The sequence below is a fragment of the Schistocerca nitens genome, chromosome 6 (genome assembly GCF_023898315.1).
Source record: "Schistocerca nitens isolate TAMUIC-IGC-003100 chromosome 6, iqSchNite1.1, whole genome shotgun sequence".
NCBI classification, from domain to species: Eukaryota; Metazoa; Arthropoda; class Insecta; order Orthoptera; family Acrididae; genus Schistocerca; species Schistocerca nitens.
Window position 1 is genome coordinate 431226858 of NC_064619.1, and position 72089 is coordinate 431298946.

Below are 72089 nucleotides of genomic sequence, written 5' to 3' on the forward strand. Positions count from 1 at the left end.
TATCATCATATACCTGATATGTGAACTATTTCTTAGTAGAACTCTTTCTTAATAGGCAAGGTTTGACTTAGCTTCATAGTATTTAAGCGCTCCTTTTCACATAATAAAAAGATATAGAAAGTCATTACTTTTGTTTAGGAACCTTTGTTTGAGCTGACAGCAACTGTGCTTGACGTAATTCTCTTGGAACCAATTTTGAACAACTTTTGCCATAATTAGGCGTATCATGAATAATTGATTCCAACTCTTGCAATAATTCACAATTTAGACCTAACTACTGTCGTCAAATTGCTGTTATTACAGTGTTTGCACTATGGTGTTGATACAACATTATTTTCATAGCAGATAATGTAAACGTAATTTCGTTGACTTTGCTGGAGTCTTGTTTCAATCCTATTGCTTACAATACATTTTTATAGAGAATCTCTGGTACCTGTCGAAGAAAGCCAGTCCCACCGGAATACGAGTCTCAACAGGGGAAGCACGCCCCACCGAATCCTGCCTCTTAGCGTGACGTTCACTTCGGCCTGAGTGCAAAGTTGCTCTCAGTTCAGCAGCGCCCGCTATTACCAACTTACTCGTTGTTTCCCGCGTGGAATTTAGAAAGTGAGCAGAGGACTCCCTTGCGCCGAGAAAGGTTCTGAGTTTTTCTTGCCTTTTATGGGAGGTGTCCCAACTTGATTCCAAAGATTTAATGACGTCCTTTGTGCAACACCAAAGGTATGGTTATTATTCGACTGGTAGCGATGTGATAACCCCTTCTAAGAAACAAAAGCGTATCTACTCAGTCAAATGGAGATTTCACTGCGAAACAGTTATAGCTGTAAAAACACGCAATACGTCCTGAAACGACTCTGACCATGTTGCAGAGATACATAATTATGAAATGTAGTTTTTGTACTATTACTGTCATAGAAATGAGCGTCTGATGATGCAGGAAGGCACAAAAAATCTTGAGGAAGAGGTCATTAACATCGTTCTACGTTGATGTAGTTATCACATAAAGAGTGTTTATTTGCCCAGTTTTATTCCTTGTATATCTGGATATATTCTAAACGAGCTTTCTGTAAAGGTTGTATTTGAGAATTTTTTGAAACTTTTCAAACTAAAAAATCTTGAGCACCAGGTTTTCTGTACCAGAATTACATACCGTTCAAATTTCATAGTAACACTTGTTAAACAAATGTGGACTTATGAAGAACGGAATGTTTCTTGATTCGCCGACATTCAGTTAAACTTTAGTACAAATATTTTCTATGCCTGCAGCCCGTTAACAGGAGTTCTAAATGGCTAAATGTTACCACGTTTAATAATCAAATACATTTTCTACTTCAAGAAGTAAAACGTCCTGTTTGAGACTGGTTTGACTCTAAGAGTTGCAGTTATCTCCAGGTAATTATCAGGTGAATTGACAGCGAATCAGAGGGCTTCATAATTAACAACTGTGTGAGAGTTTCTACAGCTTCGTCTTCTGGCTTACTGCTAAGGAATACCTTGTTGAGAAACAGTGTTAGCCGCCTTTACTCGCCTACTGATACAAATTTTTGCTACAATAACTGTAACGCTGTCGAGTTTTATCTGCTAGTAGTAACATGTGCATCAATCTGAAGAACTGCGTATGTCTCAATGTTAAAAACATATGAAGTTCAACTTCTGTAACATATCAGGCTTTGGAAATATACTTCCACTCAACTGTCAACTGTCTTTTTAGAAGTAAAGTAAGGAACTCTGTACGAACAAGAGGAGTCCATCGATAAGGCAAAGCCGCTTTAAACGATTCACAAAATATTACTCACTCAGTAACAAATAAAAAAATGCCCTACTGAAATTTTTGTTATAGCTAACATCTCGTTTGAGTATGCAGAGACTCTGGAACAGCAGAATTCTTTGTCGTTCCGAGGGGATTAAAACCTCAGTGTTTGGTAGACCAAGTCAACAAATATGTCTTCATTCGCCCTTGGCCCTCTGTTCGCCGAATATTTGTGGTAATGTAACAGTCATTCTTGTCGTGCATGTGCCATGTGCAGCTTCGACAGCACACGTTGGGCTCCGACAATTATCGTTTTTACCCTCTACAGCTCCCTTTAGAACAATAGAAGTTATTCGGTAATGTATTATGTGCCGTTATTCACACCCTTCTTTTTGTTAGTGTTACTCAGACGTTCCATTCTTTGCTGATTCTGCGCAGAACCTCTTCATTGTCTCTTATCAGACCACCAAATTAACATCATCCTCCATAGCTCCAAATTTCTAACGATTCGATTCTCTTTTCAGGTTTTCCCACAGTCCATGTTGTACTACCGTTATGTCCGGCTTTGTACACAACGGTAAGAGGAAGGGGCTACAGCGTGGCAGCTGTCGTCATAGGAAAGTTGGACAGGAGCAGACAGGATTAGCGAACACGTTGATACAACAAAGAGAAGATTTACTTAACTTGTATTTTTCCAAGTATGAAGCCTCACTACATATAATTCAGCAACAAATTAGTCCAGCTCATCAACGTCAACAAGGAAGAGTTTCACTCTACTAAGCATGAACTTTGAGCCATGATTAGACGACGTCTGCATAGTGAAGTGGCTCCGGTGACGTGTGGTGGCCGAGCGACTGCCGCTAGCCATCTTAAATATCGACGGCAGAGGATCAGGGGAGATATATGTATATATATGGGGAGAGTAGCATCGGACTTAACATACCTTTTATTTCGTGAAGGGTTAGATATCCAAACGAGGGTTTTGGCAAGTCGTAAAGCGCTAAGAGGCATGTACTTTAGTATCGATAAAGAATCGTAAATTCTATCGATCGACATGACTTTTGTTAATGAAATGATATACTTTTTTAAAGCCCTCCAAAAGTTCTTAAAAAACGGGTACAATAATGTAATGTTTGTTAATGTCGAGGTTGTAACTCTCTGAAAAATAATCCGAGAAATATTCCAGAATGAGAGGCATTCCAAGTACGCTCATGGGAGGTTAAGTAATTGTATCAAACCTTTCGATATACTGCGCAGTTAGCGCGACGAATCGATAACCGACGGGTCTAGGCTTCGATTCCCGGCCGCGTCGGAATTTTTTCCCTTCTGGGATTGGATATAGTGTGGTCCCGACTTTCGTATCGTCATTACTGGCAATAAAGTCCCCTCAAACACAGTGTCGTATCGCCTTTGCACTACTGAGATGGCTGCATGGGTACGGACCGAAAAAAAAAAAAAAAAATCATTCGAATGTGTACTTCCTGTACTGTAGAACTAGCACTAACGGTGTCGTCTATCAGTAGGTCATATTTGTTTGAACATTCCTTGCATACAGACATGTGGACCAATGAGGAGAAGTTAAAACTTTGGCTCTGAACACAATGGGACTCAACTTCTGAGGTCATCAGTCCCCTAGAACTTAGAACTACTTATACCTGACTAACTTAAGGACATCACACACATCCATGCCCGAGGCAGGATTCGAGCCTGCGACCATAGCGGACGCGCTGTTCCAGACTGTAGTTAAAACTTTGAACATAGCTGCTAAGGTTCAGTGACCGTGTCAGAATTATATTAGAACAAATAAGCCCTCGGTCACAAATATTAAGTCAAAATTGACCACGTTTCGACGCTACTACGAGCGTCGTCTAACTGTTCTAAAACATATTAGGAATATAATACATTAATAAAATTAAAGTTTGTATTGACTGGAAAGGATGCAGTACTTACAAGTCACATATTAAAAAAGACCTAAGCCGGAAAGGCGACGTCATGAATAGTTGTAAGTAAGATAGCGAGCCGCTAAGGGCTGCTCGTACTTTAGTGAACAAGGGTTGCAACAAGACTGAGAAAGTTAGACATGACACTTTAAACGGTGATGATACTTTACACTACGAATCGCGCGGGGTAGCCGCACAGTCTTTGGCGCCTTGTCACGGTTCACACGGCTCCCCTCGTCGGTGGTCAGATTGTTCCTTCGGGCATGGGTGTGTGTGTTGTCCTATGCGTAAGTTAGTTTAAGTTAGATTAAATAGTGTGTAAGCTTAGGGAGTGACGATTTCAGCAGTTTGGTCCCATAACGTCTTACCACAAATTCCCAATTTACACTGCGAATGGTGGCACGAAGCGCTTTGCCAAGGAATGTAGGAACAGCCAATGGAGTGTCATTCACATCTTACACTCACGCAAATTCCGCCTTTATCATCTGTGACCATATCAGACACTCGCAGGACGTGATTCCGATAGTCGTTAAAATTTTGTTGGTTTACCCTGCATCGTTTGGAAAACGACACTATATTTTCTGAACGTGTGCTGTTTACCGATGAAGTGACTTTTACGAACCACGCACTACTCGGTAGCTGAAAATGCATAATGACTTTGTCAGATAGAACAACAACGTTCAAATGGTTCAAATGGCTCTGAGCACTATGGGACTCAACATCTTAGGTCATAAGTCCCCTAGAACTTATAACTACTTAAACCTAACTAACCTAAGGACATCACACACACCCATGCCCGAGGCAGGATTCGAACCTGCGACCGTAGCAGTCCCGCGGTTCCGGACTGCAGCGCCAGAACCGCTAGACCACCGCGGCCGGCAACAACAACGTTCATGAAGCGTAAATATATGGTGCAGCGTTATAGGAAATTCCAGTGTGGGATCTTACTTCATCCGGGAAGTTAAGTGGAAATACATATGCGGCTTTCCTTACGAACATTTTATCCGTTTTCTTAGAAGAGGTAGCACTTGATAAGCGACAGTGTATGTATTTCCAGCATGACGACAGACCAGCTCACTATTTCCGTGTTGCTACAAAAATACTGAATGAAAAGCTGCCTGGCCGTTGTGTAGGACGGAACGCAGCAGTGCAATGGCTGACCAGGTCACTTAATTTTACACCTCATGATTTCTTTCTACGCGGAGCGCTGAAAGAAGCACCTCCAACTTCGACAGATGATGTGCACTGTCGACACAGATTGCAACGGCATGTCATCCATCGTACTTTCATCTACACATCTGTGCCTTGCAGTCAATAGTAACCAATTGGAGCGCACATTTAAGTAAAATGTAATGCTACGTTTATTTAATAAAGGTACTTATTTTGTGGTTAACATGTCGTCAATCGCCGGCCACGGTGGCCGAGCGGTTCTAGCCGCTTCAGTCTGGAACCGCACGACTGGTGTGGTCGCAGGTTCAAATCCTGCCTCAGGCATGGATGTGTGTGATGTCCTTAGGTTAGTTAGGTTTAAGTAGTTCTAAGATATAGGGGACTGATGACCTCAGATGTTAAGTCCCATAGTGCTCAGAGCCATTTGAGCCATTTGTCGTCAATCATTTTGAATAACTTGTTCAGTTTACTTAGAGTGCATTCCGTCTAATTACATTTACGGGTCGTATTTATAGGGAGATTCGTCCGGCACAGAGGGTTCACTTTAAGAACCAGCCAGGCGTCTCTAGGCAAAGATAGATGAAAAATAATTTTCTTGTCGAATCTAAGAAAGTTAAGGCTGTAGTTTCCTTTTTCCCTTGAATAAGGCTGTTTATCATAAAATATTAATGACCGGTTTTCTGTTTCGGCACAGACAAGTAAGCAGTAACAGAGATGGTCAAAATGGAAAACTACATGAAGGTACTGTAGTTGTTTCCACAAAAACCGGAAAATGTACACACATTTGAAATGGTTTCCCTAAGCTCTAGCTGAAATGCCAGACGTTATTAAATGATGTAGTTCCATATACAAAACTCATAGGTGGCCCTCAACCATTGTCGTAGAGGAAATGAGGTTTCAAATGGCTCTAAGCACTATGGGACTTAACATCTGAAGTCATCAGTCCCCTAGACTTAGAACTAATTAAACCTAAATACCCTAAGGACATCACATACATCCAGGCCCGAAGCAGGATTCGAACCTGTGACAGTAGCAGCACAGCGGTTCCGGACTGAAGTGCCTAGTACATGAGGTTTTATCTTAACTAGTCTAGGCTTGTGTTGTGCATGTAACGACAGGGCCTCGCATGAGAGCATTTCTTTGCGCTGTTTACATCGCAATAGCAGACTATGGCCCCATTGCTTTCCAGTTTTAGAACTTTTGTGGGATTCTTTTGCGAAGAGTTTCAACAACGCCATTAACAAGCATTATATCACTGTACTTATCTTTTCAATCGCTTTAGGTTGCAATTAAAAGTGTATCATCCTATTTAAAAAGATGTACTTGCTTCAATACATCGACCGATGCAAGAGTTAAGACACATTATCACATACCAGTGATGGAACTAGAGCCATACATAGGAAAAAACTGCTACAGTATAGTACACAAGGTAACGAGAAGATATATGCAGTGAGACAAACAAAATGACAGTTTTATTTAAAGACAATAATTACACTGAAGTTATCGCAATTGATGATAATTACCTGGAGATTACAATAGGCAAGACGTTGTTCTCAGTAGGGTGCTTGATCACCACTGGCGGCATACATGCTCTGCACGAGATCTCATACTGGCCACAAGATTGGTAAAGAGAAATAGGGCATTCCATTCCTCCATCGGGGCGCTTGACAACTGCTGGACGGACGTTGGTGCATGTGGAGGCGCCGCAGTACGTCTCCCCAATGTAATCCATACGTACTCGACGGGATTATTCGAAGCGGTCGCGCATTTTCGTCCATAAAAACGAAGTCAGGGTGGTAAGTGATCCTGAAAAGAGGCACACGGGGGCCGTGTACAGGGTCAAAATCACGTTGACCGCTGACTGAGCCGTGTTCAAAGGTCTAAAAGTCCGAACGCCCATGAGACATTATGCCTCCTTACACCAGAACACCTGGACTGCCAAAACAATCATGTTCGACATCGATAACTTGCTTGTCTTTCTCCATTTGTGCTTTCGCGTACCAACGATGTTAGTGTCACGCAGACAGTGTCTTTTATTAGGAGCTGTTATAAAGCATTGTAAAGACGTCGACTTTATAAAGTGTGTGTACTAGATTCCTCAACTCTGTTTCCAAACAGTAAGTAATAAGTTTACTCTAGAATCCTTCCAGTAATTAGTATCGAGAAGAAAATAATAAAATATATATACTTATAATCTTAAAACGATACGTATCAAGATGAAAACAATAAAATATATATACTGATAATCTTAAAACGGTTACTAAATTCCAAAAAGAAACAATAAAATAATTATGAATTATGGACCTTGCCGTGGGGAGGCTTGCGTGCCTCAGCGATACAGATAGCCGTACCGTAAGTACAACCACAACGCAGGGCTATCTTTCGAGAGGCAAGACAAACGTGTGGTTCCTGAAGGGGGCAATCCGCCTTTCCACTAGTTTCTGGGGCAATAGTCTGGATGATTGTCTGATCTGACCTTGTAACATTAACCAAAACGGCCTTGCTGTGCTGGTACTGCGAACGGCTGAAAGCAAGTGGAAACTACAGCCGTAATTTTTCCCTTGAGCATGCAGCTTTATTGTATGGTTAAATGATGATGGCGTCCTCTTAGGTAAAATATTCCTGAGGTAAAATAGTCACCATTCGGATCTCCAGGCGGGGACTACTCTGGAGCTCAGGAGGGCGTCGTTATCAGGAGAAAGAAAACTGGCGTTGTACGGATCGGAGCGTGAAACGTCAGATCCCTTAATCGGGCAGGCAGGTTAGAAAATTTTAAAAGGGAAATGGATAGGTTGAAGCTAGATATAACTGAAATTAGTGAAGTTCGGTGATAGGAGGAACAAGACTTTTGGTGAGGTGGATACTGGGTTAAAAATACAAAATCAAATAGGGATAATGCAGCAGTAGGTTTAATAATGAATAAAAAAATAGGAGTGCAGGTAAGTTACTACGGACAGCTTAGCGAATCCATTATTGTAGCAGAGACAGACATGAAGCCAAGCCTACCACTGCAGTTCAGGCTTACATGCAAACTAGCTTCACCAATTATGAAGAGATTGCAGAAATCTATGATGCGATAAAAAAAATTATTCAGATAGTGAAGAGAGACGAAAATTAAATAGTCGTGGGGGACTGGAATTCGATAGTAGGAAAAGGAAGAGAAGGAAAAGTAGTAGGGGAACATGGAATGGTGGTAAGGAATGAAAGACGAAGCCGCCTGGTAGAATTCTGCACAGAGCATAACTTACTAATAGCTAATACTGCGTTTAAATATCATGAAAGACGTTTTGTGAGGTAACGGGCGAATTGTGACACCCTGAAAATATTCTAAGTTTGGAGTTGGCGTGGCCCCTCGGGCCGCTCGATGAGCTGGGGCCCGGCAGCAAACACGTGGTGCCGAGCGTTAGCTGGACGAGTGGGTAGCCCCAGCGCATGGTCCAGCTGCGTGGCTGGGAATTGCATTTTGATGCTGTGTCGATGAAGGAGAAACGCTGGGAGTGCCAAAGATGGCGAACTTTGTGAAATCTTAATGACAGACATTTCGCAGTTGGTACAGAAATTAATAGTAGCCACATGAATAATGATACCTCAAAAAGAAACATGTACATTACCATTATTTGCATAAGGATTCTGATGGTGTAATCAGATTTTCAATATATTTATTAATTTAAAGTTTATTATCTGACGATAGATTCTACAAGTAACACCCAGCACCTAATTTCCAAAATCCAAACGGTTCTTCCGATTTTGTCGATCTATGTGTCTTTAGAAATCTATTAGTGCAAACCTAAATTGGTGTGAATTACAGGCATATAACTGAAATAGTAAATGGGTTATTGGAGGTCAAAGTGGCCGAGACTATCGATCGTGTCCGGCCATAAGTACTCCACAGTTTCACGAAAAAACGGTAGCAGCATGTTTATAAATATATTTGTTCATCTAGGTCTTTGTTTCTATCCGATATACACTATTCATGAAGAAATTGGTTAAATATTTACTGTGCTTTAGAAAGCATGGAGACATTAGGCTACTGGCCTACCTTTTGTTCCTATTCCTTTGATATATGTATATTTAGTTTGTTTATGTATTTAATAATGTGTGTTAGGGCGTGTTTATAGTCTAGGCGTAGGAATATTTATTTAACTTCAAGTTACTTAAATGTAAATCCAGTATTTCATATGTGTTTCAGTATGTGTGTGAGTGCACTTTGGCTTGGAGACATGGAGGTAGCGCTCTAAACCTATCACAGCTCTCGTTACTAAGAGAGACGTATGGAGGTAAGGGAGGAGCATCATTTCTGGAGAGGACACTATGTAGTTCTGAGCAGTGTGGCAGTTCTGGAGCGTATGGAAGAGGAAACAAGAAGTGCTGGACGCGACGGGGCGATGGACGCATGGCCGCGAGAGAGACTAGTAGAGTGTGGAGTTTTACACGTGGTTGTGGAGGATAGAAATATTTTGGAGTGCCGACCTGCGCTCTGGTGTCATTTCCGTGGCTTCTGCATTGAAGACATAATATGTGTTCAGGAGTGAATATCTCGCGATCTACGAGGTTGTTCATAACTAATTACGTGAAGTAGAAATCTATTGCTTCTCAGTTATTCAACTTATACTCGTATTTTATTTAATTGCTGGACCATCGACAGCAAAAAGTGTTTTGCAGAAATATACCGCATTCTCAAAAGTAATTCTACTATCGTACTCATAATTTAAAGTCGCTAAGATAGTACCTGCAGATTTTATTTAATTGCAACCTTTCATTTATAGATTTATATGTTACATTCATAATTCGCAGATGCCGAGTGATAGAAACCTTCGCACACTCGATTCATGTGTGTATTCTTATCGTATAATGTAGACTCGGCATTATTTGAACTGTAATGTGGCTACTACGTATCCCAGCCCCTAGACAACGAAACCATCAGAAACTTTTAATATTGCAACTCTGAATCGGAGGATATGTAGTTGGGGGCCAATCATCACACCATTTCATTATTAATGAAAGCCTGCAAGTTGTAAACGTATGAAAGGCCTGGAGACCCTGGATGGTTTCAGACCGATTGTATAATGGAAAAGTAGAGACTTAGGAACCAGGTTTTAAGTTGTAAGACACTTCCAGAGGTAGTTGTGGACTCTGACTACAATCTATTGGTTATGAACTATAGATTAAAACAGAAGAAACTGCAAAAAGGTGGCAATCTAAGGGGATGGGACCTGGACAAACTGAAAGAACAAGAGGTTGTAGAGTCTCAGAGAGAGCATTAGGGAAAGATTGACAAGAACGGGGGAAAGAAATACAGTAGATGGTTCAAATGGCTCTGAGCACTATGGGACTTAACATCTGAGGTCATCAGTCCCCTAGAACTTAGAACTACTTAAACCTAACTAACCTAAGAACATCACACACATCCATGCTAGAGGCAGGCTTCGAACCTGCGACCGTAGCGGTCGCGCGGTTCCAGACTGTAGCGCCTAGAAACGCTCGGCCACACCGGCCGGTAATACAGTAGAAAAAGAATGAATAGCTTTGAGAGATGAAGTAGTGAAGGCAGTAGGTAATCAAGTAGGTAAAAAGACAAGGGCTAGCAGAAATCCTTGGGTAACAGAAGATATCTTGAATTTAATTGATTAAAGGAGAAAATACAAAAATGCAGTAAATGAAACAGGCGAAAGGGAATACAGATGTCTAAAAAATGAAACCAACAGGAAGTGTGAAATGGCTAAGCAGGGATGGCTAGAGGACAAATTTAATGATTTTGAAGCTTACATCGCTAGGGGTAAGGTAGATACTGCCTACAGAAAAATTAAAGAGACCTTTGGAGAAAAAAGAACCACTTGTACGAATATCAAGAGCTCAGATGGAAAACCAGTTCTAAGCAAAGAAGGGAAGGCAGAAAGCTGGCCGGCCGGTGTGGCCGTGCGGTTCTAAGCGCGTCAGTTTGGAACCGCATGACCGCAACGGTCGCAGGTTCGAATCCTGCCTCGGACATGGATGTGTGTGATATCCTTAGGTTAGTTAGGTTTAAGTAATTCTAAGTTCTAGGGGACTGATGACCTCAGTAGTTAAGTCCCATAGTGCTCAGAGTCATTCGAACCATTTTTGAGCAGAAAGCTGGAAGGATTATATACAGGGTATTGTGTACTTGAGCGCAATATTATGGAAATGGAAGAGGACGAGGAATGTGTTGATGTTCGCGGTCAGCCGTCTCCAGGCTGCTGCCTCGGAGTGTAGCGGCAGTGGGGAGTCCGGTGCGTCGCATGGTACACCCCAGGTGTTACATGCTTCACACACTGTCCCTGCTGACGAGACATCTTCGCGGCTACCGGGCGCGGTTGGGCCACACTCTCCCCAAGGGGAGTGGCGGGTTCAGCGGCGTTCGCGGCGCACGAGGCGGAGGGTCAATGTGGAGGCTGGCCGTGTGGCATCGCCCGCTCTGCCTGTGAGTGGACATGTGGCCGCTCCTTCAGCAAGGTCCGAGCAGGAACACAGGGGGAGGGGTTTATTAGTTACTGCGAGCTCCAACGGTAGGCGGGTGATGGAGCCCCTTAGGGAAATAGCGGAAAGCTCGGGGAAAAAGGCCAGTGTTCACTCTGTCTGCTTGCCAGGGGGTCTGATCCGAGATGTGGAGGAGGCCCTGCCGGCGGCGATAGAGAGCACTTGGTGCACCCGACTGCAAATTGTTGCTCATGTCGGCACCAATGACTCCTGCCGTCTGGGTTCAGAGGTCATCCTCAGTTCGTACAGGCGGTTGGCGGAATTGGTGAAGGCGGAGAGCCTCGCTCGCGGGGTGGAATCTGAGCTAACCATTTGTAGTATCGTTCCCGGAACCCATCGTGATCCTCTGGTTTGGAGCCGAGTAGAAGGCTTAAACCCGAGGCTCAGACGATTCTGCGGAGATCTGGGGTGCAAATTTCTCGACCTCCGCTGTCGGGTGGAGAGATGTAGGGTCCCCCTGAATACGTCAGGCGTGCACTACACGCAGGAAGCGGCTACAAGGGTAGCGGAGTACGTGTGGAGTGCACATGTGGGGTTTTTAGGTTAGAGAATTCCCTCCCTAGGCCAGACAAGACGCCTCCTGAGACGCGGCAAGGTAGGAGTAAGCAAAATGTAACAGGGAATAACAATATTAATGTGCTAATAGTAAACTGCAGGAGCGTCTATAGAAAGGTTCCAGAATTGCTCTCATTAATACACGGTCACAATGCCCATATAGTACTAGGGACAGAAAGTTGGCTGAAACCAAACGTAAACAGTAATGAAATCCTAAACTCAGATTGGAATGTATACCGCAGGCTGGACAGTGAAGGGGGAGGCGTGTTTATAGCGATAAGAAGTGCAATAGTATCGAAGGAAATTGACGGAGATCCGAAATGTGAAATAATTTGGGTGAAGGTCACTGTTAAAGCAGGCTCAGATATGGTAATTGGATGTCTCTATAGGGCCCCTGGCTGAGCAGCTGTAGTGGCTGAGCACCTGAAGGATAATTTGGAAAATATTTCGAGTAGATTTCCCCACCATGTTATAGTTCTGGGTGGAGATTTTAATTTGCCGGATATGGACTGGGTGACTCAAACGTTCATAACGGGTGGCAGGGACAAAGAATCCAGTTAAATTTTTTTAAGTGCTTTATCTGAAAATTACCTTGAGCAGTTAAACAGAGAACCGACTCGTTGCGATAACATACTAGACCTTCTGGTGAGAAACAGACCCGAACTATTTGAAACAGTTAACGCAGAACAGGGAATCAGCGAGCATAAAATGGTTACTGCATCGATGATTTCAGCCGTAAATAGAAATATTAAAAAAGGTAGGAAGATTTTTCTGTTTAGCAAAAGTGACAAAAAGCAGATTACATAGTACCTGACGGCTCAACACAAAAGTTTTGTCTCAAGTACAGATAGTGTTGAGGATTAGTGGACAAAGTTCAAAACCATCGTACAATTTGCGTTAGATGAGTATGTGCCAAGAAAGATCGTAAGAGATGGAAAAGAGCCACCGTGGTACAACAACTGAGTTAGAAAACTTCTGCAGAAGCAAAGGGAACTTCACAGCAAACATAAACATAGCCAGAGCCTTGCAGACAAACAAAAATTACGCGAAGCGAAATGTAACGTGAGGCGGGCTATGCGAGAGGCGTCCAATGAATTCGAAAGTAAAGTTCTATGTACTGACTTGACAGAAAATCCTAAGAAATTTTGGTCTTAAGTCAAAGCGGTAGGTGAATCAAAACAAAATGTCCAGACACTCTGTGACCAAAATCGTACTGAAACTGAGGATGACAGACTAAAGGCCGAAATACTAAATGTCTTTTTACCAAGCTGTTTCACAGAGGAAGACTGCACTGTAGTTCCTTCTCTAGATTGTCGCACAGATGACAAAATGGTAGATATCGAAATAGACGACAGAGGGATAGAGAAACAATTAAAATCGCTCAAAAGAGGAAAGGCCGCTGGACCTGATGGGATACCGGTTCGATTTTACACAGAGTACGCGAAGGAACTTGCCCCCCTTCTTGCAGCGGTGTACCGTAGGTCTCTAGAAGAGCGTAGCGTTCCAAAGGATTGGAAAAGGGAACAATCATCCCCGTTTTCAAGAAGGGACGTCGAGCAGATGTGCAGAACTGTAGACCTGTATCTCTAACGTCTATCAGTTGTAGAATTTCGGAACACGTATTATGTTCGAGTAAAATGACTTTTCTAGATACTAGAAATCTACTCTGTAGGGATCAGCATGGGTTTCGAAAAAGACGATTGTGAGAAACCCAGCTCGCGCTATTCGTCCACGAAACTCAGAGGGCCATAGACACGGGTTCACAGGTAGATGCCGTGTTTCTTGACTTCCGCAAGGCGTCCGATACAGTTCCCCATAGTCGTTTAATGAACAAAGTAAGAGCATATGTACTATCAACCAACTGTGTGATTGGATTGAAGAGTTCCTAGATAACAGAACGCAGCATGTCATTCTCAATGGAGAGAAGTCTTCCGAAGTAAGAATGATTTCAGGTGTACCGCAGGGTAGTGTCGTAGGACCGTTGCTATTCACAATATACATAAATGACCTTGTGGATGACATCGGAAGTTCACTGAGGCTTTTTGCGGATGATGCTGTGGTATATCGAGAGGTTGTAACATTGGAAAATTGTACTGAAATGCAGGAGGATCTGCAGCGAATTGACGCATGGTGCAGGAAATGGCAATTGAATCTCAATGTAGCCAAGTGTAATGTGCTGCGAATACATAGAAAGATAGATCCCTTATCATTTAGCTACAATATAGCAAGTCAGTAACTGGAAGCGGTTTATTCGATAAATTATCTGGGAGTACGCATTAGGAGTGTTTTAAAATGGAATGATCATATAAAGTTGATCGTCGGTAAAGCAGATGCCCGACTGAGATTCATTGGAAGAATCCTAAGGAAATGCAATCCGAAAACAAAGGAAGTAGGTTACAGTACTCTTGTTCGCCCACTGCTTGAATACTGCTCAGCAGTGTGGGATCCGTACCAGATAGGGTTGATAGAAGAGATAGAGAAGATCCAACGGAAAGCAGCGCGCTTCGTTACAGGATCATTTAGTAATCGCGAAAGCGTTACGGAGATGATAGATAAACTCCAGTGGAAGACTCTGCAAGAGAGACGCTCAGTAGCTCGGTACAGGCTTTTGTTGAAGTTTCGAGAACATACCTTCACCGAAGAGTCAAGCAGTATATTGCTCCCTCCTACGTATATCTCGCGAAGAGACCATGAGGATAAAATCAGAGAGATTAGAGGCCACACAGAAGCATACCGACAATCCTTCTTTCCTTGAACAATACGAGACTGGAATAGAGGGGAGAACCGATAGAGGTACTCAAGGTACCCTCCGCCACACACCGTCAGGTGGCTTGCGGAGTATGGATGTAGATGTAGATGTAGAAGATGAAATTGGAGACATGATACTGCTTGAAGAGTTTGACAGAGCCCTCAAAGACCTAAGTCGAAACATGGCCCCGGGAGTTGACAACAGTCCATTAGAACTATTACTGGCTTTGGGGGAGCCAGCCCGGACAAAACCCTACCATTTGGGGAGCAAGATGTATGAGACAGGCGAAATACCCTCAGACGTCAAGAAGAATAAAATAATTCCAATCCCAAGAAAGCTAGTGTCGACAGGTGTGAAAATTACCAAACCATCAATTTAATAAGTCACAGCTGCAAAATACTAACACGAATTCTTTACAGACGAATGGAAAAAATGGTGAAGCCGACCTTGGGAAAGATCAGTTTGGATTCCGTAGCGCCCGCATCTCGTGGTCGTGCGGTAGCGTTCTCGCTTCCCACGCTCGGGTTCCCGGGTTCGATTCCCGGCGGGGTCAGGGATTTTCTCTGCCTCGTGATGGCTGGGTGTTGTGTGCTGTCCTTAGGTTAGTTAGGTTTAAGTAGTTCTAAGTTCTAGGGGACTTATGACCACAGCAGTTGAGTCCCATAGTGCTCAGAGCCATTTGAACCATTTGATTCCGTAGAAATGTTGGAACACGTGAGGCAATAGTGACTCTACGACTTATCTTAGATTAAGGAAAGGCGAATCTACGTTTCTAGCATTTTTAGATTTAGAGAAAGCTCTTGACAATTTTGACTGGAATACACTCTTTCAAATTCTAAAAGTGGCAGGGTCAAATACAGGGAGCGAAATGCTATTAACAATTTGTACAGAAGCCAGATGGCAGTTAAAAGAGTCGGGGAGCATGAAAGGGAAGCAGTGGCTGAGAAGGGAGTGAGACAGGATTGTAGCGTATCTCTTATATTATTCTATGCGTATATTTAGCAAGCAGTAAAGGAAACAAAAGAGAAATTTGGAGTAGTAATTAAAATCCATAGAGAAAAAATAAAAACTTCAAGGTTTGCCGACGACATTGTAATTTTGTCAGAGACGGCACAGGACTGGTAAGAGCATTTGAACGGAATGGACAGCGTCTTGAAAGGAGGATATAAGATGAACATCAACAAAAGCAAAACGAGGATAATTGAATGTAGTCGAATTAAATCATATTAACAGAATCTTCCGACGGTTCTTGGTAGAACAACATTATAACAAATGAAAAGCATCATTTTGCTTTTGTTCTACAATATTACTTTTATTGTAAGCCGAAAACCGGTTTACAATAAAAGTAATAATGTAGAACAATAGCAAACTGGTGCTTTTCATGTATTCGAATTAAATCAGGTGATCCTGGGGGGATTAGAATAGGAAATGAGACCCTTAAAGTACTAGATGAGTTTTTCTCTCTGGTTAGCAAAATAACTGATGATGGTCGAAGTAGAGGGGATATAAAATGTAGACTGGCAATGTCAAGAAAATCGTTTCTAGACGATTATCGAGTATAGATTTAAGTGTCAGGAAGTCTTTGCTGACGGTATTTGTATGGAGTGAGGCCATGTACGGATGTGAAACACGAATGGTTCAAATGGCTCTGAGCACTATGGGACTCAACATCGTAGGTCATAAGTCCCCTAGAACTTAGAACTACTTAAAACTAACTAACCTAAGGACATCACACACACACCCATGCCCGAGGCAGGATTCGAACCTGCGACCGTAGTAGTCCCGCGGTTCCGGACTGCAGCGCCAGAACCGCACGGCCACCGCGGCGGGCTGTGAAACACGGACGATAAGTAGTTTAGACAAGAAGAGAATAGAAGCTTTCGAAATGTAATGCCAGAGAAGAATCCTTAGGTTTAGAGGGGCAGATAACGGAACTAATGAGGAAGTACTGAATAGAATTGGGGAGAAAAGGAATTTGAGACACAACTTGACCAGAAGGCGGGTTCGGTTGGTAGGACCCGTTCTGAGGCATCAAGGGGTCACCAATTTAGTGTTGGAGGGATGCTCAGAGGGTAAAAATCGTAGAGAGAGATCAAGGCATGAATACATTAAGCAGATTCCGAAGAAAATGGGTTGCAGTAGTTTCTTGGAGATCATGAAACGTGCACAGAATAGAGTATATTGAAGAGCTGCATCAAAGCATTCCCTGTACTGAAGTCCACAACAACAACACACTGTTGTAGTGTTACAACTCCGTACCCCAAAAGTCTTCGGTCCTGGTGCAAATGGCTCTCAGCACACATCAGTCCCCTAGAACTTAGAGCTACTTAAACCTAACTAACCTAAGGACATGACACACATCCATGCCCGAGGCAGGATTCGAACCTGCGACCGTAGCGGTCGCACGGTTCCAGATTGAACCGGCTAGAACCGCTCGCCCACAGCGGCCGGCTATTCGGTCAGCATTCCTGACCACTTTTATTCCAAATTTTAACAGTGCCTGGGCTCGGAAGAGGGATCGAACACGTTTTGATAATAAGTCAAAAATGCCACGCCTGTACCCCGGTTCATAAACAATAAAGGTAATAAATCAAGGATGATGATACTTCACTAATTATTTTTGCTTCGATCATCAGTTCTAAAGCGAATAAATTCTCGGAACGTGTTTGTGCCAATCTTTCATTATTACCGAGTTTTATCATTATATAACAGAAAATTTAACATATTTTTAGTTCCAAAATGAAGCATACATCGATAACTGCAGTAGTGATTTCCATCACAGAATTCTTTACATGTATAAATCAATTTAGATCATCCTCAGCTACATAGTTTTATTTCTGTGTTGGAAAGCTTTTTCGTATCCAGAAGACATAATGTTACTGTTCCGTTTCTCAGTCGGTGAAAACACAATCCTTATAGGATGACCTTGTTGTCCGTCTGTCTGTCTGTCCGTGTGTCTGTCTGTCCGTCTGATGACAGTCCGACCCCTTTTTGTCAGGAACAGGTAGACGTAACATGTAGAAATTTATATCACATATTAATGTCTACGGTCCCTTGGTGGTGTCAAAAATTTGCTTCTAAGCCGTTGCTAGATACGGCCATTTGTGTCGAATATATTGATACAAACTCACTCAACAAAACCTAAAAAGTATTTCCCATTGACCTATAATCACGAAATTTGGCAATAACCAATGATTTTAAGTAGAGTAATGAAAAAACATCCGAGAAGCGTTGCTTTGTAATTACATCACACACAAAAGAATTTTTTTTTATTTGTTATCCAACTGTCAGTGTGTCCATCTCTTAAGGTGATAACGCCGAAGACACGCCGGTGTTATAGATACTTAATTTCTCTCGTTTTAAAGATAGTAATGCTGTAGTTGTACATTTCAGAGTGTGTTCGTTTTTTGGAGCGGGTGTTGGGGTGGGGAGGGGGGGGGGAGGTATCGATAAAATTATTTGAATATCTGCGTCTAGGTTCGACAGGAATTTACTTCCCTGAACAAAGTTTCTGAATTCCCTGTGATCTGAATTGAGGTATCATACATCAGAATCTATTAGTTACCTTCCATCATACTTTAATAACTTAAATTACCATTATTTAAAAATTTGACTCATGCCTCAGTATACGAGATCGTAAAAAATTACGGTCATTGATCTTTAAACTTTTATCCAGCTGTTGTTGTTGTTGTGGTCTTCAGTCCTGAGACTGATTTGATGCAGCTCTCCATGCTACTCTGTCCTGTGCAAGCTTCTTCATCTCCCAGTACCTACTGCAACCTACATCCTTCTGAATCTGCTTAGTGTATTCACCTCTTGGTCTCCCTCTACGATTTTTACCCTCCACACTGCCCTCCAATGCTAAATTTGTGATCCATTGATGCCTCAAAACATGTCCTACCAACCGATCCCTTCTTCTAGTCAAGTTGTGCCACAAACTTCTCTTCTCCCCAATCCTATTCAATACCTCCTCGTTAGTTACGTGATCTACCCACCTTATCTTCAGCATTCTTCTATATCACCACATTTCGAAAGCTTCTATTCTCTTCTTGTCCATACAGGTTATCGTCCATGTTCCACTTCCATACAAATACTTTCAGAAACGACTTCCTGACACTTAAATCTATACTTGATGTTAACAAATTTCTCTTCTTCAGAAACGATTTCCTTGCCATTGCCAGTCTACATTTTATATCCTCTCTACTTCGACCATCATCAGTTATTTTACTCCCTAAATAGCAGAACTCCTTTACTACTTTGTCTCATTTCCTAATCTAATTCCCTCAGCATCACCCGATTTAATTTGACTACATTCCATTATCCTCGTTTTGCTTTTGTTGATGATCATCTTATATCCTCCTTTCAAGACACTGTCCATTCCGTTCAACTGCTCTTCCAAGTCCTTTGCTGTCTCTGACAGAATTACAATGTCATCGGCGAACCTCAAAGTTTTTACTTCTTCTCCATGAATTTTAATACCTACTCCGAATTTTTCTTTTGTTTCCTTTACTGCTTGCTCAATATACAGATTGAATAACATCGGGGAGAGGCTGCAACCCTCTCTCACTCCCTTCCCAACCACTCCTTCCCTTTCATGCCCCTCGACTCTTATAACTGCCATCTGGTTTCTGTACAAATTGTAAATAGCCTTTCGCTCCCTGTATTTTACCGCTGCCACCTTCAGAATTTGAAAGAGAGTATTCCAGTTAACATTATCAAAAGCTTTCTCTAAGTCTACAAATGCTAGAAACGTAGGTTTGCCTTTCCTTAATCTTTCTTCTAAGATAAGTCGTAAGTTTAGTATTGCCTCACGTGTTCCAACATTTCTACGGACTCCAAACTGATCTTCCCCGAGGTCCGCTTCTATCAGTTTTTCCATTCGTCTGTAAAGAATTCGCGTTAGTATTTTGCAGCTGTGACTTATTAAACTGATAGTTCGGTAATTTTCACATCTGTCAACACCTGCTTTCTTTGGGATTGGAATTATTATATTCTTCTAGAAGTCTGAGGGTATTTCACCTGTCTCATACATCTTGCTCACCAGATGGTAGAGTTTTGTCAGGACTGGCTCTCCCAAGGCCGTCAGTAGTTCTAATGGATTGTTGTCTACTCCCGGGGCCTTGTTTCGACTCAGGTCTTTCAGTGCTCTGTCAAACTCTTCACGCAGTATCGTATCTCCCATTTCATCTTCATCTACATCCTCTTCCATTTCCATAATATTGTCCTCAAGTACATCGCCCTTGTATAAAACCTCTATATACTCCTTCCACCTTTCTGCCTTCCCTTCTTTGCTTAGAACTGGGTTGCCATCTGAGCTCTTGATATTCAAAGATATTGATATTCTCTCCAAAGGTCTCTCTAATTTTCCTGTAGGCAGTATCTATCTTACCCCTAGTGAGACAAGCCTCTACATCCTTACATTTGTCCTCTAGCCATCCCTGCTTAGCCATTTTGCACTTCCTGTCAATCTCATTTTTGAGACGATTGTATTCCTTTTTGCCTGCTTCATTTACTGCATTTTTATATTTTCTCCTTTCATCAATTAAATTCAATATTTCTTCTGTTACCCAAGGATTTCTATTAGCCCTCGTCTTTTTACCTACTTGATTGTCTGCTGCTTTCACTACTTCATCCCTCAGAGCTACCCATTCTTCTTCTACTGTATTTCTTTCCCCCATTCCTGTCAATTGTTATCCAGCTAAGTTAAACATATTCAATAACCAATTTTAACAAGGTGTACATAATGGGCGTTGCTAATTGGTATAGCATATTAATGCAACTCCAGGCTTCATAAAATAAAAGAAATTACGGCAGCAAATGTAAAACTGGACAAATATTATTACTTTAACCTTAAAATTAAAACATTCCCGAAATTCTTGAAATTCCTGGCACTGAGATCTTCCCAGTATCGATATCGATAATGGGCTAAAATCGTTGCGATTCCCGATTGCCAACAATACACATAATTTTGTACGGATCCTTCAACTGCGAGATCTACTCACAACTGGCCAATTTTTTTAAAGAGGAGTGTATTCTTTTTAGCAATTCTACATGATGTTTAACTCCCTGTTATAACAATTCACCTGTTTCCAGTTTTTTACCTTCCCACAGTCTAACTACGAGACATTGCTGATCCTAGACGTAGTGCTTCAGAAACGTCAGTTCCTTTCCCGTATCCAGTACCAGAAACTTGCTTTCATCAGAAAACGCATTATTTGCGATGTTACTCTCACTTTCGGGTTCCTCATTCCCCCATAAAATAAATGTTTTAAATCTTCTACTGCATACTCCGGAAATTAGATATTCATCTTTTGTAGTCAGATGTTCAAATGTGTGTGAATTCCTAAGGTACCAAACTGCTGAGGTCATCGGTCCCTAGTCTTACACACTACTTAAACTAACTTATGCTAAGAACGACACACACACACACACACACACACACCCATGCCCGAGGGAGAACTCGAACCTGCGGCGGGAGGGCCCGCGCATTCCGTGCAATGACGCCTCAAACCGCACGGCCACTCCGCGCGCCTCCTTTTGTAGCCCTAGTAATCTGTTAATTACATTCAGATGTTACTCTAAGTCTGATATATGTTTTCTATTAGTGTTAAGTCGACAGTTACTCTAACTCGCTATACAAGGTGTTTCATTAAGGCTTTCACTTGAGATATTTCCTGAACAGTTTAAGATACCTTAATTGTGTTTTTATTCCACATGAATCGTGCCAAAGCTCTCATTCACTGTTGTATAGGCTCTTTTCATAGATGTATTACGCTCAGAGCTATCGGTTTGAACTTCAATTTTTCAATTAGAAGTATAGCCATATATGTTAATAGTATCTTGGTTCTAAAAGAGACAAGTTTAATGGAGTTTCAATCTTCAAAATGTGATTACCAGCTATGAAAAAATTACGATATTTAGAACTTACAACTTATCTGTTTTGGACATGAAACCGACTGGTGTCGACTGCTAAAGTTGGTATTGTTACACGAAACTGTCGCATCAGGCTGATGGGGCACTCCAGGGTGACACATCCTAGAGTTTTTATTTATAAAAGCATAATAGTGGAATTTTTTTTATTTCAAACGAGTACTAATCACACTTCGTAGCATGTGATCGGATCGAGACCCCAGCTGGAAAGGAAATTACATGGCCTCTAAGGACGATCCACCAGTTACCTGCGGTAACAGTTATGCTCTGGTTTCTGCTAGCGTGGGAAGCAATGAATACATGAAAAATCGAAGGACTCAAAACACGGAGAATTGAGGAATAAAAAATGTTTTACGAAACCTTCGAGTCCTGAGTTTAATGTCAAGATACACACTTACACAGCAAAATTACATCACCAACAGGAAAGATCGTGGTCATAAACACTTCTTTAAAATTACACTCATAACGTCAGGTGTTAGAAATCCCCATCGGCAACTGCAATATACAATTGCATTCGCTAGTGAGAGCGCCTCTGGACTGATCGAGGACATTGTTTCGATACGACTGCTCATGCTGCAACACTGCAATATTTTAATTGATCTTAGGTCGCCGGAACTTTTGCATATACTACGCGTTTGAGTTCATCCGTCCGAAAAATGTCCAATAGCGTCAAAGCAGGCCGACGTACAGGATGGAGATTTGTAAGCGTTTTACTGGCTGGTAGCGAGTAAGGAACAGGGCATCCACCTCGCTGATACCACATACACCTACGTATTTCCTCTGGGAGAGCTGATAGCATTTAGGTACAAAACTGTGCTTAACTTTATCCGTTTAAGTAATGACCATTTACGTGGATCTTACTAATCCCGCACAAATGTTAGCACTTCATTGTCTCAGCCAATGTAATTTCTAAGTGCCCAATAATCCATATATCTTATATTCAACTTTTTTAGCTTTATTGGTAAAGAGAATTATTTGAAGAAGGGAACTATTGTCCCTACGTCGCATCAAAACCGATCGACTGAATTGCCTACCTCCGCAGGAATCCCGCCCGTTAATACGCTGCAGGAAGTGGATGGCTGTCGTTTGCGGGAAAAATGCGGACGACGCTGGCCTAACTTATTCCAGTCGCACTCGCATTATCTGTCGATGTAACATGTGCATTATGACCAACACCAGACAGGAAATCTATTTCAGTCGCCCCACTCGTAGCCAACTTGATCCTTACCCTCTGCGTAGTAATACAACGCCCTGCGAATTACACATTTTCGTGCATCGGCTGAAGTTTAGCTTTTGTTGGATACCGTTCATCGGGATTCCTTTGTGCATGCTACTCAGATACTTTCTTTGCGTTCTTCTGCATTCTCCGTGAAGAAGTAGCATGTCTAATCACTCTTGGTTTGTGAAAGATTTTTTTTTTTTCAGGCTAACCAGCACTGGACTGAGTAACATGAAAAGAATGAACGGTACATTTTCTCTATTCCTCTTTTAAGCTTGTATTGCTGCGGTGCCAAACACTTGGTCCTCCCTATTCGATGTGACCTGTTTCGCCGGCAGCTGTGACCGAGCGGTTCTAGGAGCTTCAGTCTCGAACCGCGCTGCTGCTACGTTCGCAGGTTCGAATCCTACCTCGGGTATGGATGTGTGTGATGTCCTTAGGTTAGTTCGGTCTAAGTAGTTCTAAGTCTAGGGGACTGATGACCTGAGATGTTAAGTCCCATAGTGCTCAGAGCCACTTGAACCAGTTGACCTGTTCCGTGATTGTAATTACTCCGATACTAGTGCTCGTATTTTGAGAGGTGAAACACCGTTGAATTCATCTCGACTAGATCCACACTATTAGCAGCATAAATTACTGTAGTTCTATTCGATGATACCGATATCTCTGCAGTTAGTATAGATATAAAAAGAGACAACACATCTTTCAGTGAGAACACAAGGAGGGGAAATTATTTAGCTTCTAGTAGACAGCGCAGTCATCACAGATGCAGTACAAGCTCGGGGGATTACGAGACGATGAGGGATATCGGCCGTGCCCATTTCAAAGGAATCATCCCGGTATCTTCCTGGAAAGGACAAATGTAGGGAAATTGGAAATTTGTGGTAAGGAGTTATGGGACCAAACTGCTGAGGTCATCGGTCCCTAAGCTTACGCTCTACTTGATCTAACTTAAACTAACTAATGCTAAGGACGACACACACACATCCAGGCCAGGCCCCAGGGAGGACTCGAACCTCCGACGGGGGAAGCCGCGCGGACCGTGAGAAGACCCCTGACACCACCGCGCGCGGCGAGATTTAGGGAAATCACGGGAAACTGATTAGACTATCGGGGGGAGAGGGGGGGGATTTCAACAGTCAGCATCCTGAATGTGAGCCCAGTATGCTAAAAATTACGCCATCTCGCTCGATTCGTTTCGTGAGGGGTTTCTTAGAATTTTCGTGGGTGAAAAGAGAACACACCGCTACGCTTCTGACGGTATACCCTGTACCACACGTAGTGTAAGCGACGTTTGAAATTCCGTAGCACTCTTCAAGTAGGTTTCATGGAGCAACTCATACTTAGTACAATGTGCAATGTCTTACTGTGTATAAATGTAGTGCGTTGAGATGCGCAGTTTACCAATGAATTCCAAATATAAATATATTAAGTGAGGGACTTAGTGTAGGTTGGAGCTTTCCCGACACACGGAAGAAGTAAATTTTTGACTGTTTGGACAACTCATTCTGACTTTTACCAAGTGCTGAAATCAACGCAAAGTAATACGTCTCACCTACCAACACAGCCATTTATAGAAAAACACTCCATCTGACTTACAAGGGGAGGCCGCCTATTGTGAAATTCAGATTCGATTCATACTGCGCATAATAAAAGCTCATGGCCAGAGGTGTAATGTAGCAAAGTATATATGTGTGTGTGTGTATATATGTGTGTGTGTGTATACACATTTGAATTACAAAAAAAAAGTTGCGTGGAGCGAGATTCGATCCGGCGACCTTCGGATTACTAACCCGAGTGCTTAGCGCTGCGCCACGACGCTGTAGAAAAATATTAAGCGTAGAGAGTATTTCACCGCAACGGTTTCTTTTAACTGTCGATTTTCTCGACAACGGCTGAGAACTGCATCTTGGTGCTTTGCCACATTACACCTCTGGCCATGAGCTTTTATAATGCACAGTATGAATCGAATCTGAATTTCACAATTGGCGGCCTCCCCTTGTTAGTGAGACTGAATTTTCCCACAGGCGAAGATGCCAATACAAAGACTTTTGAGTAAGTTATGTTCATTAGATTACCTTCCATTCTGAAAGTGGGTGCACTCAGCGACTGTACGTCACTTATAAATTATAGAGTGCAGCAATCAGTCGTCCTTTTTTGATTCTATTATGCAAATCCTGATTTCAGCTATTCGATAGCCATTTTCAATGTGCTATTTTTTATTCTCAATGCATGTAAGTCTCGGTTGTTCGGGCGTCAGTCACAGTATTTTGAATACTCAAGGAATTGTGACTGACGCCCGAACAACAGGGACTTACATGCATTGTGAATGCATAGCACATTGCGAATGCTAGCTACTAGTCGAAAATGGATTTTCATAATAAAATCTAAAAAGGACGACTGACTGCTGCACTATATAATTTATAAGTTATGCTCAGTATTATATAGAGAAGTGTAAACTGCACATAACGTAATATCTTCATAATATGAAATCAATGTAAAAGTGTCAATCATGTTAATTAAAATTGGAATATTTTGAATTTGCAAAGCATGAAACTGATTGTCATGTGAGCACAACATGGAGATAACACTACAGTTCGTGTTGAGACGAAACTGAAATGATCAAATCATAAAGGGTTGTCAGAAAAATGAAATAAATCATCTAGCTACGAATATCAACAGCAAATCCCGGAAACTTAGCTAGAGATATACAGTGCCAGTCGAAGTGGCCAGTTCATTATGTCGTCTACACGCATTAAGATGGTTCAAATGGCTCTGAGCACTATGGGACTCAACTGCTGTGGTCATAAGTCCCCTAGAACTTAGAACTACTTAAACCTAACTAACCTAAGGACATCACACACATCCATGCCCGAGGCAGGATTCGAACCTGCGACCGTAGCAGTCGCACGGTTCCGGACTGCGCGCCTAGAACCGCGAGACCACCGCGGCCGGCACGCATTAAGAAACCGCTGATGTCACGGTTGCCGATTGCGAACTAGATGTAAAATGCGACGCAGTTACTTACCATCTCGAAGCAAATAGGCCAAAATACAGTATGTAGAGGCACCCGAAGTCAATCAGAACAGGGTTACAGCCAGTAGAAAAGTTCGAACACCCTAGTGCCTCGCATGCCAACAGCACAATCTATGTCAGTGAGATTTATACCCAGTCAAGCTTGTACGTTAAAAATCGCTTGTAAAATTTGTGTGTGTGCACCTCCGGACAGTGGTTAGTGGTTTCCTTTGTACATTTTCCTGTACGAAAAAAATGTTCAAATGTGTGTGAATTCCTGAGGGACCATACCGCTGAAGTCATCGGTCCCTAGAATTACACAGTACTTAAACTAACTTAACGCTAACAACAACAACAACACACACACACACACACACACACACACACACACACATGCCCGAGAGAGGACTCGAACCTCCGAAGGAAGGAGCCACGCAATTCATAACATGGGGCCTCTATCCACGCGGCCACTCTGCGCCGCTGCCTATATGAATCTGAATCTGTTTGTCACTTCCATTGTAACGTGATACTGTACTGGATTAGAACGATAGGAATTTGTTCCTTTTCATGACCCTTGGTCTGAAATACCATCATTAGACGTTACTGTGAATCTTATGCGTAATACTATGTTCGCGCGGGGAGACCATCAGTCCTGGTAACCGGTTAATAATAGCGTAAGGTCGTAACTGATTAGCCAACACCACCAGGTTAACAGCGTGTTGGTCGACCTTTGGAAGTCATTACAATAGCGGTTGTAGGTGGCGTGGTAGGCTTAGTTGGTTTTCTGAGGTATTTGGCACCAGGACACGGTATCCCCTTAAATAACAGGGCGGTGATTCCTAGGCGCGGAGCAAGCACCCGGCAGCGACCCTTACTTTTTTCGTCACCTTCAGATCAGGCGAATTCATGGGCTAAGACCTCAAAGGGAGTTCACTATCGTGCTCCTCAGGCCACCACAGTACTTCTCGCCCTCCCGACACAGACAGTTATCCTATTGGGAAATGTGATCACCGTCGGGGAAGAAACCAAGCATGAACGAATGCAGGTTATCCGCAGCTGTCGTCATTCATGGAAGCCCAGCGAATGTCGTTCATAGCATAATACTACCCCCTGTAGCCTGCGTCGGTGATCTGGTGCATGTTTCGACTAGACGTTCGTCTGGATCACAGTATATCTGGACGTGACTATCGACCTGGCGTAAGAAGAAACGAATTCTTCCGATCGAGGCGACACGTTTCTGTTGATCCGTGGATAATTCTCTATGATAATGTGCCCAATGCAGTCATAATTGACGACTTTATTGGGTCAGCATGGAAACATGTATAGTTGTCTGCTGTAAAGTCGCATGTTCAACATTGTGCACTGAATGGTATACTACAAAAAACTTTCGCAACATTCCACTATGTCGTTTGCGACACACCTGTTTTATCGAATGGTAAAGCATCGGGTCTCTACGTTCTGTGATGAGCTGGGGACGTCAAACGAATTGTTGCTTATCTGCTGTTCCCCCGTCCTCCACACACTTTCTATAGATGCTCACTACAGAATGAGTCGAACCGCTGACCATTTTCGCCGTTTCCGCTTATGTACTTTTCTTGCCATTCGCGTGCCCACTATGAAGCCAGCATCATTCAGTTCCGCGGTGGTCAGTAGCCATTTTCTTTTTGTTCAAGCTAATGATGACATTTAGTATGCAGTGCGAGTGATTAAATCACACTTTCTTTCAGGAACGAGTCTTTCTATCCATGAAATCTCTATTCACAGTTAATATGACATATTTACAGATTAATAATATGACATCCTTATAGATTAGTACCGTAAACTTCCTGTTAGCTTTGTTCCGTAACTGATCCCAACCTACGGCAATCATAGTTCAACTACAGCAACGCACTGTAAATTTTGGAAAAACCGTTTGATTCAGTTGTGTTCTCTTTATCTGTGAAGTATATTATCTAGCAGGGATGGCAATATGCTGTCGTGTGGTCGAATGCCTTGGTCTTCCTGAATAGTGCACCATACTGACTCGTTCGTCAGTTTGTTTTGAGATCCAGCTTTCTTAATGGCTAACGACCATTACCGATTACATCTTCGCAGCATACTGATAATGACCTCACAGGTAACGCATCAGTCCACTCGAAGGGTGAAAATGTCCCATCTTTACCATCTCTAAGGTGTTCGGGAGAAATTCGTGTGTTCTCCTGCCTGTACCTAAAGAGTGGCATTCGTTGTACCACAGAGATAATATGCGTTCATGTATCAAAATTTTCATAATGGCATTAGTTCCTAATATCCTCCGTACTTTAATTTGATTGCATTTCCTTAACCGATACAGAACTCTCTTTATCTTGATATCCAGGTCAAATCGCATTTTTCAAGATTTACTAATAATGCATCATTCTGTGTAATGGAATTAGGCGACCGTTAAATTTAGCAGCACTCCAAGTTAAACTTTTCCGTCTAATCAGGCCGGCTTCACAGACTTCAGTCTATGACGGCTAACACCCGCACTATATCGTACAACTGATACCATTGTAACTAGCTAGTATATCTTGGTTTTCAAGGGATTACGAAATTGGCTATTTGCGATTTTTAAAATTTTGTGCACCACGTTTGTAGATTTTCTGTACGCCTCCTCTATATGATACCCAAAATTACTGTGTTTGTCCAGCAATACCCCGAGATGTCTCGTCACTTTCTTCTAGGCGATGTATTGTTTAATTTCATTTTCATGTTTCTTCACTTCTGTTCAACCGCAAAATTGCATCACTTTCATGCTTATTGTTTCAGAACGCAGCGTTGTTTTGGCAGCTGAGCTTGATGAGACCACCATCACTGAACAGCGACCTCACAAAGTTCTGCCGATAAACAGAGCAAATTGCATTTGTAGATCCTTCATTTCAAAGATGCGGTGACGAGACACACGGAGCAACTACATTCCCGATTTATTGAATTCTGACATCATATTCCTCCTACTCTAAGTTTTATGCCATATCTGCAATATCTTTCCGTACACGCGAGGTGACAATGCTCTAACGAAACTTCTCCTGGATAGCCAGGGGAGCAGCGGACAAACTTTGCCCGTGCGACTGCCGCGGCATTAGGACGGCGCCGGGATTTTGTCCGGCCCGGGGCGTGCTCTAATTGGCAGATCCTTCCCTGCGGCTCCGCCAATTACAGCAGCGCCGTTCCGCCGCCAGATGGACGCTGCAAGTCGCTAACAAGCTGCGTGCGGCCGAGCAGTCTGGGACACCCACACGATGCTCTCTCCCCACCCTCTGTGTGAGAAGCAGACACTCCGTGGACACCTCCCCCTCCACAATAGCTACAAATGTTCGCTGCTGTTCCCTTGGGCGATGTAAACCAAAGATGTTATCGGTAACTGGTATCACACAACTTGCTGATATTTATCGCAAATCATATTGTACCACCGTCAGTTCTTATTCTCCGTTCGTTGCTTCGACGTTATATAGAGTGGGATGGAGTGCTGTGCACAAGACCAGACAAATATTGTCATAGAAAACTACACGTGTTCGCTGATAATTTGTAAAATCGAAATTATGGCAGTATTAAAAATTTTTACAACAGTGGGAAGTGGTACATTATGATTTCGATAAGTGAAATTTAAAAATGTTGTAGGTATTGGAGCCGTGTGTGGCTCATGTTCGTGCCATTTTTATTTATTATCTTGTTTTTACCGTACAGCCGCCTCGTCATTTTATTTTCAATTACTGGTGTCACTGAATTTCTCTCTTGCCTGCCCGTGAGTGGCAGCACCAGCGCATATCGATAAATGCACTGTCGCACTATCTCTGGGCGACTGATAGTGTTTCTGGGTCGTGGTGTGTCTGGAAGTGAGTCGGAGAAGGACCGGCAGGGCGGTCGGTACGCAGCACCAGTGCAGTCAAGCATGGAGACACAGTGAGGTCCGCACAGCCAGTAGCAGTGTGGACGACCGTTGGTTGGTCGTTCGGTCGGTCGTCTCATCGACTACGTGTATTTGGGTCGGTTCCTTCCTGTGCTGAGATGTCGGTTGTGTTCCCTCTGCATGGTTGGGTCCAAGCCAGTGTCTCTAGGACGTCGTTCGTCCAAAGAAAGTCAGAGAGTTGGAGACGCACCGGCAGTGCAGTCACGATGGAGCAGCAGTCGTGGACGGACCAGCAGTCCAGTCAGTTGGTTGGCTTGGAGCAACAAGCAAGCCCCCATCGCGTGGAGTCGGGCTGGAGCCGCTGGCGGCGTGCACATGCGGTTGGAGTGTGAGGTGCTGCTTGGGAGTGCTGGGATGTTCGTCGTCCACCGATATTGGACATGAAAGTTGAGTCCTCGCTTAACTTACTATCGAGCCTCAACTGTTTACATTTCTTCGTTTGATTCTGTGTGTCGTTGTATTAGTACCTTGTGGTCGTTTTGCTGGTTGCGTGGAGCAGAACTGATTTGGTTGGCTGCTCAGTCGGCTGTTTCTCGGTTGAGTTGCCTTCCAATTAAGATATTGTTGGTAAGGCTGCCTGTCTCACCTAAACGGGCATTAGTGTTAAAATTCCAGGCCGACCCTTGGAACTTCTGAGCGGCATTCCGTGTCTGTTACATACTAACTTCCCTCACTGAGTTTTAGATATCTGGTAGATGTGTGGCCTTCAGCCGAGTTTTATATATCCTGAATTAATGTTCTTGTGTTGCCCTTAAGGCATACGATTGTCATGTTTTGTATAAAGGCCTTCAGCCGAATTTGCTTCAATTGTTTTAAGATAATGCCTTCTGCCTTTGGATTGAAACGCTTCTTATTGCTCAATATGAGGCCTCCAGCCTGTTTAGATTGAAGATTTAGAAAGTATTTTAGGGTGAAGCCTCCAGAAGAACCTTCTATGTCAATTTCTTACTTAGGCCTTGCATCTTGGATTTTGAGTGTGGCCTTCAACCGATCTAAATTTAATCAAAGGAGATCCATTACAGCTTTGAGTGTTTGCATTGTTGTGTAATATTGTGTGTGGACAAATAAAGTTTGTATGTTTAGTGCAAATGACAGCAACCTCATTTTGGCCCCTTTCCACAACCTAGCCCGTCCTGGCCTGCTAGCCCCAGGCATTTCAGTATTATTATGTAGTAGTAAGTGTACGACCACATAATTCGCATTAGACGATTCGATTTACCAGGAGAAAGTATCTACACTGCTGTAAAAAGAAGTGCCGTACCCTCAAGAAGTACGTTCACTGGCAACAGGGTATAATAAGTGCATACTGAGGAATTTTAGTGTTTGATATGTCATGGCCATCAGCTGTGAGATGACTCTCTGGAGGCCTGTGTGTGCACCTTTTTTTACTCTCCGGTCAGTTACTGTGATGAGTCAACAGTGTGTGCAGTATTTATTCAAGGGTACAGCAATGTCCCACTGGGAAGTACGTGCCCCTGTCGAACCGCTACAGCCATTTGAACAGGATCGCAAAATGGGCATGTGGGAAGTTGGATGGAGGTATCAAGGGGTTTCTACTCAGTTTGTGCACAATGTGTCTGTGATACGTCATTGCTGTGAGGAGCGGTCTATGGATCATTCCCACAGTCGCAAACCAGGTTTTGTACGTCCGTACAGATGTACATAAAGTGCGACGCATTGTGAGAGCAGCAATGGCCATCCAGGGAAGAAAGCTCGCCACCTGTTGCACTTAATGTGACACGAAGGGCAATTGGGAATCTTTACCTGACACAGGACAAAGACCACGTGTTTCTCTGGTTAGGCCTCCACTGACACCACGATACCGCCAAGAACGGCAACTCTGAACGGAGAGTGGAGTGGCGGCTCTGTGATTGAGTGGTGTGAGTAGGTTATGTCTGTATGCGAGCGACGGGCGTACACTGTACTAACTGGCGAGTGACCTATTCTGGAGTGCATCCTCCTATGTCACCTAGGTGTCACATCAGGTTTCAGGGCTACAGCAAGTAGCCACATTTGGTGCTTCTGCAAGGTAAAGCAAGCAGTGCCGCTGCGTTTCGCAGGTTGTTATCCCTGTGCTACAGTCGTTTCTTTGACAGGAATGTGATGTACTTTTTCAGCGGTAAAATGATCGTCTACATACGACTGCTGCGAGGTAACATGCTCATAACAGTGTACAACATTTTCCCTGGCCATCGAATCACCAGTTCTCTCGTCGTTGAACATGTATACGACATGGTGAAGCCGTATCTTTCTCGTTCTCGGGAGCCTGCAAGAATCACTGCCGAGCTGCAGCAAAAGGTGCGAGGTGCTTGAGACAATCTGTTGCTGGATGCCATTCGGGGCTTAATGATCGTTTGCATGCGTTGCCGCCAGAGGCGGCTACACAGTCTTCATGGGAATGTCTGGGATCCCTACCTTGTGACACGTGTTATTCATTCGGTTGGAATTTGTTGTCACAAAATGATCAACTAAAACTCACACCACTTGGCAATAAAAATGCTTTGTTCTTCACCGTATAACATTTTTTCTGTCAGTAATGAATGAGAACATCGAACAGATCAAACGAAAGTGTAATGTGCGTGATGCCTGGGCGTTTATTTCTTTTTCTATAGGGCGTGGAATTACTGGACGATTGGAGGGTAGAACATCATTCGTTATGGACTACAAGACTGAACAGCAGTCATTAATAAAAAAAGCCAACTCTGAAACCAATGCAGGCAAGAAGAAAGATAGTAATTTCCTTTAAGAGTACAGGAACAGACAGTTGATGTTAAGGCTGAAAACCGAATATTTAGTTACCAACAAACAAATTTCTCCTTTATGGATTGATCAATTAAATTTTAAATATTCCCTGAACAGAGATTAGCTTTAAATCAACTGTGCAATATTAAATGGGAAAATTACAGCACTATTAAGTTATAATCTCGTGTCGCCTTTCAAACACCAATATAAGGAATCAAGTTTCAACAGAGCAGAACGTACTTTAAATAACATGAATTAAACAATAAACACGTTATCAAAATCAGGTACTACAGCCTCAAATCGATTACAGGGCTGAGGAGCATAAAAGAATTGGTCCTAACGTCACCGAGCTGCTTCCGAAACACCACACGAAATATACACTTTAAAACAACGAGCACATACATATAATCATACTGCAGCATTATGACGAGCTCAGTGACACACAGGCTATGCCAAGCAACTTATTTTTCTCTGGACAGTTCTGAAAGAAATACCAGTATATATACTGAATGGAATGTGCACACACTTGAGACAGAATTCAACAACCTTGAGATTATCCGAAACATACGAAAGATAGTGCAGTTACTATTCCCTGGCCAATGGAACGCTACTAATATACGAACCAAACAAAAGATTATTTAATAGTCAGTAAACAGCTGTCGCAGCAGTGCAAATCTGTCACGACGAAATATTCTCCTGGCTGCAGCAATGTTGATGCGGTGGCTCATGACCCAAAATGTGCAATCGTCTACTGTTCAAGGCCGCGGAATAGAAGGGCTAGAGAACTTAATAAATTAGCTTCTTCACTCACATCTTCCCCAGGCGTTTCATGCTGCGACACTTTTCCTCTCCGTACAGGTACGTAATATACGAATGCATAGTTTCGCGGCGATATACATTGATAAAATTTTCTCGGGCTTCCAGCAGCGTCCAGTGGTTTAAAATCCACAAGCTTTAAGCCGACTTCTCCTTGGACATTGTCAGGTGGTGACTCTGGACGATAACTGCTGCCGTCCTTATAAAGCTGCGCTGTCTTCGGTAACGTCACTGGTTCTAGGTCCAGCGCCATATATGGCAATGTTTTCATTGCGCACATGCCACGCCCATTTCAGCTTTCCAATAGCTGGGTTCCAAGCTGGGTTTAGCTACATATCACCGTCTTTATTGAGAGTGTTGTCAGAAATTTTTAACTCTATCGCTTCTTTTATAACACCGTCTCAAAAACTAGTAGTCCACATCCATGACATCATATTTACGATGGAAGCACAGACAGATGGTGCCTTGCCTTTTCTAGGTGTCCTGGACCGCCGGAAAGGAAATTGGAGTTTCAGCCACCCGCACAGACAGATATCAGCATGCTACGAGCTATCACCAACCATAATGGAAAAGTTCTGTTCTGAGGACATTGGTGCAACGAGCTGAAGCCGTTTCAGGTGCTGAAAGCCTTCCGAAGGAACTGAGCCACTTACCAAAAGTCTTAAAAATAACCGGTAGCAACAACCGCCAGATTTCGCAAGCCGTATTGCAGAAGAATCATAAGCAGGAGATCTACGTGCAGAGCACGAAGAAGCTTGCGTTTTTGCCGTTCTGTGGCTCAATAACAGGAAAGATTAGCCGGCTTCTAAAGAAGCATAAAATCCATACCGTTTTTAGGGCACCGGCTAAAATTCTACAGCTAATGACACCTGTGAAAGACGATGTGGGACTCAGAATGCCAGAAGTATATAAAATACCTTGTGGGTGTTAATAGCTCTATATTGGACAGACTGTACGTACTATTGAAAAGCGCCGTGTGGAACACGAGAGATGTTTTCGCCTACGGTATCCTGAGAAATCAGTGGTGGCGCAACATGCCACAGAAAACTGACACTGTATTGCATTTGCCAAGACATCTATTACTACGCAACTAGTTTTTGGGACAGTGTTATAAAAGAAGCGGTCGAGTTGAAAATTTCTAGCAACACCCTCAATAAAGACGGCAGCCTGCAGCTAAGCAGAGCCTGGAACCTGGCCATCGGAAAGCTGAAGCCGGCGCGGTTGCGAGGTGCCGGGGCCAGCGGTGTATTTAACACTAAATTCTAGAATCTACATATGTAAATGATGCTCTAAGCCCCCCCCCCCCCTCCTATTCTAACTCCGACTTTTGCTGTTGCACAAGGATTAAAAATTATACGCGAACTGACTGTAATCAACCCTGCAAGTGGAGTAGAAAAGAGTGTGGCACCTGCAATAATTTAATTTGATAAATAAGTTAAATAAAGGAAGGTTTCATAAACGTAGTGAGAAATTATGGGTTGCTCTACCGATTAACAGAGTGAAAGTTCTGTCCAAAATAACAGTATGATTTACTAAGACTAAACACAAAATAATAAACAAAAACACATGAATTCTAATTTATAATACATCAAATTGGCTCAAATTGGATACACATACAAACACTGTAAAGGTGAAGTTGTCCCTAAACTAGATCGTGAGGTTTAAGACGAAGTGGTATGTGGAGCCAATTCCTTGCCACTCAAATCTCAAGAGAGACTCACAGCTAACCCAACATTTGCTGCTACTCAAGACAGAACAAAGTTAGAAAAAGAGGAACAGGCGCGCTCTGCTGAGCTCTAATTATCACCTAGGAAAATCCCTATCTGCTGGTGCTGCGGACATACATTACCAAACTGTCTTCTTAACTGCCCGAAACACGATCTGGCGTACCGGAGGCGAAGGCTGGTTGCTTCGACGTCCTCGACCGAAAGGGGAGAGCCGACTACTTAGAGCACCCGTACAGGCCGAACACACAACATTCCCGCCCCCACGACAGTGGCCGTGGTTAAACGTTCCAATCAGCAACTCGAAAACCAGCGGAAATTCCACTCCATTGCCGGAGCACTACCATTCCACCAATGGAGATTTTTGGCGCCAATTTCTGTGCTGATTTTGCTACGTCACGGAGCTATGCCCTGAGCAAGCCAATCACAGTTACTATTTTGCAGAAAGCGCGGGAATTTTCCCGCCACAACTGCCTGGGTACACAAGTCATTCCCACGCCTCGCTGGTAGCCCGCCAGAAAGTGTTTTCGCTAAGATTCTGCGAAGTAACGGAACCTCTAGCCCAGCCGCTACTTCAAACCCCTCCGGGCGTGTCTTTTGACAATGTCGGCGTCTGCAAAGCATTCACTCGACTTCCTCGCACCCGTCGGCTTAACCCTCTCCAGTTCAACAGAGCCCGCCTGTCACCGGACCACCCGGGTGACGAGAGACGATGCGTGGGAAGTCCGCGTGTGAAGGAATAGCAACTTTCCACCACATGCAGTTAGAGAGGAGAATCGTAAGATAGAAATATGAGAGGGGGCTCATGCCACCTCTCACGGTAAGTGCACAATGAACAGTATCATATATGGCGCTGGAGCCAGCACTAGTGACGTCACTGAAGACAGCGCACGTATACACGGTGGTCCATTGATAGTGACTGGGCCAAATATCTCACGAAATAAGCATATAACGAAAAAACTACAAAGAACGAAACTCTTCTAGCTTTAAGGGGGAAAACAGATGACACTATGGTTGAGCCGCTAGATGGCGCTGCGTTTTTTTAAAATAGGAACCCCCATTTTTATTACATAATCGTGTAGTACGTAAAGAAATATGAATGCTTTAGTTGGACCACTTTTTTCGCTTTGTGATAGACGGCGCTGTAATAGTCACAAACATATGGATCAAAATTTTAGACGAACAGTTGGTAACAGGTAGGTTTTTTAAATTAAAATACAGAACGTAGGAAGGTTTTAACATTTTATTTCGGTTGTTCCAATGTGATACATGTACCTATGTGACCTTCTCATTTCTGCGAATGCATGCTGTTACAGCGTGCCGACGCAAACGAAACTTTAGAGATGGGCAGAATTTAAAATGGAAAACATACGTGAATAATCCAAAACTATCGTAGCCCTATAACAAAATTACTTGGTAAAAACGAGTCAGTGCCCAGACCTGTCGCGAATAAAACCTCCAAGCGTCAAGAAAAGTCACCAAACCTAATGCAAACACGCAACAACACAGTCAAAGCTATAGATTGGCCGTTAACCAAGCTGCAGGTACACGTGGCGGGATATAGTTCAGAAAATTTACTAATGGTACAATACCTGACGCACCATTCAGAATTTAGTAAATAAATATTGTCTCTTGAGTCTAATAACGTACAGACTGGCTCATCATTAAGACTGGACCACACAAAGTGTAGCGGATTGTCAGCCACCGCCCCGACCCTGTTGCAATCATTCGGCAAAACGCAAGACTGTAACCACTTGCGTCCATTTCGGTGTCAGCAGTTTTACTGCTTTTTCTGCTCGCCGCGACAATCGCGAGAGAGGTGACCCGGCTCGCCGCAGCGATAGCAACATATCTTAAGGCGAGTGGCGTTACCAGATGTGCCAGCGTCTCATACCATCTTGGATCACGCCCCCGATGCTAGATACCGAACGATCTAAGTCGTTGTGAGTGGCACAGCTCGCCGCGAATAAAACACGAGAGCGGACCTCCGGCTTCACGCCCTGCAGCATGGTGGCTACCATCTCGGACTCTGACAGCTGAACGTCAAATAAAGTGCTGCCTTTCGAACCTCCCGTATACATTCGATCAATGACTCTCCCACACGTTGCCGGCCATCCCGATTTAGGTTTCCCGTGATTTCCCGAAATCGCTCCCAGGCAAATGCCGGGATGGTTCCTTTGAAAGGGCACGGCCGACTTCCTTCCCCGTCCTTCCCTAATCCGATGACACCGATGACCTCGCTGTCTGGTCTCCTTCCCCAAAAACAACCGAACCCCACACGTAGAAAACGAAAAAGATATTGGTTAATCAAATCACTCTTAACCCTGATCACCTCTCACTCAAAATCCTTGTGCATAACTCCCTCAGACCCCCTTGGTCCGCCAGGACAGCATTCACCTTGTCGCCCGATGAGCCACAACAAATTAGATATAAAATCTGAAAAGTTACAAGCCATGAAACCCTGAAAGCATTAACCTGCCTCTATAATTTACAGAAAACCATTGAAACTTTGCTAGTTGTTGTACGGTGTCGATCGCAAGATACTCCACTCCTTCAAGCACGATTAAAAGAGGATGTGGTAGCTTATCAAAATGAAATGAACCAATGTCCACTCTCCGCCCGTTAGAAGAATCTCCAGATTCCTCTCATAACAAGGCACAAGGCATTGTTTTCCTCAATCTTACCAGTATCCCCCCCCCCCCTTAGCTCTTCACTAACCCCTTTGATTGTAAGTCAGACACTATCAGCCCTAAGTCCTCAATTCGGATCAACCAATGTGTAATCTGTACCTGCACTCGGTGTACTTCTGCTCGCGATGTGTGGCCTCCTACGAAGGCGAGCTTTTTCTCAGGATCGGAAAGCGGAAAGGCGCAACACTTCAGCGCGGCACTCACCTGACCAACATGTTCCACAGTAACCTGTACCGGAAATGTCGCCGCCTCACGAAGACATGAACAGAGCTCCCCAACCTCTCCCTCCTCCGTTTGGCCGTGAACACACAGCTCATGCCTCAGTTTCTCCTTCCTCTGGCAGCGGATTCCGCCACAAGAAGATACACATTTATTTCATAACCTTTAGTACGAAACGCCATTCTCAACGATGTATTCTTCCGATAAAACGAAACGGGGGATTGCTGGACGCACCACAGTGACCGTGTAGCGAACTACAATTTGCCATAACAGGCACTGCAGTCCCGTTGTAAGTTGTGAAATAATTGCGTGTCTTATCCTCGCACCATCGACGTGGAGAGCTAATTCAAACTATTAGATAGCATTTTGAAACACAATTGTCTGTCTATTTCGATATTTCCGATTATAGCGCCTTCTGTACTGCAAAGAAACAAATTTTCTGACAAAACTTACGTACTTTCTGCTGTAGAATCCGAATCAGAAATAAAAAGCCGAGATTCCCATTTAATATTTCAGAGTAGCCCACAAATCCTCACACACTTTCAACGTCTGCCGTGAGGTGGATGCAATGCAGTTCTGTACTGTTCCGGGACGATTCGTCAATTTCCGGACACATGTTCATAGAACCGTTTTCCCTCCATTTGTAGTCAGGAATCCGTCCTCGAAGTATAGAGAGAGAGAGAGAGAGAGAGAGAGAGAGAGAGAGAGAGAGAGAGAGAGAGAGAGAGAGAGAGAGGAGAGAATGTAAGTGGATAAATTATCGGCAGTTAAGAGGAAAGTAGCTCAAAACCAACTGTAGGATGGGTGTGCAGGCGTGAGAGAGAAGGCATCTCTCTCCAGAGATGTTCCAGAAATGATAAATACTTCTAAAATTAATATATTAATTATTATACAACTATAAACAACGTTCAGTTTCCAAGTACCTGCCGATCCCATCAATTTCAAGTCGATTGCTCGTAGTGAACTTTACGGAGGTTTTCTCAAATGCGGAAGGGGGTGGGGGTCGGTTGTTGAGCCAAAATATCTGGGACTCTTTGATTTTAGGTTGTACACAAGTGAACTACCAAATGTGACCTGAATCGGTTAACCGTGACTGAGGCCTTCCCCTTTATTAACAGCGTTCTGCCGCTCTTCAATTACGTTCAGTGGATCCGTACACGAGGTACATGTCGATCAGCTCTCCATCAGCAAACTTGTTGTGTATCTCTGTTAGCGTACAAATAGCACTGTCTGAGACACGAACTAGCGATACTGAACGCAAGCGCGAGGGGCAAGAGAGCCGTGGGCATTACTCTTATCATCAGCAAGCACTGTGAGTGGAAGATACAGTCGACTTTTGCAATGTTTTGTATATACCGGGTGAACATTAACAAAACCAACAGACTTCAGGGACGGATTCCTGACTGGAAATAGAGTAAGAAAGTCTTACGAACATATGTCTGGTAAAAGCACCCTTGCCACGTGCCTTGAGTGTTGGCGGCTGTGTGATTGACGGAGCGTACTATAAGCAGCAGAGTGGTCTGGTATTCATGTCGAGAACAAGCCGAGATGGTGTTTGTGTACGGCCAAGCAACGGTCGAGAGGCTGAACGGCTGAAGCAAGACAAGTATCTATACAGATACCAACCACATCACACAATATTTGAAGCCCTTTTGGGAGTTTGTGTGATCGTGAGTCCTTTCAGAGAGACGAACGTGCAGGGAGGCAGCGGTACACTGTGCGTACATCAGATTGTCAGGACAGCATGCTGCAGGATATGGAGACGAATCCTAATACAAGCTCCACGCTAGTGGCCCGTCAACTTGGTGTAAGCCAAAGAATTATTATGTGTATCCCGAACGAGAACCGCAACTATTCCTATTATCTAGAGTCCCACGGAAACCACTATGAACGTCTGTCATGAGGTGGATGCGATGCAGTTCTGTACTATGTTCCGGGACGATTCATCACTTTCCGGACACATGTTCATAGGACCGTTTTTCCTCCATTTGAAGTCAGGTATCCGTCTCTGCAGTTTCACGGAGTTATTAATTGTCACCCTGTATTATCAATGCAATGCAGCTACACAAAGAATTAGTGTTAAGAAATCAAATGAAATGCAGTTACCCTATAACGATCCTCCGGAGACCTCGGATCTGTGATGGACGTGGATGAAGGATGGTGTAATGTCCTAAGAAAAAGAATTAAATTTATTATCCTTTGCCATCAATCATTTACCCACAGAATACAGTTACTACAGATTTGGTATGTAATACCATATATGCAGCTTAGGCATTAGAAGTTACATTAATTTCAGGTCAACTTCACGGTTACACTCAATACATTCAATATATTACCACTTCTTAATCTGGAACCTTTGCGTCTGACTTATAACTGGATATTAGCTTCTTGCAGAAAACCGGACAATACCGACATAGTCCGTTGTGGTTAGCTGTCGAAACAGGTCCGCCACAGGTGTAAGTTGGGGAATTCCTGCTCTGATCAAGGCCTTAAGAGACTTGCAGCGTTGTCAGTCATAGCCTGAATACCCTAGTTTGGAAGTGGCTCATATGTGAAGGATAGCAGCCGTGACTCAGCCGGATGCGCGTTATAGTAGTCGTATGATTATAGTAATAGCACGATATCTGGTTAGCTTGATTTGGGAGAATAGGTTTTTCGTTAAATACTCGACCACATTGCGTCATCATGTCTTTCTGTAGACTGTTTTGGCATCTGCCATGTCTGTGACCTTTCGTAATTGACCTTTTCCTTTAAGGCAGCAACAAAATCTGTACGTGGAAAGCAAGTCTAATAAGATTGGCCATCATTCTTAATTTGTTTCACCAAGTTGTCACCCATTTCGTTGCATGAGATACCAGAGTATCCCTTGACCCATAGTAACTGGGCACGTTTATGCTGACGTTCTCACTGGCGAGTACATGGCGGTTAGTTTTGGAGCCCCATTTCCAGGTTTTCCAGCTCACTCCTTGAACCTGTGACAATAAGGATGTCGTTGAACTGATCTGCCGCATACTGAAGACCCTCTTTAATTGCTAGAATTTCGGCAGTTAAGATACTGGCTTCCGTAGGTAGCTTAAACATAGCCCAAGATAGTGGGTCTCCGCAGAAGTAAGCAAAGCTGGATCTCTCTCTCGTTTTGGAGACGTCAGTGAGGACCACGGTGATGCAATCAGATGGAAAAAGCCTGTAAAAATAGTGAAATTTCGATCCGACCCTCTGGTCTGATGCAGGATTGTGGGCCGGTAGTTTCGTGTTCCAAACTAAATGCTGTAGGTAGTCTTTTAGGACGAAGGGTATCACGTGTCTTCCAGCTTGAAACTTTCAACCGGAGGAGCTAAATTCCTCCTGCGAGTCCTAATGACGTAGCCGTTGTCCTAAATGAAGCAGGTAAGATTTAGGAGAAGAGGATGAAGTGTTTTCGCTGCTCTACTAAGGATGAATTTCTGAGCCAAGCTAGTCCTTCAGAACTGAAGTGGCATGCGCATCATATGTGTAGAAATCATTGCCCAAGACAGATGCGTATGGCATGGTACTGCTAAGTATCGATCTTCCGTAGCAGAGATGTCGAGGCATAGGTTTATAACGTGCACCCATAATCCAGTACACATCAACTCGTGCCACGGTATAGAGTGAGTATGATTCGAACATCAGCCTCCTATCATGCGCGGGATACCGATAGAAAGATATTGAGTGTTCGACCGACATTAGAAATCAAAAATTGAACATGGCTTCCCCACGTCAGTCTGCTGTTGACAAATAGTCCTAGCCACTTGATGAAGCTCCTTTCTGGAACGGAAAACGTCCCCAGTCGTATCTCGGGCACTGTAATCTTCCATCTCTGCCGTTTAAAGACAACCGCCGACGATTTGGTCTCTGGCAGATTCAGTCTAGTTCTGCACGTCCATGAATACAGCACATAGTCGCTAGATCCAACCCCCTTAGTGTCATCCTCAACCTGAAAGAGAACATGTACACGAAGTTGTACATCAGGACTTTTACTCAATGGTCAAAGATTGTGCAAAGGTCCGACGAGTACACTGCATAAAGAATAGGACTTAAGACAGATCCTTGCCGCAGTCCTCTGTATACCAGACTCAATGCATGGAAGATATTTGCCTGTTGTCTGATGTAAGTTACGTACATGTTGGTGTAGGAGAAAGTAAAGGTTGCAGGTAATGAGGTCTGGCACATCCATCACTGGAGCTACCGTAGCAGCACGTTCGCGTGCACACAGTCATAGACACCGAAACATCGAAAAACGGTGCCATCAGGTAACCAGTAGAAACATAAATATATTCCATGTCAGTAGTTAAAAGACTTAGGCTGTCTACGGTGCCTCTCCTTTTCCAATCCCTTATTTGGATCTGCGTAGAAAGGAGTTCCTCTCAAACAACCATTTCCAGTGGCGCTTATGATTCATTCTAACATTTAAACAAGCAAGAAGAATGATAAGTGGGACGGTATGAACTGCCCAAATCGGTGTCTTTGCCAGGTTTGAGTATGGGATCAACTACGTAAGTGAGCCAAACGTCCGGGAAGTTTTCTACTTTTCATAAATGATTGCAGATGCCAATTAATACGTGTAAGGCTTCGTCCTGCAAATTGACCGGCATTTTGTAATGGATGATATCATATACTGGAGCATCATCGCTTGTACCTTTTAAGACATTCCGTAGTTCTGAAAATTAAAAAGGAATCATTAAGGAATGCTTAAATCCCAGGGACGATGCAGAAGTGGCATCCGAGGTTTGCGCAGATTTAAGGATGACCCTTGCGTTCGGGGCGCGACGATTTGGCAAAGTCATCCAGCAGCCATGTAAGCCTTTACTCAACAGGGCTTTGTTTCGGAATTTGCGTATGGTGGACCAAATCGATGGCAACGGAGTTTCTCTGGTGAGCGTCTCACAAAAGCGTTTTCAGGACTGTTTCTTGTGCAACTTCCAAAAAAAGTTTGGTGGTGGCGGCCAACTGTTCGTATTTGAGAAAATTCGCATAGATGCGTTCTCTTTTATAGATGCTGTAAGTAAACTTCTGCTTAGCAACTTGTCATTTCTTACTTCACCGAGAAACTGAAAGACCTTGCGGCCTCTGGATCGGTTTGACTCGGCATTTGGAGAATATGTCCATCATATATTAGGGAAATGGACAGATTGCCACGTTCGTCTGCTAGCCCTAGCAAGAAAACAGCTGAAAGCTGTTCCTTTACATGTGTTTTATATGCCTGCCAGTCTGCTTTGCGTATGTACTACTTTGATGACGGCATGTATGTACTTGGATCACTCTCATTTGTCATAGTTATTCGAATAGAAAATGATCAGATCCCAGCTTGTAAGGGCAGACCTCCTACTTATATTCTTGGGAGATATTAGATGAGCAGAAGGTGGTGTCTGTTGCAGAAGAGTGTCTTCCAGGAGCCAGGATGACAGTGGGGCAACCGTTGTTCAGAATAAAGAAAGTAAATTCATCTATGATTTCCAAAACAGGTGCTCCATATCTATCGTTCATTTCGCATCCCCAGGTCGTATGGAGCGCACTGTAGTCTCCATAAAACAGGGAAAGGGAGTTGAGCTTATTAACTGATGTATCCCACTCATCAATTTCGATTTTCGTTCTTGGAGGGCAGTACAGTGTAACTACTGAGAGATCTAAAGTCTTGAAGCGAGTGCGCACCGCTGCAGCATGACAGCCTCTTATGAACGTGTGTTCGTCGTATCTAGCAGAAACGGGAACTATGAATCTAACGAACAGTGCCACTTTGCATTTTCCGTCGTGTCTGTCTTCCCGAAAAATGTGAAAGCCTGGAAGCGAGAACATGGAATGTGATTCAAACCTAGTTTCTGAGATAGCTGCAGTGTTTATGTCTTGTGAAAGTAATTCTCTTCCCAGGGTTTCTCTGTTGGAAATGACCGACTTGGCGTTCCATTGCAGAATTTTAATCGCTATTTTGCTGAGTCAGGATTTCTAGTAACATCTGACTTATCGCTATGGAATTGACTGGTCCTTATGGTGCCGTTTGGATTTCGCGAATGACCTGCATAAGATTAAAAAGTTTGTCTTGCAGTATAAGAGTACCCATTGTGTACATAAGCTTTCTAATTGCTATCGGATGCAGTCTACCAATATTTGCTGCTTAACCTTCCACGTATATACAAAAAGGGCCAATGTCACTATCTCGATAACGAGTATTTCTATTCATTTCATAAGCTGACTAACCCGAGGGAACAGCATTCTTTTTATCACTAGCTGGAGTGACACTAGAAGAGCTTGGCAAGTGCAGATGCAGGACTGGGTGTACAACTGAAGGGCTAGCTAACGGTAAAGCATTACCTACGCACTTCTGCGATAAGTTGGCTGCTTACCTTGTCTGGTTGTCGTACTGCTCCTCGGCGACTGATGCTCCTTTGTCGCTCTTCTGTTCTTCCTCATACTCCAAGACCTTTATCAACTGTGGATAATGTAGGAGAAGATTCTGAAACAGTCAAAATGCAGAAGGCATATGATACAGAAGCATTGGCGAAATGTATTTCCCGAGACCGAACACCCTAATTCTTCTCCTCTTAACTCCATGGAATAGACTGTTCAGACCGTTCCTACCCCCGTCAGTCTGTTCCATGTCTTCTTAAATCTGCCGATGTGCAGCAGCGCACATACTGTATTTGGGAAGTCGTTTATCATCTATCCATTGTATCTAACCATACCAATTACTGCCGTACTAATTTACATGTTCCTGTACCGCCTACTACTCTAGTTCATGCTACATTGTACCACTGTTCTAAAGTAACCTCCCATTAAAAATTTAATTTCGACGCTGTTTATTCGTCTTATATTTCGCTGGTGTGTAAGCGGATAAGTCCATGCCACTAGAGGGAGCTGTAGAGGATAAAAACTGTAGACAAAGACAGAGGTTAAAATACATCCAGCAGACAATTCAGGACGCAGGTTGAAAGCTCTGCTGTGAGATGGAAAGGTTGGCACTGAAGAGGAATTCGTGACAAGCTACATCAAACCAGTCAGACGATGGATGACTCAATAAAACAAATAAATAAAGAGTAAAAAATAAGTGGAGTAAAAACGACTTTATTACGGTAGTTTGAGTTTTCATTTTTTTCACACGTGTTCAAATATAGTCAGATATTTTTACAGACTTTTATAGGTACAAAGCCTAGTTTGACAACCTAGACAGCTAGATTGTGATATCTGCTTTGAGACTCTGTCGTCTAAAATAGTTTTACATTGCATTGGGTTTCTACCCCACAACGCTAACATATTTGCTCCGGCTGTAGAAATTTCAGCATCATATTCCTCACATTTCTGAAATAACGAGCTTATTTTCTGGAATACTATGACATAATTACGCAAGCTACCTAAAACTGATTCGTAATCGCTGCTATGAAGCACCTTATTACACACTACTTTCCCTAAAACACACATTCATAGCCTTGTCTTTACTTATTAAATTCTGTGATGTCTGTTAACCATCACACAGAAGAACACTATCTTGTTCTGAGCTGGATGGCACAAGGGCAAACAAGCAAAATTCAACGATGTGGCCCAGAAGGACCAATCGTGACCAATCGTCTGCCGTGTCATGCAGTGCAGATAGCGTCATTCGGATGCAGTATGGGGCCGCACTGCGTCAACACACTGCTCTCCCGGCTGTTCTCGGTTTCCTTCACCTTGTAGCCTCTACGTATCACTCACGTAGCTATCCAGGTACGTACCCGTGGTCTTCAGTCGTGTTCCGGCACTCGGCCAGTGCACATCGCGCGGTGACGGGCGGTCGCGCGGGCCAGTGTTTACGTCGCGAGCAGTGCTGAGGTGGAGAGCTGAGCAGCAAGCGCTGTTAACGTTTCTTTCTCTATAACTGTTGTAAGTAAGATGTCGACAATTAACAAAGCGAACAGCGTTCAGTGTGTTTCCGATCGCGCTGCCTTGCGACCGACGGCTTTTGACATTCATGAGTGGATCTTTGAGGATCTGAAATTGCCTGAAGATATAGTCGACACGTTCCAGATGGACTTTGTGCAGTACTCGTTATTTATCAAATTTATTTCGAGTGACACTTATGAGAAATTCGTTGAGGAGCATGCTGGTGTGAGACCATTTCGTCATAATGATGGCAGTATTAGTAATGTCCAAATCGTACCTTCGGGATACGGAGTGAGAACCGTCAGGGTATTTAATGTGCCACCTGAGTGCCCTAATGACCTGATTGCACGTTCTCTGTCGCTGTACGGCTCTGTTTTGCCAGTTACGAATGAAAAATGGTCGAGTGCATATCGCTACCAAGTTAACAGCGGGGTGCGAAGTGTACGTGTAGACTTAAAAAAGCATATACCTTCGTATGTTACCATTGGCGGCTGTCGTGCACAGGTAACTTACATTGGACAACCCCCTACCTGTTCGATCTGCCATTCAACAGAACATCTGTGGATGAACTGTACACGTCGACGTCCATTTCAACTTCCACGGGAACGTCCTGCAGACGGTAGTGAAAAGCTTGTTCCGCTATTGAGTGAGGTAGTCGCGGGGACTGTACAACCACCCCGGCAGCCGAAACGTGTTAGCGAGGCGGAGATGCCAGTTCAGGTGGAATGCAGTGCCAAAGACATTCGCGGTAGGACGGACGTCGATTCGGCACCGTCATCCTCACCGGGGCAGATACCGCTGGATAGCAACGATGAGCCAGCCACCTCTGCAACTAAGCCGTGTGAGATACAGGAGCGGGTGCAGATCAGTTTGCCTGAACCACCCCTATCGGTAGAGACTGCAGCAGAAACGAAGAAAGGCCGCCGAAGGAGAAGCAAAGGGAATAGTAGCAAAGAGGAAAAGTCGGATGCTTTGAGACCCGTACACATGTCAGAAAGTGGCAGCGAGACTGAACCTCAATCTTCTTGCTCCGTGCGCTGCGAGGACACCGCGAGGCAAGACCGCATCCGTGAACAAACACCTGAAGACACTACTGAGCGCTGAGAGGGAACAGAGCACCGTAACGGCTAAGAGGAAGAGCGAACAGAGTAGCGAGCAGCTGCAGCAGCGCTCCCGCAGGAACTCGGTGACGTCAGTCGCAGCGCTGCGTGGTGGCCAGGCGGACATGACCACGTTGACAGACTCACCCGACGGTGGCGCGCAGGGCGGCGCGCGCACCGCGCAGCACCCCGACGGCAATGAGCCGTGGTGGCGGCAGAACGAGGAGATGCAGCAGTAGCTGCTCTCGCGTATGACCATCGCGCTGCGACATTTCCACTCCCTGACCCGTTATTGGTTTTGACATTTCGTTTCGTACTCCAGACGTTCCCGACGAGTTTTTGTTCAAAGCCGTCGAGAAGGAGATTCCAACACTCAGAGCTCATTGTCCTTTGAACCATCATGTGCGATAGCCATACCTACAACGTTACCACACTTCACGTCAATAGAATTCAAAGTGCGGTGAAACTCCGTTCGCTAACTGATTTCTTGTATGGTACCAGCGTTGACATTGCCCTCCTACAGGAGGTAGTCATAGTCTTAGAAGTGCCCGGTTACGTTCTCATTGATAACATCAATCTCCAGGATGCTGTAGGCACTGCCATACTTCTGCGCGACGGTATCCCATTTACGGATGTGCAGCGGCTGCCTAGTGGTCGTGGCATTTCTCTTCGAGTGAATGGTGTGCAGATTGTTAACGTGTACGCCCCCTCAGGTAGCACTCATAAGAGACATCGTTCAGAATTTTATAAAAACGAGGTTCCCATTCTTCTTAGCGCTTAACGTGCACATCTCATCCTCGGTGGTGACTTCAATTGTGTGCTTAACTACAGAGACCAAACTCCTAATACGAACAGATGTATCGAACTTGAACATTTAATTCATGGCATGCGTCTTCACGATACATGGCAACAACTGCACGGTGAACGGGTAGCGTACACCTTCGTAACCAGTCATTCTGCCAGTCGGCTGGATAGGATCTATGTGACCGATGCCCTCCAGCGACACACTGAACTGTGACATAGCTCCTGTCAACATCTCCGACCATTGTGCGTATCAGTGTTACCTTATCCTACAACGCCAGCAAATATACCGCTGGAAAGGCTACTGGAAATTGAATGTCAGCCTTCTGCAGGATGCCCAAGTTGAAGAGGAGGTGAACATAACGTGGCAACAACTCCAGCGGCAACGACGTCGTTACGATAGCGTTCTCCAGTGGTGGATTCAATGTGCTAAGCCTAAATTACGCCTCACCCTCATGAGCTACGCCCGACAAAAAAGCTATTGGCAGAAACAGACTATTGAGTTTTATTATCGCTGTTTGAGAGAACTGTACAGTCGCTCTAACGATCCTTCTCGCGATATCGACGTAAAGATCAAACGATATAAAGCGAAAATCACGGCGATACAACGCCAACGAATGCAAGGCATCATCGTGCGAGCCCATCCCAAGGACGTTGCCGCCGAAGAACTGGCCTCTCTGTACCACATCCTGAGAACGACGAAACGGTGTAAAGCCATGTTGATTGAAGCCGTCGTTGATGACGCTGAGAATGCCATCACGAAGCAACGTGACATCATCTCGCACGTCTACGACTATTACAGTCAACTTTACAAGAAGCAATCCGTTGATGAACACTCGTGTGACGATTTTCTTAGGACCTTGAGCTGTCGCTTGTCACAACAGGATAATGCAAATCTGGCATCTCTTTTCACAGAGGACGAAATCCGACTGGCGGTCCACAGTGCAAAGAAAGGGAAGTCCCCAGGACCCGACGGTCTCAGCGCTGAGTTTTACCAGCGTTACTGGAACCTCCTCGGTCCGACACTCCTCGAGATAGCGAATGAACTCTGGCACCTGGACGTTATACCCAAGGCATTTACGGAAGGTATCATCCTGCCCTTTCCGAAAAAAGGGAACAGCAGGAAGGTCGACAACATGCGACACATCACACTCCTGAATGCCGATTTCAAAATCATCACCAGATCGATTAAGCTAAGGATGCAAACCGTTATGTACAAGGTTTTGGGCAGTTACCAGTACAGTGCAGTGCCCGGCCGAAGTGCAATCTCAGCTGCCTGCGATTTGAGGGACATCATCTGTTCATATGCTGAAACCAAAGGACAGGGCGCTCTGATCTTTCTAGATTTTGAGAAGGCTTATGACCGTGTACGTCATGACTTCCTCTTTAAAAGCGTGAAGAAACTAGGATTAGGACCTCATCTCATAGAATTAATTCGCAAACTTACTACAAACGCCTCTTCACGGAGTCTCGTTAATGGTCATTTTACAAAAGAAGTTTCTATTGAGCAATCCATCCGCCAAGGCTGTCCTCTATCAATGATTTTGTACGCCATTGCATTAGAGCCGCTACTGAACAACTTAGCGCATAGCGGGATCGGGCTTAGCGTCGAGTCTGTCACTATCCCATGCATTGGATATGCTGACGATATCTGCGTAACTGTGTCATCATCGCAACAACTTCTGTCAGCGGAAACTCTTTTACAAACATTCACATTTCTTTCAGGAGCAATACTAAATAGAACTAAAACCACAGCTTTGCAGATCGGTGGTGGTATCGGAGACATATCCCATATTACCTGGTGCAAGGTCAAGGATTATCTCACAACCCTCGGTGTTACCTTTGAGGCCAAACCAGACAAATTCCTGACGAAGAACTGGTCACACATGCTTAATAAATTACGTGCTGCTTTGATACTTCACTCCGACCGTGACTTGAACATACTACAGAAAGTCAAGACCATCGAGATCGCCATTACGAGCAAGATGAATTATTTGGCGCTAATTCTTCCAATCTCCGACCATCTAACCAAGAGTATACAACAAGCGTTATATTGGTTTCTTTTTAGGGGACACATTTTCAAAGTTCAATTCGATACCTTAACCTTACCTTCGTTCTAAGGTGGCCTTAACCTCATTAAAGTACATAAAAAAGTGTCACCCTGCTCCTAAATAGCATCAGGAAGGAGTTCCGTACCCGGAGGACCAGTATCACCGTAAACCTCATTCAGCGGTGGAAGCCTCATAGCCTTAATAAACCTGTTAATACCGCCGGCATTCCACTTTCTTACCGACATGTGCGACTGTACTACATGGAAATGAGCTACATTCGACACAACATCGTCGATAACGGAAGCCTGACGAACAGGAAGCTTTATGGCCTTCTCATGTCAGCAAACCACAGGAATCGTCTCGAAGAAAAACATCCATATACACATTGGAGTATAGTATGGTGGAATGTGCACAGCGACGTGTTACCGTCACGCGTCATAGCCGACTGGTATCTAACAGTCAACGATAAAGTAGCAACGAATGAAAAGCTACATAAAATTGGCCTTCATCCAACGCCCAACGGTGACGCATGCGCAAGAGTCGATACGCTTCTTCATAGGTTCACGTGCGGACTTGCAGAAGAAATTACTACATTTCTTCGTCAACGATTGTCGGTGATAGACCGTACGACGCCCTGTGGTGTAGACCTTTTAGAGATCATTCAGCCACAAAAACTGAGATGTCCACGAGCAACAAACAACGCTGCACCGTGGATCATGGGCCACACAGCATCGTTTATTATGCAGAATAGGCATGCTACTTTCCTCGACTATTATTCTTACATAGAAATTGAACACTTTAAAATGAGACAACATTGTGACTACAGGAGAATATTTGGAAATATGCTGAAAATCATAATTAACGGTTAAGTGCTTCAAATACAATATTTCGGATAGCAGAGTTTGCCAGTGACCTGTATGTATGAATCCTATTTGCTTCCTGGGACTCTAGTTCTTGTCGGAATTTTACGATACTATTCAGATGCTCACCAATGCAGAAGGCATTTTTTTTCTTTCCCATTTTCGTTTTTTCACATTTCCCTTCTCTCGCAGAGCAGCGGAGCAACTTTCCTTCAACTATGAAGTGATAGTCTTTTGTGCACCATAAAAATTTCTGTTTACTACTTGGCGCAAAAAAAAAGAAAAGAAAAAAAAACTCAAGAAGACATTTCATTTCTTATATTGCGCAACGGCAGCCTAGAAATGATATATACTTTGTTCATTCTATTCTCATTACAAATTGGAGCAAATGTTTACTTTCCTTCAAAAAAAAAGTGGTCTAGGGGTAGTGTCTTTGATTCATAATCAAAAACGTCTTCGGTCCCGGGTTCGATCCCCGCCACTGCCTAAATTGTGATAAATAAACAGCATTGGCGGCCGAAGACTTGCGGCATAAGAAGTCAGCCTCATTCTGCCAACGGCCTTGTCAAAGGGGGGGACGAGCGGATAGAGGTTCAGGGCACTCTTTTGTCCTAGGGGTGGGAAATTGCCCCTAAAGGCGGAAGAATCAGCAATGATGAACGACATGAGGATGCAGAAGGCAATGGAAACCACTGCAATAAAGACACGTAACGTGTATCCACAGGACATGTGGCCTGTAATTGAAGAAGTGTCATGATGATCTCTCCATTGGCAAAAGATTCCGGAATAGTCCCCCATTCGGATCTCCGGGAGGGGACTGCCAAGGGGGAGGTTACCATGAGAAAAAGGTTGAATAATAAACGAAAGGATACCGTTCTACGAATGGCTCAAATGGCTCTGAGCACTATGGGACTCAACTGCTGTGGTTATCAGTCCCCTAGAACTTAGAACTACTTAAACCTAACCAACCTAAGGACATCACACACATCCATGCCCGAGGCAGGATTCGAATCTGCTACCGTAGCAGTCGCACGGTTCCGGACTGCGCGCCTAGAACCGCAAGACCACCGCGGCCGGCTCTACGAATCGGGGCGTGGAATGTCAGAAGCTTGAACGTGATAGGGAAACTAGAAAATCTGAAAAGGGAAATGCAAAGGCTCAATCTAGATATAGTAGGGGTCAGTGAAGTGAAGTGGAAGGAAGACAAGGATTTCTGGTCAGATGAGTATCGGGTAATATCAACAGCAGCAGAAAATGGTATAACAGGTGTAGGATTCGTTATGAATAGGAAGGTAGGGCAGAGGGTGTGTTACTGTGAACAGTTCAGTGACCGGGTTGTTCTAATCAGAATCGACAGCAGACCAACACTGACAACGATAGTTCATGTATACATGCCGACGTCGCAAGCTGATGATGAACAGATAGAGAAAGTGTATGAGGATATTGAAAGGGTAATGCAGTATGTAAAGGGGGACGAAAATCTAATAGTTGTGGGCGACTGGAAGGAGTAGAAGAAAAGGTTACAGGAGAATATGGGCTTGGGACAAGGAATGAAAGAGGAGAAAGACAAACTGAGTTCTGTAACAAGTTTCAGCTAGTAATAGCGAAAACCCTGTTCAAGAATCACAAGAGGAGGAGGTATACTTGGAAAAGGCCGGGAGATACGGGAAGATTTCAATTACATTACATCATGGTCAGACAGAGATTCCGAAATCAGATACTGGATTGTAAGGCGTACCCAGGAGCAGATATAGACTCAGATCACAATATAGTAGTGATGAAGAGTAGGCTGAAGTTGAAGACATTAGTCAGGAAGAATCAATACGCAAAGTAGTGGAATACGGAAGTACTAAGGAATGACGAGATACGTTTGAAGTTCTTTAACGCTATAGATACAGCAATAAGGAATAGCGCAGCAGCCAGTACAGTTGAAGAAGAATGGACATCTCTAAAGAGGGCCATCACAGAAGTTGGGAAGGAAAACATAGGTACAAAGAAGGTAGCTGCGAAGAAACCATGGGTAACAGAAGAAATACTTCAGTTGATTGATGAAAGGAGGAAGTACAAACATGTTCCGGGAAAATCAGGAATACAGAAATACAAGTCGCTGAGGAATGAAATAAATAGAAAGTGCAGGGAAGCTAACAAGAAATGGCTGCAGGAAAAATGTGAAGACATCGAAAAAGATATGATTGTCGGAAGGACAGACTCAGCATACAGGAAAGTCAAAACAACCTTTTGTGACATTAAAAGCAACGGTGGTAACATTAAGAGTGCAACGGGAATTCCACTGTTAAATGCAGAGGAGAGAGCAGATAGGTGGAAAGAATACATTGAAAGCCTCTATGAGGGTGAAGATTTGTCTGATGTGATAGAAGAAGAAACAGGAGTCGATTAAGAAGAGATAGGGGAGCCAGTATTAGAATCGGAATTTAAAAGAGCTTTGGATGACTTACGGTCAAATAAGGCAGAAGGGATGGATAACATTCCATCAGAATTTCTAAAATCATTGGGGGAAGTGGCAACAAAACGACTATTCACGTTGGTGTGTAGAATACTCGTATATGAGTCTGGCGACATACCATCTGACTTTCGGAAACGCATCATCCACACAATTCCGAAGACGGCAAGAGCTGACAAGTGCGAGAAATATCGCACAATCAGCTTAACAGCTCATGCATCGAAGCTGCTTACAAGAATAATATACAGAAGAATGGAAAAGAAAATTGAGAATGCGCTAGGTGACGATCAGTTTGGCTTTAGGAAAAGTAAAGGGACGAGAGAGGCAATTCTGACGTTGCGGCTAATAATGGAAGCAAGGCTAAAGAAAAATCAAGACACTTTCATAGGATTTGTCGACCTGGAAAAGCGTTCGACAATATAAAATGGTGCAAGCTGTTCGGGATTCTGAAAAAAGTAGGGGTAAGCTATAGGGAGAGACGGGTCATATAGAATATGTACAACAACCAAGAGGGAATAATAAGAGTAGACGATCAGGAACGAAGTGCTCGTATTAAGAAGGGTGTAAGACAAGGCTGTAGCCTTTCGCCCCTACTCTTCAATCTGTACATCGAGGAAGCAATGATGGAAATAAAAGAAAGCTTCAGGAGTGGAATTAAAATACAAGGTGAAAGGATATCAATGATACGATTCGCTGATGACATTGCTATCCTGAGTGAAAGTGAAGAAGAATTAAATGATCTGCTGAACGGAATGAACAGTCTAATGAGTACACAGAATGGTTTGAGAGTAAATCGGAGAAAGACGAAGGTAATGAGAAGTAGTAGAAATGAGAACAGCGAGAAACTTAACATCAGGATTGATGGTAAAATGGAAATGTCGTGTGACGAGGGCCTCCCTTCGGGTAGACCGTTCGCCTGGTGCAAGTCTTTCGGTTTGACGCCACTTCGGCGACTTGCGCGTCGATGTGGATGAAGTGATGATGATTGGGACAACACAACACCCAGTCCCTGAGCGGAGAAAATCTCCGACCCAACCGGGAATCGAACCCGGGCCCCTTGGATTGACATTCCGTCACGTTGACCACTCAGCTACCGGGCGCGGACAGGATTGATGGTCACGAAGTCAATGAATTTAAGGAATTCTGCTACCTAGCCACTAAAATAACCAATGACGGGCGGAGCAAGGAAGACATCAAAAGCAGACTCGCTATGGCAAAAATGGCATTTCTGGCCAAGAGAAGTCTACTAATATCAAATACCGGCCTTAATTTGAGGAAGAAATTTCTAAGGATGTACGTCTGGAGTACAGCATTGTATGGTAGTGAAACATGGACTGTGGGAAAACCGGAACAAAAGAGAATCGAAGCATTTGAGATGTGGTGCTATAGACGAATGTTGAAAATTAGGTGGACTGATAAGGTAAGGAATGAGGAGGTTCTACGCAGAATCGGAGAGGAAAGGAATATGTGGAAAACACTGATAAGGAGAAGGGACAGGATGATAGGACATCTGCTAAGACATGAGCGAATGACTTCCATGGTATTAGAGGGAGCTGTAGAGGGCAAAAACTGTAGAGGAAGACAGAGATTGGAATACATCAAGCAAATAATTGAGGACGTAGGTTGCAAGTGCTACTCTGAGATGAAGAAGTTAGCACAGGAAAGGAATTCGTGGCGGGCCGCATCAAACCAGTCAGTATACTGATGACAAAAAAAAAAAAAAAAAAAAAAAGCTATCCAACTGGCATCACAAGGCTTGGTGCTGTCAGTTTCTGTCCTCCCACCAAGGAAAAATCCCTGGAACTATCGAGAATCGAAACCGGATCTCCTGCATAGCAGCTAGACGCGCGACCAATGAGCTACCGAGGCGAACTGGTGGAAGAAGGTGTTTCTAGGTTTTCTATCATAAACATCTGAAAGCACCTGATTCAAGCAGTGTTTCGTCCACGTAATATTTAATGTACAGTGTCCTACTCAGATCTACCTGATTCCAAGGACCCAAGAGAGAAAAATCACAGTAGGTACGACAGTGAAAAATGCACCACATTGTGGCAGTATCTCAAAAAATTTATTTTCCCGCGTCAGAAGTGCCAAGTATCGTTGCCAGAGCGCATCATAGTCGCATGAAGTGAAAATGGGGATTCCACAGCAGCGCCCACAAGCTTTAGTGTGATTTGCAGAAACAAAGTCGCCGATATCTGTGCGAGGAAATTATCGTCGTGTGTATGAATCTGATCCACCTGATGTGAAAAACATTTAAGGAATAGTATAGGAAGTTTCTGGCAACAGGAAGTGTTCTGAAACATTGTGATGGCGCACGATATAGAGTTTCAGAAGAGACGGCGCTGGACATCAGACAAATGATTCTCAGAAACCCACGTAGGTCAGTTCGTCAAGCATCTAGGCAACTTGATGTACCTTGATCAACGTTGCATCGTGAAGTTCACCAGCGTCTTCGTATGTGCAAGTTTTGAATATCTGACACAAACGACAAACCACACTGACAACAATATGCTGCGGATATGCTGCAGCGTATTGATATGGATGCCAGCTTCCTGGAAAGATGTTTATTGTCAGCTGAGGCAACCTTCCATCTATTAGGAAGGGTTAATAGGTATAATGTTCGTATTTGGGGTTCGCTAAATCCGCACGTTGTCATTGAACATGTTCGTGATAGGCCTAAATGACAGGATTGTCGGGCCATTCTTCTTTGCGGAACTATCAGTGAATGAGTCAACGTATCTGGGCATGTTGGAGCAATTTGTGTACCCTTAGATACAAGACTTCCAACCAAACATCTGTTTTCGCCAAGATGGTGCTCCGCCACATTGGTCAACGACTGTTCGCAAGTTCCTGGATAGGAATTTTGCCAATCGTTGGATCGGACGCGCAGGACCCATTGCCTGGCCACCACGTTCATCCGACATTACGCCGCTTTATTTCTTCATGTGGGGATTCGTGAAGGACCGCGTGTATGCGACTGAAGTGGACGTTATTCCTATGTTGAGACAGCGTATCACCAATGCGATTGCAACAACAACAGAGGAAATCTTACAAAAACTTGACAAGAAATTGAATATAGACTCGATATTCTTCGTGCTACAAATGGTTTATGTGTAGAGGAGTATTGATGATACATAAATAAATTCTTTGAGATGCTCTAAAGTGTGGTGCGTTTTCATTGTCGTGGCTACTGTGGTTTTTTTTTGGGGGGGGGGGGGGGGGGGGACTTTCAAATCAGAGAGGTTTGATTGGGACACCCTGTATATTAGCTTACCGGCTGTCTGCTAACTTCCATCAACAACTATTTTCTTTAAGTGACTGATGAATGTATCCCCTTCTTATTTACGAATGAGCTTTATTTCAAATGAAAACTCACATCCATAATTAATCAGAACAATTTAAAGAAACTAAAATAACGACAACAGCAGTGATGAACAGTGACTATAGAAACGATAAACAATGATTACCCAAATACACGTGGGGTGCAAGAGGCTTTGGATCGTTAATTGAATACACCATTACAAGTAACAAAATTTGCCAGACAGATAGCAGACGTTAGAATTACAGACGGAGTTTACAATATATGGTCAGACCACTATCATCTACTATGTAAGATTGAAATGAATGCTAGGTGGAAGGGACACAGAAGAAATCAAGACAGACGAGAAGAGCATTATAAAAGAAATGTCTAACAACACGAGACGATTAAACCAATGTTTCATCAGCGGCTAAATCAAAATTCTAACAAAGAGGAACATCAACTGATATACAGGAGGAACACTGTGGACTTGCTCAGTGACAGGATATGCATTGGATGTCAACAACAGTCTCGGCTGTTAAAGAGTGAAATTCCTTACACTAGCAGTTACAACAACTTGAGGGATAAACCAGATAAGAACATAGAATTATTGGTTCAGACTGTATATCTAAATGACGACAGTATTCTTCAATGAATCGGCGAAGCAATTTTCGTACAAAGTACCAGTAGGTTGCTTCAGAAAAAGTAGTCCACAATCCGACAAGAGACATTGTTGGTCTAAGCTTCGAGGCTCACTGACGTATTTCTGGAAGTATAAACATCTTCAAATATGGTACGTTATGTCCTATCAAAGCCATCTGATATTTGATAACCTAAGAGATGAGAGTGGCATACTTCTAAAATTTTCCTCATCCCCAAATAGTAAAGAATCATTCAGAACATTCCTGACAACTCTTCGGTACGGTCATGCAAGTGAAAACACGCTTCCATAGCCTGTGACTGTTGTTGATGTCTAACGATTACAAATTTCCCCAGCGAGATAGCCAGTGAATTACAGTCACCTTGAGGGGGAGGCCACGTTCCATGACTTTCTTGGCTAATCCATCGTTCATTTAACGCTTGAACATTAGGAGCGGATTTCATGTTTGCGACTGCCTGCGAATCAATGATACCGTTAATGTGGGTCCCTTTATTTCATTGATCACAAGGACTCTGTTCCAATTTCGCCGACCGCATTGAATCTGGAATGTGAAATTTGAGCACGTGTGGAGGCAAGGACAGACGCTTCATTTCATTTAGCTATTCTTGAAATCTGTTTTGTTATTCGTAGGACTGTGTGTAGAGATATGGTGAGCTTGTATGATACAACTCCCGACTTAGAAGAATGCTTGTTATATTAAAGTATCATAGTCACTAAAATATTCCGATAAAGATCAATTTAATTACCAGATGAGACTAGCTGTAAATTTAATTATGATCGCCAAACCACTGAAAATGCTTAAACTGATTTTCATTGCATAATTGTTTTTAAGAGCTGCTATAAGTGTTGATTTAGACCGCACGGATCCCACACCGACTCAGCTTGAGTTATATGGCCGGTTCTTTTATCTTCGCTTCAATGAAGACATTTACTAGCGTTCGTCTAACTTTTAAGATGACGTGCTCATCAGCTTCTAAGTATTTGATATAGGACATCTTGATGCACACTTGAGCTGCACATCAAAATTGCTTACTAGACTGGTATTTGGACATACGGGCCAACGTTAGTTGCATGTACTGAACACGTCTACGTCAAACGACGTAATAAGTATCAATTGTATTATCTTTATGATGATAAAAATTATGTTTGTCTCTACGGTACGCAAATCATTGGGCGTAAATGTTATAAAACTGAGAAACGCGAAAGCGAATGAGGATGATCACCTCGTTTAAAACGTATGTGACCACGATGAGTAGACAATTTCATATATTAGTTGCGCGCGAAGTACAATGTAACTTGCGTCTGACACATTCCCTGGTCGCCTTCACGAAGATAAAACCTGGAAGCGCCATTGTACTACATGCACACGTAATGCGCAAATTTATCTGTTGATCGTGGTTACCTGTGTTTGAAAGAAATTGGCGTTCTCATTCTGCTTATCGTTTCACAGTTTTATGACATATACAAGAAAAGATAAATGTAAAGGAGAGATAGACGTAATCATTACAAGGTTTTACAGTTGACAGACATGTCGTTTGGTGTACACGTGAACGGTATAAGCAGTAGCTGATGGGCTGTACACCCCAACACCGATCTGGCAAACAAATGATTTTTGATGTGTAGCTTATGGTGAACGTACCATAATAAAAGATGGTTGATTGTAAGAATGTTCCCCTGAATGTTTCGTTTTTTCAGTCTTAATATTTTGGTTTATTTTTGTTCTACAGACGCATATTAAGTTCAGTTGGCATGTACTGCACACTGGCCTTCTTGTAGTAGGCTTCCTTAATTTCGTTTTGTTATTATGGTTCAGTCCACTTCCTTTCCATAACAGTGTTCGGAACACGAAACTTTCCCATGTAGTAGGTGTTCAGTGGAGACACTAGATGCAGTAGGACTAGACAGTCACAGTGATTTTGCGATCAGTGTCAATGTCAACGAGGAATGGCCCCACTGGAAGGCTGCAATGGCTGACATCACAGCCTATTAACACATTATACCGAAGCACGTCTGTTCTGTCTGCCTGGAAAGCTTCCAATGATGTTATAATACGAGATGAACGTCAACCAGAAACACGAAAGTGGTTTTGGTAATTATATGGTGTGACTAGGCTGTGCACATTGTTTCATGTAGCTCCTGAACATCTTTGAGGTAATGCCTTAACATCTTATAGGTAACGTACGTCACACTAAAGCAGTCATATCAGATTTCCTTGCGTCGCATCCACTGTCGACGAATGCATACGAAGGTGTCTCTGCCAAGAGTTCTTAGAGGCAATCACATGCATGGCAGTATAAGGGACACAACTGAAAACATGCTTTCAGTCCACAGACAGGAACTGAACATCTTTCGGGAATTCAGGATGTAGCACTCTACCTAGTCCAAGCGATCGCTGTCTGAATGATATTGAATTTGGAGCTACGTCCCTCAAGAAGGAGCAGCTTGCCCCTAATAATGAGTGTCAGAACCAAGCAACAGATCGACATGTTTCGTATCAATCATTATGCTCATCCGTCCTTCAAGCCTTCTTATAAATAGGAATGATCTGCGCAAATTGCCAGTCTGGAACTGTTCGCTGCACGAAACATGCTTCCTTAACGAGTCACTCATTCTGCAGTTTGTTTAATGTAAAAATCAACAGCAAACGAAGTAAGGCCCGGGTTTCTAACAACGAAAACTTATTTAGGCATTACTGAAGTATGTCACTAGCGACTTTGATGCAACGAATGGAAGCGGCTGTTTGTTTCGGAAGATGTGTTGCTACTGGGATTGGAAATTTTGTTTCAGTACACAAATACGAGCTACAAACAAAGAGCACCACAATATCATAACATAATTTTGCTCATCATCATTATTTCCAGCACTTCAGTTACCAACACAGCTCAATATTATCTATATTTCATTTTATTCACTGACCATGAAGTGGATGATAACGCTTGTAATTTATTTCCTGCTCCTACATATTATGTGGGTAATTATGAAAGTCGTTCAACTGAAGGAGTGCCTTAGTCAATGGCTATCAAACTAATGAAACAACAATTTCGCTGCAAAATAATTTACGAATTGCAACTGTTTTACATTCTCGTCTTTCGAGCTTGTAGATGAAACTGTGCCACTCAATTTGCTTCAAATCACGACTGATTATGGACTAGTTACAAATACCAATGAATCCGCGAACTATGCGCTTGGTTAAAGCGAATTAAACTGGCGCTTCCCACAAAAAGGTACAAAAATGTTCCTGTGATATCATTACGAAACCCCATCTGAAATGCAAATTGCTTCGAAAAATCCGGACAAAGTAGCAAGGCATAATTTTTGGCGCGCACCGGGCGCATAATACTCAATTTGCTTTCCAATCTTTGCAGAAAACAAGTTAATCAAGACAAAGCTTTTCTCCACTGAAAGAATAAAAGGATAAAAGGTACCTTATCATCAAAGTCAGTGGCGAAAACGAAAGATATAACTTTAAATTCTTTGCGAAAACAACTTCAATGATGTAACAATCAAGGAGTGGTCGTGCCACCCACACTACTGTAAAACTGCTTGTTTATTTGCAACACTGTATGTAGTTCATAAGATACCTCTGAACGAGAGAAAACAGAAGCATGAAGTGAACCGTGAGTAGTAAAACTGTCGTAAAAAATAAGACCCACAAATCTGATTCGTTGATGAGGTCTCTAATAATAATACTAAATCGTTTAAAATACTGGCATTCCAACCGAAACTATATATCCACAGGATGCCCTGCCGGCTAAACTCAAAGAAAATTTGTTCCAAATGATGTACATCACATTTGCGATAAAGCGTAATGATACCCAGTGCGTCAATTGAAGAAAATACTGCACACATAACTAAATAAACATACGTAATGTAATGGCTATAAGGTACAAGCTGGCCATTTATAGATTCGTAACTGACCATTTATTTCTATTCAAAATCTACTATAAAAGAAGAAACATATTGGAAAACAACTTTAATGTATATTTGAAAATATTTCTTCTGCCTACCAGACATTTCACTTACATGAACAGATAAATAACTGTTTTATTCACGTGTATTTCACTTATTCCTATGCCAAGATTAGCTTTCCCAGAGGACAGTGCAGATAATTTTCGCTTTCGGTATCACTCTCAAACTGCAATAGATTTTTGAGAACAAGTTTCATCAGTGAAACTTTCTAACGCAAGAGTGAAGTTTTCTAAATTTCTTAAACAGAGGGGTTTCTAAATTTCTAAAACAGATGTCCTCAAGATGCACGTTTTTCTGTCCAAAACTTAGTTCCAGTTACTTACCTTCTAAATTTCCCGGAAGACTAAAACTGGTTGCCGGACGCAGATCCAACCACGGAGCTTTGCACGTTCCGGGCAAGAGGTCTACCGACTCAACCTCCCAAGCACGATTCACGACCAGTTCTCACAGATTCAATTCATATCCTATCTTCCAAACCTCACAGAAGTTCTCCAACGAAACTAATACATATAACAATCTTGGAAGAAAGGTTAGTTGGGAAACGTGATCACCCTCAACCTTGGATATGTTGCCAGAATGAATTTTTCGCTGTTCATTGTAGAGTGAACTGGTATGAAACTTCCTGGCAAATTAAGATTGTAAGCCAGACAGAGAACCAAACTCGGGCAAGTGCCAGATCATGAGGTGTCATTATTTGTATTATTCGATACTCCAAGAATGTGATAGAATGCCTTTCATACGAAATATATGGTACAATATTGTATATTTATTTCGTGGTACCAACTTTAAAATACTTCTCTCCAGAACCAACAAGCTCAACAACAAATCACTTCATTATGTTAATGTAATGGTCAAGGGTAAAGTAAGAGTATGCAAGTTTCATTTTTATTCTTGCCCTTGCTGTGTCTGTTTATTACTAAGGACAAACGAGGAAATATACTGGTACACGGAAATATACATAAATTACATGTATGAATTTGCTGCATCGCTGAATTAGCAACAGATGCACCTGAACACACTGGAAAGGTATTAGATATGGTGAATCAACAGCGAGTCGAGTAACTGCAAATCCAATTTGAATCAAGATGAACGATATGTGACGTCCCGATCGATAGATGAAGCCCTGAATATCCGCGAAGTTGTGGCTCTACGTAAGAAATGGGAACTGTAACTACGGTCTTTTATATGTTCTGACAAGCGAGCAAATTAACGACTGAGGTTTGTTGAGACTTTGCGGTTATGACAGTAGCATTTATCGAGTGATACTTGGTGTTTTATTTAAGGCAAATGCCGGGATGGTTCCTATTTGGGGGCACACGGATTTTCTGCCCCATTATTCCCTACCCTGAGCTTGTGCCTCAATATCGATGGGTTATTAAACATGATCCTTACTTCCTTCCTCCTACTTTGGTGTTTTTTTTACGGTATTGCAACAAAACATCAGTGCTCTGAATGGGTCTGTGAACCACTCACAGGACTGAAAAAATGTGTTTACTTGAATTCGAGAGTGAAGTCTGCTCTTATTTTGTATTTCTCGGTAGTACTGGCATCATTCGTGGAGGATTAAAGCATGTGGGTAGAGGAGTAAATAAGGAATTATCCTATGCTTAAAATGTCATACAAACTGCTAATTATAGTCTCCTCTTATAATTTTTTTTCCTACTGACCAAAAATGCCTGATCTCTTTCAGCAGCAGTGAACCGCCGTTGATTGCTGGAAGTACGTCTCAGTGTTCTGCCATCTATTTCACTAACAGAAGTTGTTTTCTCTTCACTACTGGACAGCTTCCTGTTCTCAGAAATGAAAATCTACTTTCAAGATTTAAGAGGCTGGGAAAGCTATGTGTAACTAACATTTCTAAAGTTCTCTTTATTCGAAAAGAGATTGAAAACACGTCAAGTGTCGCAAGTCATACGGTTTGTACATCTAATTTGTAACTGCTTAAGTCTAGGAACATAATGGTCTCCACTGTAAATATATGGCGTCTGATGAAGTACCATTTGTGTACTAAATAATCATGTAGAAATTTATAACAGTTTACTGTTACTTGTAAGAATTTATGTCACTCTACCTTTTAGTATAATTTCCACCAAAGTTAATGTTCTTAGGAAAATGTATATATGTATTCCATTCTTAGACATACATTCCACCAGATCTGCCAACAACTTTATAAGTCCATTTCGATGGCATCAAAGCTTCCATGGCAATGATCAACTATTGATTCCACATTGTACGATCATTATATAAAGGAGAAGCCTGATATCATAAAACTTTATCTTCCTTGAATATCTTCATCAGCAACGAATCATCACTGATGACAGATCGTTACCCAATACAAGCTTCCTCATAAATGTTAGTATGGCCATCAGTAAACACCTTCATATATTTTCTTACCATTACATCGCCCTTGGCGTTTTCTCAATAAACATCACTAATAGGCTGATGAATTTTCATTAATTTCACATTCCTTGTACAGGGAAAAGGTATCACAGAGAATACTTCACAGTGCAGGAGACATTATTTGTTACAAATAAGGGGAAACACATAAAGAGCTGGGTGCTCATGCTGTGGGGCTTTTGATCACCAGTAGATGCGATAAGGTGGCAGCTTCTGTACCTGCAGGGGCAACATTTGTATACATTGGAAACTCAACTGAATTACATTTCGATTCTGTCGCCATCGCAGCTGAACTGGTTACTCTAGTATAAATTGATTAACTTTCAAGATTAAGCTATCATAAAGTTCCAAGCGTAACGATCCACTTCAAAGTCGATAAAAGAGGGAAGTTCAAATGTTCTCATTTGCAACTGAAAATGTTGTAAATGGTGATTACTTTTACTTCAGCTCTTTATATGAAATCAAATTCATTGATTTTAGTAGGTTGGATCAAAATTAAATTCCGGTAAAAAATGGTCATTGTTATATAATGGTGTGCTTGGCGACAAAGTACTGTGTACATACTTAACATTAATACAAAAGGAATTATTTTGTAAAAAATTAAACGTATTTGAAATTAAGATGCAGGTTTGACTTTTTAATAATGAAATAAATTCCGATAGAGTGCTTATGGTGGTCTATTATTGCGTCACCCAGCAGGTCACTTTTCACTTAACTTTAATGGACAGAAATGACTTGCATTATATGATTAAAACAGGAGAACTGAGAACTTGTACAAATGAAAACAATTTGAAATATAATAGTTCAAATACTATTCGCAAAATTGTTCATCAAGTACACTTATATCTTCATCATGCTGATGTCACGAAAAAAGGAAAAAACACTCTTGTATTGCATATATCTCAGATTTAATAGTTAACAGATACTGGTATAATGTCAATGTGTTTAGAGATAGTGATGTTCTAAGACTTCACGTTCGTATAAATACAACAAAAGGAAGTGACTTTCTGCTGTTTATTAAATTGGACTGGAATAGTCTCATAAACAGTCTAGTTTATTAGCATCAGGACTTATTACATGGCAGTCCAGAAGCAGGAACATCACTTGACATTATCATTTCATATGCCTTAAGCATCATTCAATTAGGCAGAGAAGTTCAATAATGTATCATTGTAAAAAGATATTTGTTATAATGTGGTCATTAGTTTACTCAAAGCGTGTATTTATAAACGCATCATCATCCAAGCATTTAAAAATGAATTTCAGTTACATACATGCTAAAATATACAGTAAACACTCTTTGTCAATTTGTAAATTAATTTTTCAATTGTGAATATCTTTACAAATATGTCACCATAGCCTTTGCTGTAACAAGTTACATGTCAAATTAAAAACCACAATTATACTATAAATTTCTAATTATGATTAACTGAACCTAGGAATGTGGTAGATTATGGAATGGGATTCTCATGCAGATCTCATAATACTTGTTCATATGAAGAAATTGATAGTTACCACACTATTAACATTTAACTAATTTCATTGTTTATCATTTTTTACCATTTTGTTTTATAGCGAAAGTAACATCTTATGGTAACTGCTGGCATCAGTAGCTCTCACATGATGTATCATAAGCAGAAGTTGCATGCTAGGCCCAACTGTTATAAATTTGTGAACTATAATGTTTATAAATGTTATTAACTTTTTAAATAATGTGTTTACAAAAAGTACTTGATTTGTATTGAACTCACCTCATTGCTGTGATTCATACACTATATTTAGTTTCCTTGTAACGAGCCTGAAAGCCATTTCACATATTTGCCATAAGTGTTATACATTATTTCCTTATTCTAAGTAACTGGAGCCGCCCTTTTCCAGCACTCTGCAAAAATGCTGCCTTATTAATGTGCACTTGATTTTCCTGCAGACTTCTTACTCCCTGCAGGCACTAGGTGCCCTCTGTGGCTTGCACTTCAAGTTGCTACGACAATGCTTCCTTCCCCTCAGCAAATCACGCTACAGGAATTTTTGAGAGATACACGATGTCGTAAAGTGTTCCAGTAGCTGCCACCTCGCAGCTGCATATTTTGTTTCACAGCATCGAAAACATGGAGGACCAGTTAACCATCTTCCATAATATTTAATCAGACCTATCAATCTCATTAAAAGTTATTCCACACGGTAGCTACATTACAGAATGTTACTATAGTTACTTCATTCAGTATCAAATGTCTGAAAATATGTTGATAGTAATTTTTAGAAATTTTTTTGGCCACTGGTGTAGGTAAAACACCATAAACAATACCTCAACGTACCTATAGTCCAATTAAAATTTCTTGATAGTTGACACTTCATGGGCTGAAGGTGGTTTCCTCCAATCAGGGTGGTCAGTGTCATGCCCAAACCATTCACCACTGCCAAGCTGTCACAACAATTTGTCATTTAACTTTATCTGACATTCTTTCATCACGTTTGGATCCTGAATCCTGGAACTGGCCCTCATTTCGTATTTCATCACATATGATAGCCAGAAAACAAACCACACAAACACAATGATGCTAATGAATACATGTGTTTCATACACAGCACTAATCAAACACTATTAGGTTCTTCTGCACAAGACATGATTCACCATCATATATGCTGCTATTATAATCACAGAGATCAGTTTGCACTAGAAAAGTTTTGCACGATTTTACATAAAACCAAATTTTTTAAAACTTCAGTTTATTGCTGCTATTGGAATAGCACAGACATAAATTTAACAGTTTCATGCATCTTAGCGTCATAGTAGAGTGGCTAGCATAATATCTTGTGATGAAGAAGGTCGTGGGTTCCAAACTTGTGAAACACTGCGAATTATTTTTTATTTCTAAATCTAATCAAAAGACCTTCATTTTTACTTTTATCAATTAATTGACTCAAATGTTTTTTTTTAATTTCTAGTACTTTGCTGCATCACTTTCATTATCATACTGACTTTTTTATTTGCAATGAGTGAGGTGGTGCATTAATTAGCACACTGGACTCACATGGGGAAGACACAGTTTGAACCCACATCCTATCATCCAGATTTGAGTTTTCCGTAATTTTCGTAAATTGCTGCAGGCAGATGACAGGATGGTTTATTTGAATGGGCACAGCCAATTTCCTTCCCCATACTTCACAATAAATCCTAGCTTGTGCTCTGACTCTAACGACATCAATTCCACCGGAAGTTAAACACAATCTTCCTTCCTTCCATCCTTTCAGCTTTTATTTGGCATTATTTTTCTTTGTGACAATATTTTTCTCGTCTGTAATCTGCTAATATAGTTTAAAATCTACAATCAAGTGCGAACCACAACTGCTCATTGGTTGGTAAAGTGACATTTCATCTAGCCACTGCAAGGATAGCTTCAGGTAATTAATAAATGATAGCAACTACTTACAGCTTGCTTTTTAGCGTTGGAACAAATTTTTCTGCCTTGTTGACTGCCGTTTTCTCGAATACTTTGCACATCACTTGGTTGTGGTTAGTTTAGGACATGACTTTCTGTTCCAGGTCACAAAACACAGCGTTTTCTGCAGTTCAGTCATTAGTCACTTTAAATCAGGCATCGACATTCCTCGCGACAGCTGATTCCAACACAGCTCTGCGTTGTAGATTAACAGCATTTGTGAAATAACCTGCTGTGTTTGAGTGTCACCTACTCCAGTGGTAGCTGGTGGCTGGTATGGCAACACTGTAGCGGTACGTAACAGGCATCAGCTATCAAATAATTATAATTGGACTATAGTATGTAAGACACAAGCTATAAGAGGATTCTTTCATCATCAATTTAATACATGGAATAATCATAATAACAGTTACATGACTGAGTGGTAGAACAACAATATCAGAATTGTGATTCTGCCTTGATGTAAATCACCTTGTTAACTGTTTACTTATTTATTACTCAAACTGGATTCAACGACAAATGTCACCATCATTAGTGGGTTCTCTAAATCTAAAATGTGCAGGAAATTGCATAATTATACAAACATAGTAACACATTATTACATTTTACTGTTCGTTTTTTGAAATGTAGTTATCTGCAGATACTTTCCTATACCTTATTCAATGCATGTTATGGAACGTTTTTAAGAATTATTGTCGCTGTTTGTGGCATATTTTCTGTGGTTTATCTGTTGCATGTGAGATGATAGATTCCAGTTTTGCTGAATTTGTCTGAGGTTTTTTGTCTGATCTCAGCCTCCTCTGAACTGTGTTGTTCGTTCTGAATGTTAGTGCGATCCCTTGCGTTTTCAAGATGTTTCCAGTTCTATGTGACATTTTGTTATTGTATGTCACTGTGTACTGCCTGTCTCTTTTTCCTGATGTGGTGTAGTCTGCTGTGTTATCTAGGTGTACTTTCTTTCGGTTTTCATGTCCTTTGGTTGTGCACTTGAGTGAATGGCTGCTATTTATATGTTTCACTTTTACCTTGTTGTTGAATTTCTTTATGGTGTATATTTTGTAGTAGTTCTCAACAGCAACTTGTTTGACTGTGTTTATTTCCTGTGTGCTAATTTCTGGTTGAAAAGGTGTTCTTTTTATCCCGTGGAGCATGTGTGTGAAACTGCCATATTTATGCACTGTCAGAGTTTTGGATGAGCTACGAGTAACAGTGCCTGTGGATTTGGGTTTTCTGTAGATGAAGAATTAATGTTGGTGGTTGTCTCTTGTTTCTTCTGTTTCCGTTGTGAAGTGGATTTGTAAGGGTACTATGTTGATGTTACTGTGTAGCTCCTCTATCCTTTTATGTTTTTCATCTACAAGACAGATTATGTCATCCACATGTCGCTACCAGTAGATTATTTCGTACCCTCCTTGTTTTACAACATTGTTGAATATCGTGTTCCCTAGATGATCCAAGAAAATGTTGGCTTAGGTTCCACGAATGGAGGGACGCTCTGGATAACCCCTCTTTCTCAAAGTTGTTGAGAAAGTGAAACAGTTTTGTTCTGTGATTAGCCTAAGAATGCTAAGAATGGATGAGATTTCATTTATTTCCATGTCTGGGGACGATTTTGCATTTCAGCTGTTGTCCTATAATGTCTGTTGTTTGTTCTGTTGGTATGTCTGTGTACATGTATGTAATGTCAAATGATACCAGTTCTGCTTTTGGGGGTACGTTGAAATTCAGGCCCAGTATATAGGACTAACGAGCAGAAATTTCCGAAAGAGGTTCACAAAGCACATGAGTGGCAGCACACATTCAACTTTGGCAGAACACCTCATAAATAGAAACCATAAGCCCACAAATATCGAAAGCGAAGTTTATACAAATAACTGACAACAGAAGAAAATTACTACATACAAAAGGCCATAGTGGAAGGGGAAAACGTAGTAAACGAGAACACAACACTTTGCTGCCACACACTCTTTATCAATCTTAGAGAGCTGATCAAGGACACAAAAAGAAGGCACGCACACACGCAGTAGAACCACTTCCCCATCACACACAGAGACATAAATAAGGAACAGAAGTTGTCGTAGCTCCGCCACAGTCTCTATAGCCTTCTCGCAACATACGATACTCCTCCCTTGCGAACAGTAATATGGCGTAATATCCTGGATCATAAGGAAAGTGCGAAGGTTTTATCAGCTACATGCTGTCCAATGAACGTGAATACACGAATGACTAAGTAACAGCCTTGCATACACCAAAATTTTATTCCACGACACTACTACAACCCTAAGTCTATAAAGCTGACATACGTAAATTCATCTTTTACTATCTGTTTACTAACAGTGGTTCACACACTTGCAGATGACATGATGTAGCTGAGAAAAAACGGCAACAGGAAAAGTACAGATAATATATCGCGAATGGTGACGATAATTCTTAAAACACCCTATAACATAACAATAAGTTATATAGTATGAGAGTATCCATAGAAAAATATATTTCAAAAAACTAACAGTAAAATGTAGTAATGAGTTACTATGTTTCTATAACTGTGCTATTTTCTGCATGTTTTAGATTTAAAGAAACCCCTGATGATGGGGAAATTTGTCGCCAAATCTATTTATGGGAATAAATACGTACACAAATAGCAAGGTGTTTTGCATCAAGGTGGACTCACAATTCCAATATTGTTGTTTTTGTATGCAAACACTGACCAAATAGAAGAGTTCGAAGATAAAGTTATTGATTGTGTGGTGGCTGTTTTTTCGGACATGTCTGAAACAGCAGGTACTGCACAGAAACTGCAGCTGTGAAACATTACATGTAAACTAAAGAGGGAATACTCCTGTCAGCTGCAATGAGACAATACACAGAATCAGAAGCTTCAAGTGGAAATGTGTACTCGACTGGGCTTCGAACACAGGATCTCCTACTTACTAGACAGATGTATTCAGTGTTGATGCACAAATTCGTCCAGTCTCCTGTGAAAATACCAGCATAGCAAACGTGGATCAATGGAGAGGGACTGCGGATAGGTGGCGCTTGGTGGGAATTTGGATCACCTTTGAGCCACGCCGAGATTGTCCACATAGTTGCAATAACACTGTGTCCCAGAAGGCACAATCGTTAATGCATCTGATTAGTAATATATCCTGGGCTCGAATCCCAGTCCAGTGTAGGCACATTTTCACTCATTGTCATTGATTCCGCATAGTGTCAAACTGAATCTGACAGCTGTTATATGCCTTTATTTTACATGTGATCATAATAACAGTTGGTCTAATAAAATCTCTTAATTGGGAGGTAAAGTTGTGTAAACTGCCACTAGGTTACTTTTGGGGTTGCTGCCCCAGTTTCACAAAAATAAACAGAATCACATAATACAACTAAAACTTTAAATAAAATGCCTGTTTTCATAATATAATAATTTTAACTAAATATCATGAAATGAACTCATTGAAGAAAATCAGCAAAGTCATTAACTTCGAATGAACTAAGTTCTTTTAAAAAACAAAAGACTTCATGCATATTGCATCATACCATATTGAAAAAATTCGTTAAAAATAACAAAAACAAAAGGAAATAGAAATGAACAAAAGATGAAATTTACATAATCAGGAAAAACATAAACTTTTACCAGGCACCAAAATGGTCGAAAAATCAGTAACAATAACAAATCTAAAGACAAATAAATGTGATGGAAAACATGGTCATTATTTCAAACTTTTTTACTACTCTTTTAAGCATAATCATTTTGAGAAAGAAAGATTTATTTTAAAACCTTGATGTCCTATTTTGAAGGAATTGATTATGTGGAGTGTAGAGCATCAAATTATTGGTTATTATTTTAAGTTTTTTATTCATTTACATTTTGATTTAATAATTTCTTCTTCAAAAAAATTTAAAATCATATCTGTTAATTAATGTAGCAAATCAGTTTGACATCACAATTTTAACTCATTATTAAGTGCCATAAAAATTTTCTTTCTAAATGTAGTTTCCAAATACTCAAAACGAATAATATTACATTAGAAATTTAATTTGACCTCATTAAATTAATGAAAGAATTAAAGTCATTGATATTTCTGAGCGTCTTATGAAATGGATTCATTTACATAGAAAACGTTTTAATAATGTACAGTAAATAATTTATTTCTCATTTTAACGAAAATCTAATAAATTTTTTACTTGGGACAGTTCACACTTTTTAAACTTCATGATTATTGTAAACAGAAACTTTAGGAGGCTATTATAAATTAAGAGAAGGTTACTAAATCATTTTATAATTGAACATATCATCTCACAGAGAAGAATCGAAAGAAATCTCTGGAAACAGTTACTTTAGTCTAAAACAGAAAGAAATTCATAAAAATTTTAATAATATTGGAAAATAACAGGTGAAAGAAATAATACCATTTTCTAAAAATGTATCTGAGAAACAAACTTAATTATTATTGAGTTAACAAGGCATTGGAAAATAGAATACAGACTATAAATTTCGAAAATCATGTAAGCTCGATTGAGCCTAATCATTTCTTGCATGCAATTAAACTTAAAATTATGTATGTAGTGAAAGAAATCCCATATTAACTAATGGATTGAATGTATATTATATATTTTACTTTTAGTGCAATATGACAGCCAGTATAATAATAAGGAATCTATGTTTAACCCAAAAACTTACACCATTATAGGTGAAAGAAGATTAATCATAATTTTTTAAAAAAGAATAGGGGAAATTCTAGGGAAAATTGGCCTTTTTCAAGCCTGCAGCACTCGGGCATTAAACTGGATTACAAATACAAACTAATACATATAATCCATTAAGTGGATCATCTTATGGCGAATTGCCAGAAAAAATAAAACATGAACAAGCCTATAATAATGGAAACGATAGAGGTCAATAATATTTTCTATGGTCCATAGCTTCAGCATTAAATCCAGGAGAATGTAAAAAACGAAAAATCAAGAAAGAAGAAATAATTGAAAGAATTTTGCTGTAGGAGTTAAAATCTATGGGAGTTAAGAAAATTTATGTACAGATTATTTGTACACAAATGAAGAACAGTGTAGAAATATGAGTTAAAAATGAAGGTTTAAACATGAAACTTATTCTGTTGAGAATAATAAAATGCCTTAAGTCCTCACAATAGTAAAAGCTATGCATTGGTAAACGAAATTATTACATTACTATATTGTAATAAAATTAATAAAAGGTATTTTCATTTAGTTGTTAATAATCAATG